Source organism: Geotrypetes seraphini, chromosome 13 (genome assembly GCF_902459505.1).
Source record: "Geotrypetes seraphini chromosome 13, aGeoSer1.1, whole genome shotgun sequence".
NCBI lineage: Eukaryota > Metazoa > Chordata > Amphibia > Gymnophiona > Dermophiidae > Geotrypetes > Geotrypetes seraphini.
In genome coordinates, this window is record NC_047096.1 from 79,360,638 (window position 1) to 79,426,786 (window position 66,149).

Below are 66,149 nucleotides of genomic sequence, written 5' to 3' on the forward strand. Positions count from 1 at the left end.
ACAAGGCTTCAAAGAAGGTTTGGATAGGTTCCTAGAGGACAAAGGGATTGAGGGGTACAGAGAGGAGTAGAAGTAGGTTATAGGGATAGGAGCAAGAGGTAGTTATAGAAATAGTCAGGGACCACTGCTCAGGCAATAGGCCTGATGGGCCGCCGCGGGAGCGGACCGCTGGGCGAGTTGGACCTCTGGTCTGCCTCAGCGGAGGCAACTTCTTATGTTCTTATAAGAGAACTCTGGCAAATGTAAATATCAAAAGGAAACAATATTGCAATTGGATGTCCAAGAATGGGGGAAACAGTATGGTTGCATTATCCACTTTATAGGTAATATATGGCATTGCCTTCCAAAACTAGTTTAAAAATGTATTAAAGATAGTCCAATAAATAGGTATCATCTTATTTTTTTTAATAATAGAGAGCATAAGTTTTAAGAAGTTGGGATGCTGTACAGGCAATCAAATTTAAAAAATCACAAAAAATAGCAATAATCGTATATTGCCTTGCTTCCTACTTAATTTCACCATTATGTAATTCATTTTTGGCTTCTAAGCGTTCCATTTTAAATGGAAAAAACTGGCATGCTAACAGTCTTTGTCCACTTTAATTGACAATCCCACCTTTTACATATATTTGTCCTGGTTTTTAGAGAAAAATGTTTTTAAGTTTGTTTTGTTTTATTGCCTTGGGCGGAATTTTTTGATTCGGGAAATGGTTAATGAATATGTATGTATAAGTACAAGCACCAAACGAACAACTCTGCCACGCCTTCTACCGCTGACTCTGGCGTAATGCAGATGCCCGCCTGCACGTCCAATTCTCGTATCCAGCTGATTGGTTGAAGTCCTTTTTCCTTCCTATTGGTCCTTTGCTCCTTGTGTCAGAAGGTTGGCAGAATTTACAGTTTGATTGGTTGGTTAGGCCGCCGTGCTGTGCAGCGATTGGTTTTGTCTTTTGTCTCCGTAGTCTGGACGTGGCGGATCAGTGAAGGATGCAGGTAAGACCCGGAAGCTGAGCGGGAATGGTTGGGGTGGGGGTGTCACATGTATGAATTCCGTATGTACATGCATAAAAATAACCTAGCCAACCCCACTCCCCCCAAAGAAGCAGATCTAAAGATGTCAAAACCGCGATTCTTTGGATTCGCTTCTTGGTTTTCTACTGTTTGTGGTTTGCAGCAGACCTTGGCTTCTTGTTTTTGTTTATTGTGTGCATAGAAATATACATAAAGGTGCATGTGTATCGTTGTGCTTGAACAGAGCTCACATATAACGTCACGGGTATCCCCAATGTTAGCTCCCGCCCAATATAAGAGGATGGGCTAACAGTCTTTTGTTAACTACACATATGTTTCATACAGTATACTATGACTTACCAAAGGCATTCATGCAAATGCAGTTGCAAATAGAAAAAAGTGACTAGAAATCAGAAGCAAAAAATGTTTAGCGGTGGAGAGAATAAGTGGAAAGATATATTTTAAAATTAAGCAGAGCACAGAGCTGCCAAGGATTCTACTTGTTGGAATCTATGCTGCAAGTCTGATGATGCATCAGGATAGGATTCTCAATGAGCCAAGACTAGCCTAAAATCTCCCTCTTGGAACTCAGTAAATTGGCAGCTCTAATACAATGCACACCTCTGCCTCAGCACCTTGAGGTTGTGGGTTCAATCTCTGTGTCGCTCCCTGTGACCCTGGGCAAGTCACTAAATCCTCCATTGCCCCAGGTACTGTAGGTAGACAGCCTGCCGGGACAGATGGGGAAAAATACTTAAGAGTATCTTAATGTAAAAATCGCCTTGATGGTATTACGAAGGGTGATATATAAGTGCCTTAATAAACACCTATATAGATTCCTGTCCAAATGGAAACCAAAATAAAATTGCTAGGAGTCATCCTTGATAAAGATCTTACATATCATGACCGATCAACTGAAGATAAGTTGAAAGTTTCTTCTATCATTTTTGCACAAACAGCCCTGCTTAAAGTTTTTATATTGTGGGAGAGCAAATGGAGGTTTTTTGCCAGTGAGGTGATCGCCCAACCACCTTGGACCACCATTATGGTGGTGGGAGGGTTCCAGTCTGAGGCTTTTCCTCCATTTTTTATTTTTTTTTTTAAACTCCTTGTATTTAAACTACAGCAGCACTGTTCACTTCTTATATGACATTTCTTGTATTTTTCTGGTGAAAGTGTACATTTGAGCATTATTAAAAAATGAAACACGCCGACTGCAACTCATCCAAAATACTGCTATCAAACTAATCCATAAAGTATGATCATGCCAGCCCCCTCCTTCGAGAAGCACACTGGTTACCAATTTCACACTGCACGACATATAAAATTCTTTCTTGTTTTCAAAATCAAACTTACCCGTTCTCCAGTTTTCCTTGATAAATTTATCATTCCTTACTCCTCATCCAGGGCCCTTAGATCTGCTGACCAGAACCTGTTAACCATTCCTTCGATTAAAGATCTCTATTATACAAGAAACACAAATTTCTCTGTCACAGCTCCCATACTCTGGAATGCCATGCCATCCCACCTCCGCCATGAAAATTCTCTCAATAAACTCAAAACCAATCTCAGAACCTTTTTTGTTCCTGGACGCATTCTAAACAATAAGATAACATTGCTTTTCCAACTGCAGCGTCCTTTTTCCTTCCTCTCATGAGAATCACTTCTATGAAGCGATCACCCGTTCCCTGATGTTCCTCCCCATCCCCTCATACCTCTTTTAATTTTATTTTATGATGTAATTACTCTTCTTCCCTTCCCCTATCTCCTTCTGTATCATTTATGTCAAATGTAATCATCTTAACCTTGTTCCCACCACCCCTTTTTATTTTTAAAATTTTATGTTTTATATTATTATAGCATTGTAAACCAACCAGATATACATCGATAGTTGGTATAACAAAATATGAATAAACTTGGAAACTTATACACACCAAGTCGTAAACATTTATCAACCTGCTTGCTATAAGTAGGGTTACCAGATTTTGGGCTGCAAAACCCCAGACACATGGCCCCACCTTGTTCTGCCTTCAGCCCTACCCCATTCCACCTCTAGCCCCGTCCCCACAAAGCCTCCTCTCTTCTTCCCCGACAAGCTGTGGCTGGAGGGCCTGGAGCACGCGCTGATGTGTGTGATGTGATCCACGCATGCTCAGGCTCTCCAGATGCGGCCAGAGCTCATCGCGGCTGTCCAAAACCCAGACAAACTGCTGGGTTTTGGAAAGTCCATCCGGGTACCTGGGCAGTCCTCTAAAAAGAGGACATTCCCGGGTTTTCCCAGACGTCTGGTATCCCTAGCTATAAGTTAATATCCTGACTCCCTACATATTAATAAATACATGGATATACTGTATATCTATATCTGTTTTATGTCTATATACTGTAGTATAGAATACAGCACTATTGAAATGATAAGTAGTAGTAGTAATAGTATAAGGGCCCATCAAAAGCGATAGGAAAATAAAAGAGCTGGTCACTGCATTCACTTCCCTCCCCCTGCTGCTAGACACCCTCCTTTCCTCAGCTTTAAAACTATTTCCCCAGTAGACGAGACATGTGTGCTGAACCAATATGTGCACTTTTTCCATTAAATATGAATTTTTTTTACACAGCTTGCATAGTTTTATATGCACTGGGGCTGAGTAATGATTAGAATGCCAGTTTGTATATAAAAACACATTTATACCCATATGAAACCTGCAGAAAATTGCTCCAATTTTCCTTAAGTACGAGGGGCATTCAATAATATATCTCCCTGAGTATGAAAGAAAGTAGCGTGTTGAAACAAGTCTGTGCATGTTGTGATATGTCTCAAGGTTACTCATGCACAGTGTAGCAAGTGTGTCGAAACAAGTCTGTGCATGTTATGATATGTCTCAAGGTTACTCATGCACAGTTGCAGCTCAGTGCAAGTCTAACATTTCAAGAGACAGGATGTCAGCAGAGTCCTCATGTGAATCAAGTAAGAAACTGCTAGATTTGGAGCACAGTTCAGTGATAAAATTTTACACAAAAGAAGGGAAAAAACCCACAGGAGATCCATGAATGCATGACTTCAGTTTATGGTGAGCCTGGCCCATCATCTTACAAAGTAAAATTTTGGAGCAAGCAGTTTAAGGTGGGTAGAGAATCCATTGAAGATGACCTTCACACTGGATGGCCTGTGGAAGCAACTTCCACAGAAATGTGCAAGGAAGTCAAGGATTTAATTTTTTCAGACAGACAAATTAAGATTTCCTGAATAGCTGATAATACACTGCTGTGACACTTCTTCCACATGGAACTTTGTCTGTGATGTTGATGCCTTCATGGTCATAAGCAAAAATCATCATGTTTGACTTTTGATTGAGCTCGTCAAAATTTTTTGGGTCGTAGGGAAGATAGAGCTCTCCACTCATCATTGAAAAACTACACAAATACAGCTGGGAGGTGTTACCTCATGCTCCCTACAGTCCAGACATGAGTCCACCAGACTTTGACCTTTTTCCAAAGTTGAAACAACCTATGCGTGGACACAGTTTTGCATCTCTGGAAGAGCTTTCTTCCACTGTTACCTGAGCTATTCGGCAACTGAACAAAAACAGTGTCTTGGATGGAATAATGAAGCTTCCTGGACGCTGGGACTCGGTCACTGCAAAGTAGGGAGAATATATTGAAGGAATGCAAAGAAATACTTGGAAAAAAAATAAAACATGTAAATTTTAAAAAATAGTGTTCATTATTTATGAAATGACCCTCGTATCTCATTTTTTTTGCATGATAAAAAGTTCTTACTGCTGTGTACTGTACAGTTTGCAAATGTTTCATGAGATAAAGTAATAATCCAACCTAAATAACATTACAGTAATTTAGGTGTGAAGGGGTCAGTGCATAAAACAGAGCTTTGTGTGAGGGCTCATCTAAATAACTTTCTACATGTTGAAAGTGTCTAAGCATTTCTTTATTAAAACTGTAATATGATCTGGCTTTCCAAAGACAGATGTTGATTAATTTCTAAATACGTGAATTCAATATAGTATTCTTATATACAAGTGCTTGAACTGTTTGCTCCTTTTTTTTTTTTTTTTTGCACTTGTTGAGTGGAGTCTGTTTCTTGCCTTTGAATATTTGTGGTGTCTAGGATTTATATTGAACAGATACATAAGGTAGACATGGAAAAACCATTGCTTATTCCAGGGGAAAGGGAGTATAGAATCTTGCTTTCTTTTGGGATCCTCCCAGGTACCTTTGATCTGGATTGACTGCTATTAGAACAGGAATCGGGGCTCAATGGTGTGACCCAGTATGGGTTGTCTTATATACAATCTGTACATGAATATATACCATAAACAGGCACTTTCTGTCACTGTGAGGTATCATGTGATATATCTATTGTGAATTTATGCACTGATAGGGATTTATGTATTTATTCTGCATGAATAATTTGAGGTCAAGCAGCTGTCCTTCCATTTTACCCTGTTATTTTATTTCTGCTTGTATTTATTTCTAAAATAATTTATTTTCCAATAGGTGCATCAGAATTTACCAATTGATATTCAGACCAGCAAACTTCTCGGTAACTATACCTTAACATGTCTGAAGTGGAAAAGCATCTTCTTCTTGTTAAGTTTTACTTGTTAAGTTGGGAGAGTGCCTACTTGGCAGTGAGCTGCACCTAACAGTCTATGCATTTCTTTCTTGTACAGATTGGCTGGTGGACCGAAGGCATTGCAATCTGAAATGGCAGAACCTAGTGCTGCAAATTCGAGAGAAGATCAATGTAGCCCTGCAGGACATGCCGGAGAATGAGGAGATCAGAGAGCTGCTCTCGGGGTCCTGTGAGTGTGGTCTTGCACAGTCCTCTGATTTCAGCAAGTAAAGGGGTGGCAGAGGAAGTTGGGATGAGTCTCTGGCAGATAGCAAAGCTTTCATTGTGTGTCATGGTGGTCAGTCCCTGGCACTGGGTACTGAGCATCAATGGGTGAAACCATAGCACTGACAGAACTTCTAGAATGATCTTAGACTATGCTGGATATTGAGTGTGTTGAGGAGTCAGTCTTTGGCGCTTTCTCTCAGGTTTCAAGGGGTTAGTATCAGATTTATTTCTGGGTACAGAGTATCATGGGGTCAGTCCCTTGCACTGTGCTGGAAATAAGGGAAAAGGGACAGAATTTGATAAACCTCTTTTCTGTGCTTACAATCAATTTACATAATACAGTACTCCTGAAAGGTCACTTTGGGCAGCCACAAAATTTAGAGACTTGAAGAAAGCACAGATGTTTATTCAGCATATGCGGACCCCTGAGCCCCAAGCTGGCTTCAGAAGTCCTGAAACCAGGAAGGAAGTCATTCGCTGTATTCTCCGACTGCCTCTTCCTGTACTAAAGTCAGGCCTCACCAATCAGGAGCTGCTGTGACACGCAGCTCCTGATTGGTAAGGCCAGACTTTAGTACAGGAAGAGGCAATTGGAGCATACAGCAAGTGATTTTTTTCACTCGCCGGCGCTCCGGCTGCCCTCTCCTGCCCGGTCATTCGCAGTCGGAAAATACCGTGAATGACCGGGACCATGAACTGCCGACCGTGAATTTGCGGGGGAGCACTGTATTGTATATATAGGTACTTATTTTGTACCTGGGGCAATGTCAGTTTAAGTAGGTTGCCCAGAGTCCCAAGCAGCTGCAGTGGGAATCAAACCCAGTTCCCTTGGTTTTCAGGCCACTGTCCTGAAGTTGGTCTCAGACTCTAAGCTGGATATTGAGGATTATATCTGGGATTTCTATCTTTCAGACCTTCATTATTTTCATTGTTTGAGAATTGTTCAAATCCTTAAAGGGACAGAAGCATCTACAAAGAATATATTTGGTCGTTATTCTTCACAGCGTATGAAGGTAAGTAAGATAACTACATGGGATGCATGTCCTATGGCATGTACCTGAAGCTCTGAGAATGAGGCATATCCTTCAGTTGTACCTTACGATCTGAGTGTGATGTCCCCCTTCTGCTCCAAGGAGCATATCTGAAGATTTTGGAGAACTGGCCACTGTCCCCTCCTGGGGTGTACCAGAAACTCTCAGTGTGGTGTGTCTCCCTCATAAGGTACCTGAATTTTATAATGTGCTGCATATCAGTATGGAAAACCTTCCCAGAAAACGCTAACTTGGTATTGTAACACTTTTACAGAAGATTAGGTAAACTGCTCTGAATTGACTACCCAGTCAGTAGTAGTGGTATAGAAGCTTTCCCAGAGATTGAGTTGGGAACCCTTGGTGTAATGTACATGAAGCTTTCAGGGTTGCACATGTCCCCCAGAGTATGCATGAAGCTCTTAGTATGAAGCGTTTTCTCTGGGCATATGTGGGTGCTTTAAGTGTTCAGTAGTACATACTGTTTTGTGATTAAACGTTTTGGTGCCATGCTCTGTTTCTCCATTTCTTTTATTGTGCCATGACTACTCTCACCCTGCTCCCATTCTGCCTTCTTAGGACTGGCAAGAGATTGTATCCTTGTATATGAGAGAAAACACATACCTGGGTATGTAACTGGCCCTGTTCTTGCTGGCTGCAAAGAAGGTTGTGGGAGCAGACATGAACTCCTTTTTTCTTTGTTTCCTGCCTTAGCTGAGGTCGCCAGTCTCTTTGTACGCAGTGTAACTTATGAGATCCCATCTTTGAAGAAGCAGATTGCAAAGTGCCAGCAATTGCAGCAGGACCTCATCCGTAAAGAGGAGGAGCTTCAGCTGGGTGCTGCAGAGATGAAAGACCGTTATTATGCATCCTGCAAGCAGTATGGTATCATGGTGAGAAGAGGGAGTGCTGCCCCACTTACTTTTACTGAAAGTATGATATCAGGGCATGGGAATGGTCACTGCTTCAGAGTAGGAGCATCCCAAGTAACTCCTGCTCCTGCTGGCTGAGTTGTAAAAATGGCAGCTGCAATTTCCCATAGTAACCCTGTAGCTGCCATTTTGAAATTACAGCCAACATGGGCAGGAGCAATCCATTTCCAATGCTCCTACTCCGAAGAGGCCACTAGACTACCAGGGCTTTTAGAAGGTGGGCACAGAGAGGGCCTTCTAATGGGGAAGGAGGGAGGAGGAGGGCAGAGCTGGTGGGTGGCAAGTTTCAGATCTAGTTCTGGCCAAAACCAAGTGGTAGTTTTCGTCGGCAGTTTGATTTTGGCCAGAACTAAAACCACTAGTTTCGGTCAGACTTTAACATTGTACTGTGCTTGTGTGCAGGGTGAGAATGTGCGTCGAGAGCTGTTGGCTCTGGTGAAAGAACTGCCTTCTTTGCTGACTCAGATTGGCACTGCTGCCAGTATCCTTGCCCCTGCAGTTCACATGTATCAGGCCTGTGTGCAGTTTGTATGTGAAAGGTGAGAGACATCCTGGGTGGGGGAAAAACACCACATCATCAGTTTCAGATACATCCCAGAGAAAACACAGCACACTAAAGTGCCAGGAACATTCACCATATCAAGAGCGTCAAAGATTTGTGCTGACTGGTTTTTCTGAGACATGTATGTGTTGCAGTTCTAGGTGGATATATTGGATCTATCTGGACAATTTGTGCAGGTGGCACTTTTCTTATGGGCAGTGTATTTAAGCTGTGCCAATTTGTGAGCCGTGTCTCTTGTTTGCAGTCCCCCTGAACAGGTGGTTCCAATGCTGAGATACATACAGGAACATGGAAACTGTACAGTGTATGAATGGAGAACAGGAATCAGGCCTGACATCATTCAGTGTCCCAGAGAGGAAGAAATGAAGGAACCGATAGACAAGGAGCAGGTATTAGAGAATGACATGGTGGCTGTTACCCGCTGAAATGGTGGGAGAAAAAAAGTGGCCGCCACGGGTATGGGGACAAGGCCATTCACCGCCCCTTGGAGCAGTGAATGGCCTTGTCTCCGCAGTTAAGGAAGGAAACGCGTGCAGTTACTGATTGTGCAGTCCAGCAGCCCCCTCCATCCTTCCTAACAATCGCCGCTGACCGGGCATCTCCCTCCATTCCCCTTATCTTCCCTGACGATTTTTTATTTTCTCTGAAAAAACAGCCAGAGCTTTGAAGTCACATGTGGCTGCCGGAAAGTTCTCCTCTGACGCAACCCGAAACAGGAAGTTGCGTCAGAGGAGAACTTTCCGTCAGTCGCACGCCACTTCAAGGCTCCGGCTGCTTGTTTGAGAAAATAAAAAATTGCCAGGGAAGGGGAAAGGGGGGAGGGAGATGCTCGGACCATGGCAAGCGGGAGGGAGGGGACTGCTGGACCGCACATAGGGTACTAAGGGGGGTGGTGGAGAGGAACAGACGCTGACGGGAAAAGGGGAAGAGAGAATGGGGAGAAGATGAAAATGGGGAAGAGAGAGTGGGGAGAAGACAGAAATGGGGAAGAGAGAATGGGGAGAAGACACTGAAGGGAAATGGGGATTAGAGAGAGAGGAACAGACACTGAAGGGAACTGGATGAAAAGAGGGGATAAAGAAAAAAAAGGCACATGCTGTATTGGGGAGACAGATATCAGATCTGAAGGGAGGAGAGAGATGCTAAAAATCAGGGAAGGAAGGAAAGATGGAAGGGAAGAAGACAGAGATGCCAGACTATGGGGGGAACGGAGAGAAGAAGATGGGTGCCAGACCAATAGGGGGAGTGTGTGGAGGGAGAGATGGAAGGGAGAGGCACAGTAACAGAGCATATGAAAGAGGCAGAGAGAAGGCAGACAGTGGATGGAAGGAATTGAATGAATAGAAGATGAGAAAAGCAGAAACCAGACAACAAAGTTAGGAAAAAAATTATATTTCTTTTTTTTTGCTTTAGGATAAAGTAGTATATTAGTTGTGTTGATAAACATTTATTTAAAAAAAAGCCCTGCCAACTGAAGATCTCTTTCTCTAGTTCGTCAGCCAGAACTTTGTTTTATAAAATGACAATTATACAAAATATTGTTTCTTTTTATATTTTAATAAAATAAGTTCAGTATAAAACTATTTGAGGCTTGTGTGGATGAGATCAGATGGTTTGTGGGGATGGGAACCGAGCTCACGGGGACAAATTTTTTTCCCCTGTGTCATTCTCTAGCAGGTATAGGCCAATAGTGGAGGGCTCTGCTGTTGCAGGATGATGTGTAATGAGCTCATATCTGTCCCTGCCTTTCATCTCACTACATTGATGTCACACCTGCCCTTCATCTCCCTCCCTCTTTCCTCTTCATTCTGCTTTTATCCTCCTTGTCACTCCCTATTTTCCTTTTCATCTGCTTCTGCTCTCTGTATCATGCTGTCTGCCCATCTCTTATCCTATGTCTCCCTTTCTTCGTTTCATGTTGTTCCTTTCTCTCCCTCCTCGCCTAGATTGACTGGGGTGATTTTGGGGTGGAACCTTCTGCGGATTTGGAGTTGTGTGGAGCTGAGGCTGATGAGATTAAATGGGATATCTCTCTGGAGCCTGACCTAATGGTAAATCTTTCTTTGCTGATGTTAATTATTTCTTCCCGATGATGATTCTGCATTCCTTTGGGCTTTGCTTGAGAGTGGTTGGGTATGGATATCATGAAATACAATCCTGTGCCTGATAACCTTGGTTTATTATGTTGGCTGAAGGGGTAATGGAAGTAGAGGTTTTACTTCTCCTAACCTGTAAGCAGGAGGTAGCAGGGTTACATGAGACAGGAAGGTCATAGAGTCCTTCTAAATGATGTTACCTGGATCTTTTTGCAGGAAGCTGGTAGCAATGCTATAGACTGGAGAGATGTGGAGGATGCTGCCCCTGTGGAAATCACACTGGTAGAAACTGGGACTGAAGGTAGAGGAATAATATTGTCTCTGTAATCTCATGGGGGATAGAACCCCAGCACTGTTACATCTGAAACTCTGTGGGGGAGGGACAGAATGCATGTATAACTGCTCTGTGCTTATCTGTATTTCTATAGCTCTGAATATTTATTTAAAAAATTTCTACACCACCTAAGTGGTTTACAAAATAAACATACATAATCATGTATACACACACAATCATTAAAACATTATCTACTCACTCCTTCAAAGCTGTCTAACTTACTAAAACTAGCACATGTCTAATAAGACTTCAATAAAACAGACTGTCAAAATCTGAAACATCACTCCCTAGTAAAAGGCTTTCACAAACAAATATGTTTTTAGTTGCTTCTTAAAAGGCATCTTGTCTTTAAATAGCCTCAAATATCCTGGTAAAGCATTCCATTTCAGAGGACCCACCACAGAAATGGCTGTTGCTTGCGTCTTTTTGTAATGAGTTTCACCAGGCACTTCTATTGATAGCCTCATGGAAGATTCTGACCTCAACGATCTAGAACAGGGGTGCCCAAATGGTCAATTGTGATCGACCAGTAGTTCGCAAAGGCAATGCAAGTCGATCGTGTTGCCTTTACGATCTTGTTTTCCCTACTTCCCTGAGCCAGGCCTGGCGCCTACAAGCACCCGACCCACAAGCCTTCACCTCCAATGTTGAAGTTCTGGGCCAGCCAATCGCTGCCTGGCTGGCCTGGCACTTTCTCTCCACTTCGGAATTGACGTTGGAGGTGAAGGCTTGTGGGTCCGGTGCTTGTGTGCGCCAGGCCTGGCTTGGGGAAGCAGGGAGAAATTGGCGTAGTGGCTTGGGGGGGCAGGGGGGGAGAGAAAGACAGACAGAAATAAAGAGGGAACCTATGAGCGTCGGAGCTGCGCACGGCATTCAGCGCAGCACCCTGCGCTAAAAAATGCTATCGCGGTTTAGTAAAAGGGGAGGGGGTATATTTGTCTATTTTGGTATAGTTGTTACTGAGGTGACTTTGCATATTTTAAAGTCATCTGCCTTGACCTCTGAAAAACCTCCAAATACAAATGATAATTAACGTTTTCTCTGCGTACATTATTATGCTTTGTGTTTTTTTAAATTTTATTGATGGTAGATCATTTTGACTTGGTCATTTTAAAAGTAGCTCGCAAGCCAAAAAAGTGTGGGCACCCCTGGTCTAGAAGGTATGTAATGTTTCAATACCGGCTTTAAATACCACGGTGTTACCCCATAGATTGCTTGGTGAACAACCATCAAAATTTTGTAATCAATTCTACATTGAATTGGCAACCAGTGGAGACTTATCAATACCGGCACAGTATGCTCATTCCATGCCACCCCCATAATCATTCTCGCCACTGGTGATGGCATCAAGGCTGATCCAGGATGGACCCTAGAAGGATTTTCTGGCTGTGCATGGGGTTCCCATACTGGAACAATTTCCTGTGATCCACAGTCTGTCTTGTCCATTCAGACTGGTCAGATGCTTGTCTGCTCTTCTGCATAAGGAAAAAAAGGCGTGTTGGAGAAGAATAACTAATAAACATGATAATCAAAAGCAAATAAAACAAGAAACATGGTTGACAATGAAGCATCAAGTAAGACCCTGAAACTCGCTGACCCAGAGGGCTCCTTAGAGCCATCTGTGAGTGCAGCAAAGAAAAGCACCAAAAGCCATAATTACTTTGATCCACTGGGCTTCATTAAAGCTCCTACAGGCACAGGCATCACCAAAAACAAGACTACTGGCCTCCTTGAGTTCTGCTCTGGGCACTAGGAGGCTTAATCATACTGAACACTATGACTCAGAAGTAAAAACATAAAAATAATCAGAGCAGTATGTTCGCAGAAAGTGTGGAACTGCACCATCCCCATCTCTCTGTGTAGCAACATGGTGTCGGATGCACTTCTGCCACCCGCTGTGATGCTGATGTCAGGGCATGTTACACAGATTGCTCTGCTACTCACAGTGTGGCAGGTTCTCTTAGCACACTCCAGCTCCTGTGCAGAGGAAGCAGTACCAGCAGTCTCCTGTCAGAGACACAGCTGACCTGAAAAGCATTCATAGCACTTCTAAGAAGCACAGGACCTTTAAAACTGACTATTTTAAAGGGGACATATGCAAGTTGCAAAAGTGGCTCAAACCTGTACCATACAGGTAATAATTTCCACTTAAAAAGGAGTCATGGGGACACATGCTCACATGTCCCAGATATTCCTCCTCCTAAGAGATCATGGTTTCTTCATAACATAACATAAATCTTTATTTATATACCACCGTGAAAGCCTTTCGGTTCAAAGCAGTTTACAGGAAAAATGGCTAAGGAGGATCAGCAAGCTACAAAAATGGAGAGAAGACTGAAAATTGTATAAATTGCATAGAGGGACAAGCAGGGTTTTATAAGGAGGGAGATTCATTTCCACTTTTCTCAGATAAGAGTTACCTTTCCGTTGGACACCCAGTGTGAGGTGCAAAGCTGTCACACAGCACTTGCTTTCCACCCTGTGGAGTGTGCAAGTGACATCCATAGTCAGCAGCCCCACCCCCCAAGAAACAGAAAGAAACACGCTGATGTATTACAGACAAGGATAATCTGGACCTTTCTTGGGTCAGCATAACTTGTCCAGAGTTTGAATAACTCAGACTACCCTAGACCTTCTTCTAGACCTGCATGGTTCATTTTGTTTAAACTGTATTCCTGATTCCAAAGAGTCACCCAAAGCTGTGTATAGTAACCAGAATTACAATCTATACAGTCTGTTTTTGTTCATGATTCAGTTCCAGATGGTGTTGCTTGTGGAAAAGATGCTTTAACACTTCTTGAAAATCCAGAAATCCGAAACCAGTTTATTGACGAACTTCTGGAGGTGTGTAGGGAGGGGGGATGTCAATGTTAAGCTTAAAGGGTGCTTCTGGGATTGTACAGAGCAGTAAGAAGCTTTGGCATGTGCTCCCAGGATGACTTGGGATGTTCCTGCAATTGAAGGAATAATAATAGGATATGGGGTGGCCCTTGAATTGTAGGAAGTAGTATGAGGATTTGGGGGTCTTTATGGACTTGTTAGGTAGTTTGAGGCTTGGGGGATAGTTCTTGAGATTGTAGGGATTTGAGATGCATGTGGGATTATGAGAATACAATATGAGTGTTTGGAGTGCTTTTGAGATTATATAGGGTGCTTCCAGGATTTTGAGGACTGTATCAAAGTTTGAGATGTTCCTGGGATAGTTGGGGTAAGAATAATGGTTAGGGTGCTTTTGGGATTTTGTATGGGATGAGGTAGTACTGGAAGAGGGAAGTTTCGGGGTGCTTCTGTTATTATAAAGGGCAGTGGTAGGAATGCCCCTTGGATTGTGGGTAGACAGTGAAGTGTTTTGAGATGTTCTAGTACCATGGGAAGTTATCATGAGGAATGGGGGGGAGGTCTTGGGATTGTGAAGGGGTAATATGGGACTTTGGATTGCTTCTGAAACTATGTGGGACAGTGTTGGGATGGGTCCTTTTACTAAGGTGTGCTAAACGCTAATGCATCCATAGACTATAATGGACTAATATTTAGCACATACTAAAACGGCTAGCGCACCTTAGTAAAGGACCCCTTTATGAGAGCATGAGGTGCTTCTGGAATTTGTTGGGTGCCAGTATGAGGGTATGGGGTGGGTCTAGGATTATAGGAGTGGTGTTGAGTGCACTTCTGGAGTTTATGTTTATTAAAATATTTGATATCCCGCCATTACATAAAGGTCAAAGTGGTTTACAATAAAATATAAATTACTCAAATTAATTAAATAAGGAACGCCAAATATTAATAGGAAAGAGAAAAAAATCATTCATTTCAAGGGGATACTTTGAAGATTTGGGGATGCTTTGAGAATTGTGGGGGCATCATAATGATATGGTGTGTGCCTGGGATTATGAGGAGCAATATAAAGGTTTTGGGTGGCTGTGGGATTGGGGGGGAAGGACATATGAGGGTGTGCCTTGGATTATAGAGGGTTTTCATAAGGAAATGTCTCAAAATGTTCTTTGCAAATACCATGACAGAAATGAACTTGCCCTAAACTAGGGTATATGTTGGATCTGATTTCAATCTCTCAGATTTAATACTTGCAGTTTGCCAAGGAGCTTCCTTCTAGATTTTCAGAGTGTAATGTATATAGATAAGATATGCAGGTGCACTTGGTACAGATGGGATATATGGGGTAGTGTGAAAGTTCAGGAAGTCTCCTTTTTTGTCACAGCTGGAGCTCTTCCTGTCTCAGAGGGTTGTAGAGATGAGTGAGGAGGCTGACATTGTGTCTGTCATCCAGTTCCAGCTGGCCCCATCTATTTTGCAGGGTCAAACCAAGGAAAAGGTTGTCGCTATGGCAGCAACTGTGCAGGATCTGATTGGTCAGCTGACCTGCATGCGAATGCAGCATCTCTTTATGATTCTTGCATCCCCAAGGTCTGTGTCTTTTTTTTTCTAAATTTATTTGACATTTTTAAATTTTATGCCACATCCCTTCTTTGGTTCATATTTTTGCCCATAAAGATCTGGTAGTGATTTGCATTGAAAACAGCAAGATGCCCCCAGTCCCCTCATGTCTACTCCCCTTAATCCACTATGAAACCCTGTGAAGGGTATGGAAAAACTGGAATACGAGGACAGACTTATAACACTAGGATTGTTCTCCCTTGAGAAAAGGAGACTGCGTGGGGATATGATCGAGACCTTCAAAATACTGAAAGGAATCGACAAAATAGAGCAGAGAAGATTATTTACATTGTCCAATTTGACACGGACTAGAGGACATGTAATGAAGCTAAGGGGGGACAGGTTCAGGACTAATGTCAGGAAGTTCTGCTTCACTCAGAGAGTGGTTGACGCCTGGAATGCCCTCCCAGATGAGATTATTGCGGAATCGACCGTCCTAGGCTTCAAGAGCAAACTAGATGCATATCTCCTTAAGAGAGGCATATAAAGATATGGTGGACTATAAATTAAGCCAGGTGTACACCTGGCAGGGCCTCCGCGTGTGCGGATCGCCGGACTTGATGGACCAAAGGTCTGATCCGGAGATGGCATTTCTTATGTTCTTATGTTCTTATGCCTCCCTACACTGTTAGGGGGTGCTGAGTGCATGTTCCCTGTCTTCCCTTGGTGGAGGGGAGTTGGCTATATGTTCTTCTCTGCTCCCCTTCCCCCTTTGGAGAGGTGTACTAACTGCATGTCCATCTTTTCTTCCACAGAGGTAGTGACTACATCTTTCTTGCTCTCATACTGAAGACATGTTGGTTGCATATACCTTTTTCCTCTTCTCTCCACCTCATGGTTAGAGGAGTGCTAATCACAAGGCCCTCTCACTCTCCCTCTTTGAGGGATGCTGAACACGTCTCTCTATTCCCCCTTACTAAAGGACTGTCTGTATTTTCTTAGGCTGTAATTCCACCCCATCCCCCACTAAAGTGGGGGCTGACTGTCTGTTCCCCCTCCCCCACTTCTGACTGCCTGCCCCACTCTCCTGTTTACAGATACGTAGATCGTGTGACTGAGCTGCTGCGCCAGAAGCTGAAACAGTCTGAGTTGAAGGGGCTGAAAAAGGAGCTCATGGCACAAAGAAGAGAAGCTGCTCTGGAGGAGCAGAGGGTTCTGGAGCCCAGACTCGATCTGATGGTGCAGCAGACCAAGAACCTTCAGAAACTGGTGAGATGGCAAATGTCGGCATGTCTCAGGGCTTCTGATTTATATTCCTCATCCAAAGCCTCCTCCCCCCTCTTTCTCCACTGCCTTTCCTTTCTTCTCCTCATGGACTCTGTGCTGCTCTTTTCAGATTGAAGAGGATCTCTCTAAGAGGTACAACAACCGTCCTGTAAACTTGCTGGCTCACAGCCTCTGATGCCATCAGCCCTTTCTCTACTGCCCTCTGCGCCATCACTGCTACAGGAGCCTCAGGGAATGGAGCATCTTGGAATAATGAAAGAAGATTCTAGGAGCTGGGAAGCCAGGATGGGGCTGGGGCAGATTAGTATTCATCTGTAACATGTGGAAACCAAGTGAAGGAAAGAGGGGATGGAAGGGATGCTATATAAGAAAAAAGTCCTATGAAATAGCAGAAAACCAAAAAGAACTGTGGAAAAGATGTTTTTGATACAGCCATTTATTGAGTCAATCTCAATGTTACATTCACAGAGCGAAATCCACATATGTATGAGATGGTGCGGTCACTTTATTTATTAAAATGATTACATACCATAGCATACAAGTAAAGTACTGTCTCCAGTTAACAGAGAAATACTGCACATAAATTTATTGAACATTACTTGCTGTCATTCCTCCATTTTCACTCTGGGTCAATGAAATATTACTCTGTTCTCTGCTCCCCTCCATGTTTCACTTTATATACCTTTTCCACCTTTTTTCCTCTGTCCTATATTTGTTCTTCATCTATTTTTATTATTTTTGTTTTATTAACTAATTGCAGCTGCCTTGATATGGCTATGCAGGTGTTATTTCAGTTTCCATTAAGCTAAAATAACTCTTCTGAGTACATCGCTTCTCTCTCTCTCTGTCACTGGGTACATTCTCCTGTCTTTCTCTTGTTCTTTCAGGTTAGTTTTGCACATAAACAAAAAAGGAACCGACAGATCTTGTCAAATCAAAAACACAAAATACTAACCCCCGACCCTCCCCCTTTTACAAAACCGTAACGCGGTTTTTATTGTCAGCCACGGTGTTAACAGCTTTGCCGCTCATTGGGATTCTGTGAGCGGCGGAGCTGTTACCACTGCAGCTGGCAGTAAAAAACATGCTGCGGTTTTGTAAAAGGGGGGTGGGGTGGATAAATGTATTAAGAGTTGGAAAAATTGCACAGCAGTGGAAGCAATGCACCATGTTTATATAATTAATAAAAATATTTAATGGGAGAAAAAGCCTCAGAAATGGTTGGTGGCTTCACAATAGAGAGTTGTGCGGGGACAGAAATCAAACCCGTCCCCACTCATCCCTGTTAGAAATCAAATCTGTCCCCGCCCATCCCCACTGGATTCGAATCCAGCCCTGCTCATCCCCACAAATTTCAAAAGTAGTTATTTCATCTAATTATGCTGCCGAATTAAAGGCTCTGGTAGAGACCCATTTACAAATAAACAAAGATACTTTATTAATTTGGAAATATTAATTGGAAAGAATACATACTTTGTAAATGGGTCTCTGCCAGATCCTCTAATGTAAATATAAAATATAAATACTCCAGCTGATGAGGACCCTCAAGCTATGTCTGCTGAGGACTTCCTCTAAGGTGACTCAAGTTTCTTTTTGCCAAGCTTGGCAGGCAGCAGCAGTGTCCCTGAGTCACAGATGCTGGCACCTCAGTGGCTCAGAGATGCTGTCAGCGACTGCTTTGCTTAGTGCAGGGAAGTTCTGGCCACCTTTTGGAGGAGGTCCTCAGCTGATGGTGCTTGGGGATCCCCACCAGCCACAGCAAGGATCAGCAAGTAGTTCAACACTGGAGAAATAAAACCAGAAATAAATTTCCTTTTCTGTTGAACACAATACAAAGATATCTGCTATATATTATGTATGTAAACTTGTAACCTGTTCTGAGCTCTTCTGGGAGGACAGGATATAAATCCAAATAAATAAAATAACATATTTCAGTCAATAAAATAACATAGTTTCAGTCAATAAATTCCTTTTTTTACCTTTGTTGTCTGGAAATGTATTTTTCTATCTTGTTGGTTCCAGTTTCTCTTTTTTTCTGCTTTCCTGTCTCCTGCAAATTCTTCAAGCAGTTGCTGTCCATTGGTTCCTTCTATCATGGTTCAGCATTTCTCTCTTCCCTCCCATTGTACAGCATCCTCACTCCCTTTTATCCTGGATCATTCTCCCTCTTTTTTCCCCTCCCCAATCCTGCACAGCATTTCTTCCTCTCTCCCTCTCTCTCACTGTTCACCATCTCTCTTTCTCTCATTCCCTCCCTTGTTGCAAAGGGAGTGTGGAAAGAGCGAGGGATCCAGGGTGCACCTCTCCCACCCCCTCTACTACAACATCCAACATTTCTCCCTCATCCCCCAGACCATGTACAACATCTTTCATCCCTGCCCACCAGCCCCATGCCCAACAATTCTTCTATCACCCTTCTCCAGCACCATGTTACATCTCTCCCTTCATCACCATGTCCAACATTCCTCCCTCTTACAACTCTTTCAATCTGCCCCACTGTTCCCTTTCCACCAACATACCCAACATTTCTCCCTCTCTTTCCCATGCATCTCTATCACTCCTCTCCCTCCCTATGCTCAACAGTTCTCCTCTTTCTTCTATTCCCTTTGCGCACCTTCTCTCTTTCCCTCTCTCTCACACACTCATGCCCAACAATTCTCCCTTTCTATTCCCTCCATCCTATATCCCAAGTTCATGCCTCCTTCATTTCTCCCTTCTGTGTCCCAAGTTCATGCCCCCTCCCTCCTTCCTTCCAGCCTTTCTCCCTAGTTCGTTCCCCTCTCATGTCCCAACGTGCTCCCTTCTTTGTCCCAAGTTCATGTCCTCTCTTTCCCTTCCTTGTCCCAATGCGTTTACTCCCTCCTTTCTGTAGCCTACGTTTTGCCCCACTTCTACGAGTGTGTACCAGAGCCATCCAAGTGGGCCTCCTCCTTCCAACCACACTTCTTCGCAAGGCTGTGGGAAATGGTTCTGCATGCTGCAAGTGGCTGGCCCAGAAGCCTTCACTCTGACTTTAACTCTGATGTTGGAGGAAAGGCTTCCATGTCGGCTTCGGGCAGCATATGGGGAGCACTGCACATGGCTTTGTGGAGGGGCAAGTGCAGCTGGAGGGCAGGAAGAAGGAGGTGCTGCTGATGTAACATACTCGTGGGAGCCTCTCAAGGTGCCTCCATCCCCGCGACCCAGGGGAGAAAACCCCGCGGGATCCCTATGGACCCAGGAGGAACCCCACAGAATCCCCTTTGGCTCCATTCCTGTGCAGCACTCTACATCATAACAATTCAAGTTCAAATGCCACCTTTCTTATAATCACAGGTGGGGGAATTTTATATGCCTGTGATTATACGAAAGTTGGTATTTGAACTTAAATTGTTGTGAAGTCACTAATCGTTTTTAAAGCTTTTTCTCCTCCGTTATATATGTTTATTAATTTTATAAATGTGGTGCATTTTTCCCACTCATGTGCAATTTTTTCTACAGTTAATACATTTAGTATTTTGTGCTTTTAGTTTTCCACATACCATCCATGTGTGTCTCTTTCTCTTCTTAATATGTGTCTTCTCCCTCATAGTAACACATGGTACATTCAACCTGCCCAGCAATGATCTGTCCACTTTGGGTAGATGTACATACAGATTCCCATATGGAACCCAAACTCTAGACCCTACCCCCTCCCTGTGTCTCTCACCTAACCTATTAGAGCAATACTTACTGTGAATCAATTTTTTTACTCCCATCAAAAATTACAAAGATGAAGTTAAAGGGAAATACTTTTAAAACCAATAGGAGGAAAATTTTTCAGTCAGAGAATAATTAAGCTCTGGAACACGTTGACAGAGGATGTGGTAACTGCGGTTAACGTAGCTAGGTTTAAAAAAGGTTTGGACAGGTTCCTGGAGAAAAAGTCCATAATCTGTTATTGAGACAGACATGGGGGAAGCCAATGCTTGCCCTGGGACTGGTAGCACGAAATGTTGCTACTATTTGAGTTTTTGCCAGCTACTTGTAACCTGGATTGGCCACTGTGAAAACAGGATACTAGACTAGATGAACCATTGGTCTAACCCAATATGGCTGTTCTTATGTTCTGGAGAAACAAAAAAAACCACTGTTCCTGATATGGACTTTATTACAAAATCAACATAGCAATCCACATAAAAACCTTAAGGACCTAGTCTGCTGGGAGCGTTGGACCCAACACGGTCCGTGTTTCGACAAGAAAGTCTTCCTCGGGGGTCCCTACTAGTCCTAGGATGGAAGATATGTGGAAAAGCTAAACAATCCAAAAATACTAATGCGTAGAAGTTCCGCGTAAACTGCGCTTCAATAACCAGATCAGGATACTGGGCTAGATGAACCATTGGTCTAGCCCAGTATGGCTGTCCTTATGTGCAGAGTACCACCAATGATTTCTCCACTGCTTCTAGGTTTGTAATTGCTACTCCATGCAAGTTAATCCCCGGTACTTCATTTCCATTCTCTTGCCATCGTGTGTCACTGGGGTATTATTTTTTAATCTTTCTCACCCTTATTCTTGCTAGTGACAGGGGCCAATGTAGTAACCTGATGCTAAAACCAAATTATATGCAAATAATCTGCACACAAAAAATGTGTATAACCACATGAGAGCATGCTGATCACCACAGAAACATGCATATGGGTGGGTGGTAGCTTCAGATTTGCTCACAAGAAAATAGCGGCACCTAGAAATGCTTGCGTATGCCTTATTAAAGTTTAAAGTTTATTAGCTTTTATATACCCCCTATCAAGGTTATCTAAGCGGTTCTACAATCAGGTACTCAAGCATTTTCCCTATCTGTCCCGGCGGGCTCACAATCTATCTAACGTACCTGTGGCTATGGAGGATTAAGTGACTTGCCCAGGGTCACAAGGAGCAGCGGCGGGGTTTGAACCCACAACCCCAGGGTGCTGAGGCCATAGCTCCATCCACTGTGCCACACACTCCCCACAAGATCAGGAAACAATATATTCACATGTACATGTCTGGAATGTTATTCTCTGTGTAAATGTTACTGTATGGTATTTGAATGTCTGCAGTCTAGCAGTTTACAGCACCTCCTCCATAATCCTGCATTCAGCAATACGATCACCTTAGTTCCTTATCCCATTTTGGCATATCCCCTTCTACAAGCAAAGCGAAAATTGCAGGCTGATTTTCATACTAAAGAGAGCAAACAGATACGAAATAGAGAATGACAACGGTAAGAAAATTCATCACCATTCTTGTCCCCATGGGAAACAATCCCATGTCATTCTTTAGTGCCTATTAGAGAATGACACAGTGAAGGGTTCCCTTGGTTGGCCCACAATATCAGGAAACAATATAGCCAACTTATGGCAGGAACGGGAACAAGGTCTTCCACCGCCCTGCTAGAGTGGTAAAAGGCCTTGTTCCTGTAGCAAAAAATTGCACCAGCAGCGCGGCAACATCCCCTTTCCCCATGGCTCAGCATCTACCCAGTTCCCCTCATGTCTACCGTACCTGAACGAGTCAGCTGCACTGAGGCCTTCCTTTAGCCGACAAGCCTCTCCTTGATGTAACTTAAGTTGCATCAAGGAGGACGCGTCAACTGAAGGAAAGCCTAGAGCAGGCCTTTGAAGATTTTTCAGCGTGGTGGCAGTTTTATTTGAAGGAGACAGCCACACCGATAATGAAAAATGTTCAGAGGCCTGCTCCAAGACCTTCCTTCTGCTGACGAGTCCCTCCCTGATATATCTTCCGGTTTCACAAAACTGGAAGTTACATCAAGGAGGGGCTCATTGGCTAAAGGAAGGCTTTAGAGCAGGCTTCTCAAAATTTTTCTGCATGGCTTGGCTGGCTTGTTCGGTTAGTAGGCGTGAGGGGAACTGGGGAGGAGATGCTGATCCATGATTGGGGATGTCACCTGCCACTATTGATATACTCACGGGAAGGGTGTGTGCTGACTGTCTTCAGAGCTGGAGGGCTGGGGGGAAGAGAGGTGTTGGACCAATGGGGGGGGGCTGGAGGGAAGGGAGAGGTTCTGGATTCATGGTTCAGAGCTGGAGCTAGAGGGAAGGGAGAGAGATGTTGGACCCATGGGAGGAGGGGCTAGAGGGTGCAGGATCCTTGGGGAGTGTTGAGAGAATGGATGGGAGCATAAGAACAAGGACACAAAGGGGAATGGTTTATGGAGATTGTATATGAATACAGTCAGTGGGGCAATGCCAGACATAGAGGGAGAACAGGAACGCAGAAGAGAGATGTTGGACTTGGGAGGGGACACAAAAAGGCTAGACACCGGACACAGAGGGGATAGGGACACAGAATACTGTTGATGATGAAGGCAGGAAGATGGGCATATGGGGAAATACTAGAAAGGGAAGTATAGGAGACAGAGAAGGAAGATGCTTGCTGAACATGGGGGGAGGGGGAAACCATACACAGAGATGGATGATGAATGGTGAGCATGGAGAAAGAAGACATGTCAAATGGTCAGGAGACCCTGGCAAGTGAGTTAAGAGTAGACAGATGAAAACAGAAACCAGAGCCTGAGACCAATGTGATGTGAAAAATAAAATATCAGACAACAAAAGGTAGAAAAAAAATTATTTTTTATTTTGTGATTAGAATATATCACAGTGAAATATGTATCCTGCTAGATATAATTGGGGCCTGCAAAGCCCAGGCTATGCTTCCAGCTGACTTAGGGCTCTCTCTGACCAGGGGGTAGTTGCCCTAGTTGCACTCCCCTAAGACTATTCCTGCCATGTGTGACTGAAGTATTCTGTTAGCTTGATTTTTCTATGTAGCATTCTGTAGTAATTTGACTTCAGTTTTCTCAATAGCGGAGGGGATATTTGTGAGGGGAAGGAGAGGGGGTGATTTATGTCAATTGTAGAGGATATTGTTTCTTTTTATACTTTAATAAAATAAGTTCAGTATAAAACTATTTGAGGCTTGTGCGGATGGGATCAGATGATTTGCAGGGATGTGACGGGGCCATGCTTGCGGGGACGGGGTGGGGACAGGGACAAATTTTTTCCCCGTATCATTCTCTAGTGTCTATCTCAGCCTTAGTCCTTCTACACCAGCATTCTTCAATACAAGGCTTGAGGATCAGTGGCTGAGCCCATTCATACTCTAATTCTTCCCTCTCTCCTTAAAGAATGACATGGAGATGGTTTCCCACGGTTATCCGCAGGAACGAGAACAGTGATGAATTTTGTCACTGTGTCATTCTCTAATTCAAAATCCTTACTAATGCAAGCCCCAGCATTAGAAAATGATGTGCTCGGCCTTCAGTTCTTTTGCTTCTGAGTTTAATGGCTAATACTTCCATTAACATTGGATTTAAATGTGCAGTCCATTGGTCTCTATGTAAATCTTTGCACAGAGTTTTCTTATGTGCGGGACTCCTTCCAGCAGAAAATGGCCTTACTAATATTGAAATCTGTGCATAGAACCCATACTAACTTCCATGCTATGTCTCCCATACTTTATTACATTAGTCCCTCAATGTATTCAGAGCCAGCCACATAGTTAAGGTGATAGAGGAATTGTTTTTGGATCCCTGTGTCTTTTTGGACCAGCTGAGCCAGGGCATGCAATGAAGGAAGGAAGGAAGAGCACTGCTGAGCACTGACACCCCTTGCCTAGGAAATGTGCCCCTCCATTCCTTGGGTTAGTAAGGGGAACTGCAGAGAGCACAGAAGGGTAAATTGAGAAAGAATAGTTGGTTGGTTTTCTTCACACCAGATGCTAGATCAGAAGATGGTGTGCTGAGGATCTACAAGATAACCTTGGTGGATGTAAGAGTATGGGGCAAGATTTCAAGAACTGTCAGAAACTTTTCTAACTACAAACATTTCTCCTTCCTGCAAAAATATTAATTGTAAAGGAAGATTGGATGACGGTCCACAAACTGAAACTAAACTCTGAAAAAAACAAACTATTCTTCGCAAATCCCTCAATCTCAGACAAAAACAGCATCACCATTAGGGGCAGTCTCTGAACACTACAACCAACCATTGAGATCCTGGGAGTAACACGACCAAAAGCTCAGCATGAAAGCCCAAGTTGACGCTGTTATACACAAAGGCTTTGCCAGTCTCTAGAAACTGCGATCTATCCACTCCTATTTTGATGTCCTCCCCTTCCGAATCCTTACCAAATCACTGATTCTCAGCATCCTAGATTACTGCAACATTGTATATCTCTGATGCCCACTGAATCATTATAACAGACTGAACAATTCAGCACTCAGCTCTTTGTCTTATCTTTGAACTAAAGAAATCAGGCCACTTCACGCCCTATTACAAACAACTCCACTGGCTTCCCATCAAAGCCCGTCCACTGTTCAAATATGGCTGCTTCATGTACGGCCTGCTACCAAACTTTATAATGGAAGCATTTGAATTTGCTTCACCCACCCACTCTGTGCAACAACCCTACATTCTCCTTACCTCTCTTGAAAGGAACATTGCAAAAATCCTATGTTAGTAAACTTTTATCCTTTCAGGCAGCCCATCTGAGCCGAGAACTGTTGCCCATTCTACTATACATCCCCCACCCCCTCATATATGCACCTCAGACGTAACCCATGTTTCTGATTGAGCACTGATCTGTGTTTCCTCTCTTCACGCTGACCCTTCTCAGCCCTCAGAACATTATAATTGTTCTTCACCTGTACTGTACTATGCACTGGTTATGTTCAGCCTTTAGATAACTGAAAACCATATCAAACTTCCAGGTGTATAGCAGTATACAAATAAAATTTTATGTTATGTACCCGAATGGAAGTCGCCTTGAGCTACTACTGAAAAAGGCATGACATAAATTGAAAATTCCCTGTTTCTCATATTTGTAGACAAATTGGCAGGAAAGTTGAATTGTGGGTTCTTGCTTCAGAGTTCCTCTCCTATAGGTTCTTGTTCATCTTGCACAGAAACTTTTTAAGAGTGGGGTGAACAGAAGAAAATCTGGGGCATGTCTCCTCTTTCTATAGAGGAACCTCAGCAAACTCACTGGATCCCCTTATGTCAACTGCCCCTAGCCTCCTAACAAATGGTGATCCGACACAAGCCTCATCCTCCCGCTCTCTACCCCTCCCCTGCTCAGTAGGCAGAGAAGTCTATGTTTAATTTCATAGCAGAGCAGGTGATTCATGGCACTTTGGTGGTGCTGTTGACTGCCATAATGACTTTCTATCAGGATGAAAAGTGAAGTGACATTCCTCATTATTCCTGCTGCTTGTTATCTCAGGTCTGGAGGGTGGCAGGGGTGTCCTCTTCCCCTGCTGCCTTTCAGCCATCTGGACATTGAGTGATGGGCCCTATTAATCAGCGACCCTACGGCCTCCACGGACACAAGCGATCCAAAGGAAAGAGAGATAAGGCAGGAGCGACCCTTTACTGCGGTTCCTATCAATTAATGCCAAACTCCCCCCCCCCACCCCCGCTACTGTTCATAAGAAGTGGCACAGAAAAACTTTTATTTAAATCCTTGTAATTGTTAGCAAAGTGCAGGGCTATCAAAGAGAAAACTCATGTTTTCAGCAGTATTTTTGCATTCAATAAATGCTTACAGCTAAGACCCAAGGGTAGATCTAGCGCTACTCAATATACCTGGGCCAGCAGGCAGAGAACACCCTCTGCATATATCAAGAAGAGACAGCTTTTTATTTGCACTCACCTTTTGACTATCCATGGATGAGGTCAGAAGGATGTAATCCCCCCATCTCTTTGCTCTCCTCCCTCTGCTTGTAACTGCTTCACAATTCCTGTTCTAACCCACTCATATACTCCTTTAGACTCTTCCATTCCCAGTTTAAGCATCTGAATATTTAAGCTTCTCTCTGTATCTGCAGTAGATTTCAGATTTCCCCCTCAGCCATTCATTAGTGTCACAATGGGCCCTCTCACAAAGGCTGCTGCTGGCCATGCTTGGATGCAGGCGCTTCAGAAGGTAAACCTGGAGAAAGACATATGCAAATTGCTGCTTAATCTACAGAGAAACACCCAGGCTTTCAGGAGAGACTCATTTCTCCTCCTAACTGTGATTAACTGATCAATTAAACAAATCTTTAACCCTTCCCTGGAAGGGCAGGCTGCATGTAGGCTGCCTCCGATTTGCTGCTAGAATGAAGGGAAGGCATTTTTCTTTTGAGAGTAGGCAAGAGCCCTGAAAGGAGAGAACATCTAATTATAACAAGTTGCATTACTTCCCAAAGCATTCTGTGTCTCGCAAACTTTTTTGAGCTGAGGCCCACTAAACCTAGTGTTCCCGGCTTGAGACACCCGGAAGTGCGCTGTTGTCGGCGTGATGTCAGCGCACCAACACCAGCGCATGCACAAAGGCCCTTCAAATGGGCCTTGCGCCAAGAGAAGGACCTGTGCTGGAGAGAAGGGCCGGCAGAGAGGTGCCAGTGTTGGGAGATTGCTTACAGGACGTGTCTTTCTTCACAAGAGGCACATCCAGAAGATGGTCAGCCGGTGCCGGCACTGGCACTTCTCCTCTTCCCCAGTGTACTGCGGCACACCTGAAATTTCAGGAGGCACACTGGTGTGCACTGGTGTGCCGCGGCACAGTTTGTGATACACTGATCTACAGCAAGGAAATAAAATATATTCAAATGACATTTGTCTCATTTCTGGAGATGGATCAGAGCTAGCAAATAGCTTATTTTAATTTGATGTAAGCATATTTGCCAAACTGTTGCTCCTATTCAATAAAGGATATTTTTGTAAAAAAACAAAAAAAAAAAAGGAAATAGGGCAGAGCTGGCCCAATATGGCCAGAAAGAAAACAAAGCTTAACTGGTATGTCTGCAGAGAGGATAGAGTCTTCTTACTGTACCTGAAGATGGGACAAAGCTGGCTAGTGTGGCTGGAGACATGGCAGAACCTGTGCAACTGGAGATGGGACAGGCTATATGCCAGAGGTGGTGCAGATATATGTTAGGGGATATGTCTAGGCTGTTGGAGCTGCAGACAGGACAGAGCTACCCCAGTATGGTCAGAAATGGGAGAAAGCACCAGCCCGATGCAGCCAGAGATGGGGGAAAGAGTTCGCCTGGTACAACCAGAGGTGTGGAGACGGGGCAGAGAGCCAGCCCAGTGCAGCCATAGGCCACTTGAAAATGAAGAGTGAACTCAGTACAGATGCTTCTGTAAATAAGAAGACATAATGATAGAAGTCATGTTGTACTGCAAGTTTATGTTTAAGTTATGAGCTGCTTAAGTAAAGGTAAACTATTCTGCTTCATTTTTACATCTCATCAGCTTTTGATGTAGATCAGTATTTCTCAACTTCTTCAAGCCAAGTACCCCTTAAGTCTAACAAATAACAGAGTACCCCCACCCAAGCTTCTCCTCAGACCCACCCAAGACTCACCTCAGGTTTTGGCATCAACAGATGCCTTCATCAGGAAACACTGGGTAGAATGAGCCTCAACAGGACACACCTGAAACAAAAACCTTATTTCTAAATTCCAAGTTTAAATAAAGGAAATTCAACTCCAGCTGTTTGTTATGTGAAAGAGGGCACCTCGTGGCAGCCCAGAACCTCAGAGTGTCCCCTGATGAAGGCATCTTGATGCCGAAACCTAGATCCTTGTTAGGACTATTTTTCAATAAAGGTTATTCATTGGTCGATTAGGACATCTCTCTTGTCTTTTGTCCTGTTCGCTTTATTGCTCTGAAGACAAGTTCCCTGTGTAGTAATAAAATTAGCTGGAATACATTAAAAAGATGTTAATTGTTTTGGAGCATTACACATATAAAGCCTTATGTACTAGATATGATACCTTAAACTTAATCCTGTACCTAATCGGAAGCCAGTGCAATTTATGCATCAAAAAGAGTTAGTCTAGCAGCTGTATTTTGGAAACAACTGTAATCTAGTATGAACTTTTACAGATGCTCCACAGTAAATAGAATTGCTGTAATCCAAATATGGCAATAATATTGATTGACAAAGTATTCGAAAACTGGATTTTTTGAGAGCATTCTCATATGATGATTACACATAAGATTCTAGATGCATTATCTATTCTCAAAACTTCACCACATATTAACTTCATGCATACAGACACTCTCATAATTTCCAAAACCAATAAGTTTTGTTGTAGCTGTATTCAATTTTAAAAAGATTTTCCTAGCCCAATTGCTAACTTTGCCTATAACTTGACTGATACATTCAGGAACATTTATAGTTGCTTCCATAAGTGGTCAAAGTCATCCGCATAAGTATGTACCGTGTAGCCTAAATTTGAAAAGATTTTTCCTAATTCACTCATATATATTTTAAATAAGGAAGGTGAGATCAAACCCGAGAGAAGGATCCAAGATGGTGTCAGGCTGGACGCGCTGAGGAGCCGCTCTGAGATTGTCCCTCCAATATAACTTTTTCAAAAGATTCTGGATAACTTTACTTACCCAATGCCTAAACGGAGGGGCCGTAGTGCCGTTGGTGCCTCGCAGCCCACTGTCACCCCCGCAGCCGGCGATATTGGTGAGCTTCTCAGACGGATGCAGGGAACATTTTTAGCGTCGGAGAGGGGCCCACAGAGGAACAGCGGTGTGAGCGAGGCCATGGCAGTTCCTCCAGGATTGGAAACATCTTTGAGCCCCGACGCTAGGGCGCTGCCCCCGCAGCCTCAGATAAGCAGCTCTCCAAGGGGTATGGGAACCCCGGATGTCGGGGCTTCGCCTTCCCCTGAGGCAAGTAATCCAGTGCAGAACCTGCTAATAGGAGCTCATATTGAAATGAGTTCCTTGGAAGAAGCTGAGAGCAAATCGACCAAGGAGAAGCGAGCAAGTCTTCAGAGACAGCGACAAGGAACCCAACTGGATGGTGAGCACTATGACACTTCTACTTTTTTAACTTCCTTGGATAAACCTTCGGAAGTAACTCTTGACTCATTGTGGAATCTTATGGCCGGACTAGTGAAGACCATAAGTCCCAAACTCCAGTTAATAGAGGGGAAACTGTCTCAACATTCTATTGAACTTAAAATACTGGAAAATGAATTGACTGCCTCTAATTCTTCTGTTCAAAAGCTTGAACAGGAAACAAAATCATCTAAACAGCTACAAGATGTTCTAATGAAGGACAATATAAATCTTAGAAGAAAGATGGAGAATTTAGAAAATAACTCCAGATGCAACAATTTAAGATTAATTAATTTTCCTGAGTTACCATTGGTATCACCTAGAGAAATGTTTAAGAGATATTTTCTTGAAGTTTTGGGGGCCTCAGAAGATTCAATACCTCCTTTATCACGAGTTTATTATTTACCTAACAAGAACAAATCGTTAAATAGGTCCTTGGATCAAGGACAATTGGATGTATCGGAGTTATTGGAGAAATCTGATAAAGAGGCTGTAGAACAAAGTACTTTGATTGTAACAGTAGCCCTCTCTATTGATAAAGTTTGGTTGTTAAAATTATTCTTTAAAAATAGACAGAAAGAATTTATGGGCTTTAAAGTGCAGATATTTCCTGATTTATCACGAGAGACTCAAAAGCGTCGCCGTGAATTTCTAATGTTGAAGCCAGGTGTTACATCCTTAGGTGCTACCTTTTATTTATGACACCCCTGTAAGTGTATAGTGCATCACCGAACAGTTAAATTTTATGTTTTCTTTGAACCTAGTCATTTGACTTCCTTCTTAGTGCTCTCTCGTTTGGAGGCAGAAAAATCATAAGCCCTAAGATTATTGATTAATCCCAGCAATCAGCCCTCCAGCTAACTTTAAGAGTAAGAGTGTTCATTTTGTTCAATTCTTTTCTTTGTTCTCACTAAGGAATCTTGGATCCCATAATTTGAGGACTTGAGCATATTAGTTATAATTATTCTAATGTTGTTGAAATATTTCTTGCTTTATGTTGAATTACTAATCTTGCTTTCTGTACAAGTTATTCTTGATTGTATGATTTGAAAATCAATAAATATATTTAACAATAAATAAGGAAGGTGATAAGAGTGAACCTTGAGGTACACCACATCTAGCTTTCCATATTCCAGATTATTCAGTGGCTCTCGTTACTTGATATGTTTTTCCTTCCAAAAATAATTCCAACCATTGAAAAACATTGCCATAAATGCCCAATTCATTCAATTTATTTAGCATTAACTGATGATCCACTGTGTCAAATGCAGTGGAAACATCAAACTGCAGTACCACTGTCCTCCACACTATGCTTAAGTGCTCCCACACAGCTGAAACCATCTCTAACAACAGTGTATCCGTACAATGAAAGGCTCTAAATCCATGTTGAGTGTAATGTAATAATTAGCCAATGATTCAAGCAATATAGCAAACCACAGCATACTTGTTATTGGTCTAAAATTTTCAGGTTTAGAAAGATCTGCTCCTATTGTCTTAGAAATATAAATTAAAATATGTGAAATATTTTTAGGGTAGCAACCCTCTTGTAATATAATATTAACAAATTGTGTTAACCAGTTCACAAGATTTAGTGGTATTGTCCTCAACAAATATGATGGATAAGAGTCAAGTGCTCAATACTTTTATCTAACCTTTTCAATAATTGAGTAATATGCTTATCTTTATAAATGATCTGGACATAGGTACGACGAGTGAGGTGATTAAATTTGCGAACAATACAAAGTTATTCAGAGTAGTGAAGACACAGGGGGATTGCGAAGATCTGCAATGTGACATAATCAGGCTCGAGGAATGGGCATCAACATAGCAGATGAGGTTCAACATGGATAAATGTAAAGTGATGCCTGTTGGTAACATAAACCTCATGCACGAATAGAGGATGTCTGGGGCAGTACTTGGAGAGACCTCCCAGGAAAGAGACTTGGGAGTTCTGATTGACAAGTCGATGAAGCCGTCTGCACAATGTGCGGCCGCGGCGAAAAGGACGAACAGAATGCTAGGAATGATAAAGAAGGGGATCACAAACAGATCAGAGAAGGTTATCATGCCACTGTACTGGGCCATAGTGCGCCCTCACGCGGAATACTGCATCCAGCACTGGTCGCCGTACATGAAGAAGGATACGGTATACTCGAAAGGGTCCAGAGAAGAGCGACTAAGATGGTTAAGGTGCTGGAGGAGTTGCCATACAGCGAAAGATTAGAGAAACTGGGCCTCCTCTCCTTCGAACAGAGGAGATTGAGAGGGGACATGATCGAAACATTCAAGGTACTGAAGGAAATAGACTTAGTAGATAAGGACAAGTTGTTCACCCTCTCCAAAGTAGAGAGAACGAGAGGGCACTCTCTAAAATTGAAAGGGGATAGATTCCATACAAACGTAAGGAAGTTCTTCTTCACTCAGAGAGTGGTAGAAAACTGGAACAATCTTCTGGAGTCTGTTGTAGGGGAAAACACCCTCTAGGGATTCAAGACAAAGACAAGTTCCTGCTGAACCAGAACATACGCAGGTAGGGCTAGTCTCAGTTAGGGCGCTGGTCTTTGACCAAGGGTCGCTGCGTGAGCGGACTGCTGGGCACGATGGACCACTGGTCTGACCCAATAGCGGCAATTCTTATGTTCTTATGTCTTGGAAGGAGTTTGCTAAAATTTCAGCTCTAGAACTCTGCCCTCCTCAAACTGCTATAATGTAACATATACATTCTGTAATTCCTTATATTGTACGTCGTCTGTAACCCGATTAGGCATAGCATGACTCAGAAATACTAGATTAGATTAGATCAATAGTAGATGTTTGTAGAACTACTCCAGTACTTGTCAATGTAGAAAAAAAATCTGAAATAATATAGCTTTAGAGTTCTTGCTCAATATATACTTGTTCCACAGTTGGACTACTGCAATTCGCTATGTAGAACTACATGTATATCTTCTAAACCGGTGGTCTCAAACTCAAACCCTTAGTGGGGCCACATTTTGAATCTGTAGGTACTTGGAGGGACGCAGAAAAAATAGTTAATGTCTTATTAAAGAAATGTCAACTTTGCATGAGGTAAAACTCTTAACAGTTAAAGGAAAGATTTATAAACTATAAAGAGTTTTACCTTAAGCAAAATTGTCATTAACTATTTTTTCTGCGGCCCTCCAAGTACCCTATTTTTTCTGCAGCCCTCACATTTAAAGTTTAATATCTTTCCTTTCTCAAAACTGACACATTTCAATCACTATATTGAAAATAAAATCATTTTCCCTACCTTTGTTGGCTGGTGACTTTATTTTCTTTTTTGCTTTTAACTATGTTTCCAGGGCCTTCTTGTCCTTTGACTGTTTTTCTTTCCGTCTTCACTTTCTGCCTTGCATCCATCTTTGGCATTAACTTAATACTCAATTTTTCTGTTTTCTTTTCAAAATCTATGTTTCCATGTCTTATCTTCCCTTTTATCTCTCTCTTCTTCCGTTCCTATTTCCATGGTCTTACATCTCTTTCTTTCTTTACTCTCCCTCCCTCCTTCCTTCCTTTTCCCTGGTCTGGCATCTGTCTCCTTCCCTCCTCCAACTTTTTATTTCTTTCACCCTGCCCCCTTCTTTCTTTCTCTTTCTCTCCATGCTCCCTTTCTTTCTATATGTCTGTCTTTCTCTCTCTCTCCATGCCCCCTTTCTTTCTTTTTTTCTTTCTCCATGTCCTTTCTTTCTTTCTCCATGCCCCTTTCTGTCTGTGTCCCGTCTCCCTTCTTTCTTTCTGTCTCCCTGTCCCCCCTTTTTTCTTTATTTCTCTCTGCCCTCCCCCAAGCCACTATCGGAGAACAGGCCGGCGCCGAGTTCTTAGTTCTCCCTGCTTATCTTCCCCAGCACGGGGCTGACCAATTCTCGCCACACGACGTCAATTCTAACATTATATATCTGGATTTTCAAAACGCGTTCGACAAGGTTCCACATGAACGACTACTTCGGAAAATTGCAAGCCATGGAATCGAGGGTGAAATACTTACATGGATTAAAAACTGGCTGGATATAGGAAACAGAGAGTGGGGGTAAATGGACAGGAAGACTGTCACCAGTGGGGTGCCGCAGGGCTCGGTGCTTGGACCCGTGCTCTTTAACATCTTTATAAATGATCTGGACATTGTTACAACGAGTGAGGTAATTAAGTTTGTGAACGATACAAAGTTATTCAGAGTAGTGAAGACACAGGGGGGTTGCAAAGATCTGCAATGTGACATAATCAGGCTCGAGAAATGGGCATCGACATGGCAGATGAGGACCAATGTGGATAAGTGTAAAGTGATGCTTGTCAGTGACAAAAATCTCATGCACAAATACAGGATGTCCGAGGTGGTACTTGGAGAGACCTCCCAGGAAAGAGACTTGGGAGTTCTAATCGACAAGTCGATGAAGCCGTCCACGCAATGCATGGCAGCGCAAAAAGGGCAAACAGAATGATAGGAATGATTAAGAAGAGGATCACAAACAGATTGGAGAAGGTTATCATGCAGCTGTACCGGGCCATGGTGCGCCCTCACCTGGGGTACTGCATCCAGCACTGGTCGCCGTACATAAAGAAGGACACAGTACTACTCAAAAGAGTCCAGAGAAAAGAGACTAAAATGGTTAAGGGGCTGGAGGATTATAGAAACTGGGCCTCTTCTCCCTCGAAAAGAGGAGATTGAGAGGGGACATGATCGAAACATTCAAGATACTGAAGGGAATAGACTTAATAGAAAAAGATAGGTTGTTCACCCTCTCCAAGGAAGGGAGAATAAGAGGGCACTCTCTAAAGTTGAAAGGGGATAGATTCCGTATGAACGTAAGGAAGTTCTTCTTCACCCAGAGAGTGGTAGAAAACTGGAACCCTCTTCTGGAGTCTGTCATAGGGGAAAATACCCTCCAGGGATTCAAGACAAAGTTGAACAAGTTCCTGCTCAACTGGAAAGTACGCAGGTGAGGCTGGGCTCATTTACAGCATTGGTCTTTGACTTAGGGGCTGCCGCATGAGCGGACTGCTGGGCACGATGGACCACTGGTCTGACCCAGCAGCGACAATTCATATGTTCTTATGTAAACACATCTAGGAAATGGACATTTTTGAGAAAAAAAAGGCATTTTTCTCATTTGAAAATTACCATTTTCTCTATTGGATTTTTGGATGTCCAAAATGGATGTCCAAAATTGAATTTTGATATCCTATTGAAAATGCCCTTCTATATTGAGCAGCTTGGTCCCATCACAAGCATTAGCATAAATTCCACTGAAAAGAATAAAGAGAATTCACTAACAGCTGCTCCTGCACCTTCCACACACACACACACACAGGGGACCTTTTATTTTTTCCAGTTTACTGTTTTTTTAAAGAATTTCACACATGGTGGTGTAGAGCATGCTAAACAGAAACATTAAAATACGATGACCATGACCATGGTATATACTAAATAGATTCAGTGTATGCTATCTTCTGATCTAAAACGGAAACAACAAAGGGGCCTGGTGTCCTTAATCAAACATAAGGAGACCATACTGGTGCAGGATATGAATTGAGTTCTATAGAGATAGTAACTGTCTCACCTAGGTATCATGTTTCTACCAGGCATGATCACTGAGTGAACTGGCAGTGGGGTCCCTTTGAAAAGCCTGACAGAAGAACCAGGCTTTTGTGCACTTCCTTGCATGAAGATAATCCTGGGCTGATTATAGCTCTATGGGAAGAGAATTCCAGAATGTGGAGGCTCTTCTTGCAAAAGCCTACAGCCATATTATCGACTACGGTACTTGCTTTCTTTCAATGATAGCATGTCTAAATGGACGTTAGAGGTCTTAAGGTAATTTAAAAGACAGCCTGTCTCTTTGGTATGCAGAACCATTCACTGTTATGTTAAACAGGTTTTCTATTACGCCTTTACCTATTCAGTTCAAGATCGGATTACATCACAAGAGGTTGGGTCAGTTACCCAGGAAGTTACAGTGGACAGTTTGACATGGACATTCAATAAGGGTGCTAGTACAGGTTGATCAGTATAACTATTAATATAGCTAGGACATAGTTAAAAATATATAGTTAAAAGTACAGGTAGGTCATCATTGGCTCTTCATTTTGTCCCAGGAGTTGCATGAAATAGTTTAGAAATGGGTTTTTACAATTACCATTTCAGTTGCTCCAGGGTTGGTACATAAATGCTTTAAAAAGTTTTCTGAACTTGAGATAGCAGTCGCATGATTGCAGTGTAAGAACATAAGAATTGCCGCTGCTGGGTCAGACCAGTGGTCCATCGCGCCCAGCAGTCCACTCCTGCGGCAGCCCTTAGGTCAAAGACCAGTGCCCTAATTGGGTCTAGCCCTACCTGCATACATTCTGGTTCAGCAGGAACTTGTCTTACTTTGTCTTGAATACCTAAAGGGTGTTTTCCCCTATAACAGCGTTCCAGATTTTTACCACTCTCTTGGTGAAGAAGAACTTCCTTACGTTTGTACGGAATCTATTCCCTTTTAACTTTAGAGAGTGCCCTCTCATTCTCTCTACCTTGGAGAGGGTAAACAACCTGTCTTTATCCACTAAGTCTATTCCCTTCATTATCTTGAATGTTTTGATCATGTCCCCTCTCAGTCTCCTCTTTTCAAGGGAGAAGAGGCCCATTTTCTCTAATCTCTCACTGTACGGCAACTCCTCCAGACCTTTAACCATTTTAGTCGTTCTTCTTTGGACCCTTTTGAGTAGTACAATGTCCTTCTTCATGTACAGCGACCAGTGCTGGATGCAGTATTCCAGGTTGGGGCATACCATGGCCCCATTACAGCAGCATGATAACCTTCTCCGATCTGTTTGTGATCCCCTTCTTAATCATTCCTAGCATTCTGTTCGTCCTTTTTGATAGTTGGTTCCAGCATTTTGCTAATTCATATTGGAAGGATAAGATAATTTGTCTGGTAGATTTTATATTGTTGCATGCTGGGAATTTTAAGTGGAAAAGATTTCTGGTGTAAAATGTGTTGGAGCCACCCTAGAGTAGGATGGTCAACTCTGTTAGGTAGTCGGATGCATTCCCTTTCAGGATTGTAAAGGCAGTGATGTCTAATTTAAACTTGATTCTTGCGGTTATGGGCAGCCAATATAGTTTCATATAGTAGAGCTGTAGGTGTTTCGATTTCCATAGTGTGTATATGAGTTTACTGCTGCATTTTGAACTAGTTATAGATGCAATAGCAATGTTTTAAAGTAGGGAACCAGTGTTACATTACAGTAGCCTAGTCGAGATTGGATTAGGGATTGCACTACAATTTGGAAAGTCTCTTTTTCGAAATATTTTCTGATGGGTCTTAGCTTTCTCATCACAAAGGAAAGATTGTTTTGTAATTGATTGTACATGGCTTTTGGATAGGTGGTAGTCAATTTCTACTTCTAAGATTAGGGATTGTAGTTCTAATGGAAAGTCTGTGTCATCTACTGTAATCCTTGGAACATAGGGCTCCGTCTTAGGGCCGATTCTATTCAATTTATTCATAGGAGATATGACCCAAGGGCTTAGAGGAAAAGTATCACTGTTTGCCGACAACGCCAAACTATGCAACATAGTAGGTAAAAGCAGTGTGCCTGACAGTATGGCACAGGACCTACGACAGCTGGAACAGTGGTCGTCAACTTGGCAGCTAAGCTTCAATGCTAAAAAATGTAAAGTGATGCACCTAGGTAAAAAAAATCCACACAGAACTTACACACTAAATGGTGAAACCTTGACCAGGACCATGATGGAACGTGATCTAGGAGTGATCATCAGTGATGATATGAAAGCTGCCAATCAAGTGGAGAAGGCTTCGTCCAAGGCAAGACAAATGATGGGCTGCATCCGTAGAGGTTTTGTCAGCAGAAAACCTGAGGTCATAATGCCGCTGTACAGATCCATGGTAAGAACTCATCTGGAGTATTATGTTCAATTCTGGAGACCACACTACCGGAAAGATGTGCTGAGAATTGAGTCGGTTCAGCGAATGGCTACCAGGATGGTCTTGGGGCTCAGGGATCTCACGTATGAAGAAAGGCTAAAAAAAATGCGGATGTACTCACTGGAGGAACGAAGAGAGAGGGGAGACATGATTGAGACCTTTAAGTATATTACGGGACGTATAGAGGTGAAAGATGATATCTTCTGTCTTACAGGGCCCTCGGTCACCAGAGGGCATTCGCTTAAAGTCAAGGGAGGGAAATTTCATGGTGATGCCAGGAAGTACTTCTTCACCGAAAGGGTGGTCGATCATTGGAACGAGCTATCTCAGCAAGTGATTGAGGCCAACAACATGTCAGATTTTAAGAGAAAATGGGATATTCACGTGGGATCTCTAGGGGAGTAAAAGTCAGGGAGTGGGTCATTGGTATGGGCAGACTTGATGGGCTGTGGCCCTTTTCTGCTGTCAATTTCTATGTTCTATATTTCTATAGTGTGGATCAGTTGAGGGTCCTAGTCAAAGGAATTTGGTTTTGTTCTTATTTACCAGTGTATTGCAATTCAGTTTTCTAAAATGTGGACACATTTTTTAACAGTAGTTTTTGGTGGGAATCTTTGTGCCAAACTTACTAATTTGAATGTATGTGTGCAATGCAGTTGGGGCACTATAAGAAATTCAAGGAAGTTTGGGATCCATTCACAAAATTTTGTAGTTTTAGCCCTTTGATTATACACATCCAGGATGGGTGGGTGGGAGAGGGGGGATATGCCTTTAATTTATTATTTAATTGTAATTTTGTTAGTCTTGATCATTTGTATTACTCTTGATTATCTTTACACTGTATGAAAGGGTGGGGGGAAGGGAAATGTTATTATTATATCATTTGATGGAATTAAGTGCTGTTTATTTTGTACATTGTTGGATATGTTGCACTTGATGTTGGTTTTTAAAATGAATAAAGATATGAAAAAACCCAAAATAGTGGTGAGGGTATTGACTAATGCAGCCATTACAGGTAGTATGATCATTCACTGTTAGGGCCTTGAATACTAGAGTCTGGATTTTTCATTTGGCCTTATAGAACTATTGAAGTTGCAAAATTAGTGTAGTGTGGTCCTGCTGCTTGCAGCCTTTTCAAATTCATGCTGCCATATTCTGAATTAATTGTTTAAACCAAGTATTTGTGTTGCCATATTCTGACACCATTGCCCATCCGTTATATAGCATGTTACAGTAGCTCATCTGTAAGCATAGAAGCCAACTTTTCACAGGTGCTGAACCCATCACAAATTACCCCTCCTTTGCTCAATACTGGTGGTGCTCAAGCACCTACAGAGCTGACTCCTATGGCTGTGAGTTATGACAGCATGGACCACAATGGCCATCTCAATTTCTCAAGGAACAGTCTTGGGGCTCCTTTTACTAAGCTGTGCTAGCGTTTTTAGCGCACGCTGCAGATTAGCGCGTGCTAACCCCAGCGCTATGCGGAAAAACTAATGCCAGCTCAATGGAGGGGTTAGCATCTAGCGTGCGCTAAAACCGCTAGCGCAGTTTAGTAAAAGGAGCCCTTAGTTTATGCACTGAATGTAAAAAAGCAGCTTTAAAAAAGTTGTCTGGACTTGATACTTGATTTAGTGCTGGATCCAGAGGCTACTGACTTGTCAGTTTAGACTTTGAACTCACAGTTCCCAAAATAATAATAATAATAATATTAACTTTATTCTTCTATACCACCATAATCTTGCGACTTCTAGGCGGTTTACATTCAAGAGAGCTGGACATTCAGCGAGTTACAATATGCAGATAGTCAGGAAAAACAGAGTACAGGAATTTTAAGAAAGCGAAAAGATAAAATATACAGTGTGCTAAGAAATTTCCGAAGGACCTGTATGGAAAAGGTCACGAATTACAAAAATACAGCGAAAATTACAATATACAGTTTGTTAGGAATTTTTTAGAAGGGACATGAGGATGTGATAAACAGGAGCACGCTACAGGGGTTCAAAGAAGCTAGAGGTAGAAAAAAAAATTCTATTTATTTATTTATTTTTTGCTTTAGGATAAAGTAGTATATTAGTTGTGTTGATAAACATTTATAAACAAAGCCCTGCCAGCTGAACATCTCTTTCTCTAGTTCAGCAGCCAGAACTTTGATTTATAAAATGACAATTGTACAGAATATTGTTTCTTTTTATACTTTAATAAAATAAGTTCAGTATAAAACTATTCTAGGCTTGTGTGGATGGGATCAGACGGTTTGCTGGGACGGGGCCCGAACTCACGGGGATGGGATGGGGACTAGCTCATGGGGACCGGGTGGAGACGGGGACAAATTTTTTCCCCCTTGTCATTCTCTAATGAAGATGTCACAGTAGAAATGAAAATATTAGTATCTTTTTGAGAATTAGGAAGAACTTTCTGAACTTATAACTTTCTTTTTGAAGTTTCCTAGGAAATGGTTTGTCAAATTTCAGGGACTGGAATATATTTTGCTTGATCCAGCATATCTAGTGACCCAACACTCTTGGACATGTTGAAATATTAACTGATGGGGGGGGGGAGTTGATAGGGGCATTAAGATAATTGAAATATTTGATGTTACTTTTTGATTTTACCCCATTTTATAAATGTAGGATATATTCTCTTTGTTTTCCAAAAAAATTTTAAATCTTTTTTAGATGTAGAGAATATTTTCATTTGCTTATTATTGTGGTTTGTTTTTCTTATGTTTAATTGGAGATACACTTGAAACTCAATAAGAAAGAAAGAAAGCCTTTTCAGTAGCGAGATGCAGATCATGAATCTACAGTTGGCATTGTCCTTATTTCCATACTTCCCTTTTTTAAAGTTATACATTTGTATGGTGCTTTTCGCAGTACTGCTTTATGTGACCCCTTTCTGTGTGGATGGGGTATCTGGCAGTGGAAGGAATAACTCTGCAGACCTGAGCACACAGCCATCCATCTGACCCTTGACCCCAGTCCTTTTCTAATGACCACTCCCCACCCTGCAGGTGCTGAACTTGTGTTTCTACCCCATTAATGTGCAGGTCACAACAGGACCTCTGGGAGTCAGAGGTTAGCACCCCTCCTCGCAACTCTCACTGGCATTAATAGAAGATGGGGCCTGATGGGAAAGCTTTAATGCAGACATTAGCTGCAGCTGTGTCCTGGGATGCAAACCCTCCTGTGTTTCTATTAACTTTATTACTGCTTCTCTGGCCCTCATCTTATAATTTAATTCCTGCTGATTTACATTAAGCTCTGGCCCCAGCAGGCACTGTGAAGTATCAGTGTTTCTGCTGAAATACGGCTTTAATGTGCCATTTTCTTCTTATTAGCATAATTTGTCCCTGGGACAGGATCTTTACATACTGCTGGAACACTAGCAGCAAAAAGGAATTATATGCCACTGGGAAAACTACAGTTATTGTCCAGCAGCTCACTCCGCTAGCCTAGTCATGCCAGTATCATGAGGAGCTGGGGCAGAGACAGGACACCCTCACCTCAGCTATCTTAACATAGTAACATAGTAAATGATGGCAGATAAAGACCTGAACGGTCCATCCAGTCTGCCCATAAGTTATACTCATTAAAAAAAATACATGATTAGATTAACTTGTCTCTTCTTTGATATTTCTGGGCTGTAGACTGTAAAGTCTGGTATTGTCCTAGGTTCCAACTGCTGAAGTTGCCGTCCAAGCTCACTCCAGCCTATCCAACCATCCCGTTGTTTGCAGGACATCTACCGTAAAGTCTAGCAAGTAACATCCTCCTGTTCCATGTTAGTGGAGTTCACATTGATGCCCACCCCAGCCGAATCACCATATATGGAATACAGACCGTGCAGGTCTGTCCAATACCGGCCTTAGTTCTTTACTTTACATCCTTCATTTTCTAATTAGAGATCCTCTATTTTTATCCCATGCTTTTTTGAATTCCATCACCGTTTTGCTCTCCACCACTTCCCTCGGGTTGGCCTTCCAGGCATCTACCATCCTCTCCGTGAAGAAGAATTTCCTAACATTGCTCCTAAGTCTTCCTTCCCTTAACCTCAAATTATGCCCTCTAGTTTTACCATTTTTTCTTCTCTGGAAAAGATTTGGTTCTATATTAATGCCTTTCAAGTATTTAAACATCTGTATTATATCTCCTCTGTCCCTCCTCTCCTCCAGAGTATACATATTTAGGCCTTCTTGAAACCCCTGATACTGATAAGAACATAAGCATTGCCTCTGCCGGATCAGACCAGGGGTCCATCGTGCCCAGCAGTCCACTCCCAGGTGGCCCCCCAGGCCCATGACCTGTAGGTTCTCCACCACCTAAATTGTTTATACCCTAATCATTAAATAACCTGTATAGTAACCCTCTATCTATACCCTGCAATCCCTTTCTCTTTCAGGAAGTCATCCAATCCCTTTTTGAAACCCAATATTGTACTCTGTCCTATCACTTCTCCTGGAAGTACATTCCAGGTGTCCACCACCCTCTGACTGTCCGCTTAATCCTGTGCATATCCTCTCTCCCTCCCCCCTCCCTTAGTTTAATACTCATTTTCCAGTGCTTCTGTTATAAGATGCTGCTTGGCAGTCACCTCCCCCTCCTCCACCAATGAAAGATACTGGAGGTTTATGCTGGTCACACAGCCATCCTTCTGTGTATAAGCTAAAATTCACACTTAAAACATCTGAGAACTCTCAATGGGAATCCTTTTTTCTTTATCTGTTCTGAGAAGTAACTGCAGAGAATAATAAAACAAGTACCCCACTGTGAAGGGAGCAGCTTATTCCTTGGAAAGAGGTGAGCACTGCAGTGAAACAAAGTAAAATACACTTCTCCCTCCATATTTACTGTGATAGGGGATTAACAGAACCGCAAATATAGAAAAACCGCAAATAACTTTTTCATATGTTATTCGCTGTTTTCTATTAAAAACCATTGTGAATATGGTGAAACCACGAATAACATGGTGGGAGACCTGACCTGTTCCTGAAGGAGAGGCAAAACATGGTGAAGAAAGTGCTGGGAATCAGCGATTTTCTCTGTAAATGCTTGGAATCAGAGATTTCTCTATGAAAGCTGATGTAATTGGGGGGGGGGGGGGGAGGAGCCAGCAAGTAAAAAACCGTGAATACTCGAATCCGTGATTGCTGAAACCACAAATATGGAGGGAGACGTGTAATCACATGGTAAATGCTGGCAGATAAACATAAGAACATAAGAATTGTCACTGCCCGGTCAGACCGGTGGTCCATCGTGCCCAGCAGTCCGCTCCCGCAGCGACCCTTAGGTCAAAGACCAGTGCCCTGAGTCTAGCCTTACCTGCGTACGTTCTGGTTCAGCAGGAACTTGTCTAACTTTGTCTTGAATTCCTGGAGGGTGTTTTCCCCTATAACAGCCTCCGGAAGAGCGTTCCAGTTTTCTACCACTCTCTGGGTGAAGAAGAGCTTCCTTACGTTTGTACAGAATCTATCCCCTTTTAACTTTAGAGAGTGCCCTCTCGTTCTCTCTATCTCGGAGAGGGTGAACAACCTGCACTGTCCATCCAATCTGCCAAACAAGGTGGCCAGAGCTGCTACTGCCATTCCATGCAGGTTACACTCCTTTGTGATGAAACACTGCCATCACAAACAGAGCAAATGGCAACTCACCACAATGGCAACTACATATAAGCAGTTATATATAATGCTGTCTTGGAAAGGTTTTCTAATTTGGGCTGCAGCATAGTTACATTCATTGTAAATACATAATTAAACCAATCAGTGGCATAGCGAGGGTGAGTGGTGCCCAGGGCAGTTGTGCCCCTCTCCTGTCCTCTTCTCCACCCTCCCCTCCCCCATGTGCCATCCTTCCTTTCTCCCATACCTCTTTAATTTTCCCAGTGTGAGCAGCATCACGTGTCAGTTCTCCCTCTGACCTGGAAGTGACATTAGAAAGAGCCGACACCGCCGCAGGCAGCAAGTTCAAAATGATGCCCGCACCGGGAAAATTAAAGAGGTAGAAGGGAAGGGCCGCATGGGCACAGCGGGGTTTCAGAAGGAGTGGGAGAGCAGAGAGGAGGATGGGTGCCCCCACGAAGATGGCGCCTAGGGTGGTCCGCCCCCTTTACTATGCCACTGAAACAACAATCCAACAATATTTCTAACATTTTACTCACTAATTTTAGCCTTAAGATGTCTTTTGCTTCCCTACTAAGATACACACTCAGAGCATATGATATGAATGTGATAAATAATATGCATAATTGATCCTGAAAACTTGGCTCTTCTCTAACATGTAATTCTATTTTCCCCCTTACTCTTCCATTCTATATATAAGCTCATGTAAACCTTTTCCTTTCTCTTCTTATATTTTAAGTTCTTGTAAACCATGCCCAGCTCCACTTCCGTGGAGAGGATGCGGTATATAGGTCCATCAAGGCGTACTTCCACACTTCAGCTTTCAGAATTCTAGTACAATCCCTAATACTAAGCCATCTGGATTACTGCAACATCACCCATCTGACAATCACCCAGAAGCAAATGCATAGACTACAACTGATACAAAATACAGCAGTCAGGATGATTTTCGGGCTGAAGAAGTCCGACCACATAACCCCTTCCTACAAACTCCTACACTGGCTGCCGATGGGGGCACGCACGAAGTTCAAGCTAGGATGTCTCTGCTTCAAGGTATTAAATGGACTAGCCCCCAAATACATTACAGACCTCTTCTCATTCCCAACCAACAGACATGAAAGAAAAACACACCTGAAATTTGTCTCCCCTCCGGCCAGAGGGTGCAAATATAAGAAATACCATCAACAATTGCTATTGTACCAAGCAGCCACATGGGGTAAAGAATTAGAAAAACTAATTGCACACACAAACAACTATGGAGAATTTAGGAAACGCCTAAAAACCTACCTGTTCTTAAAATACCTAGATAACGAACCAGGACATCAACCCTCGTAACACCATCACAAACCTGACCTTGTAAACTGCTAACCCTAACCCCTAATCACCAACTACGATCACTCCATTCAATTCATGGAATATTTCTACTTCTCTGTAAGCAGCATGGCACTTCTTGGCCTTGCAGCCCACAAACTGTTGTTACTACTATTAATGTTGATACTATCAGATGTACACAGCAATACTCCTTAATTCGTTGTATGTACAGCTTCTATTTATTGTATTTACAGTTTCCCTTTATTGTAAACCGCCTAGAAGTCGCAAGATTGTTGGCGGTATATAAGAATAAAGTTATTATTATTATTATTATATAAACTTAAGTTTTAGTTTAGTTTAGTTTAGTTTTGGGGCATAGACCAGGGCAGTCTGCTCTGGACTGGTCCTACGTCCCAATTACTGGAGTGGTCCTGATCTGTCTTTCCATATTTGGGACACAGACCATAGAATTTTGCCCAGCACTAAACTTGCTTCCCAACTACTAGCCAGTGGGCAATAAAATACATGGGTTGCACTTTCAGATGTTTCTCAAGGAATCTGAGTACCAGGCTGCAATTCCACAAATTCATCAGGGAATCTGGGGTCTGGGCTGCATTTCCACAACTTCTTCAGGGATAAGGGGATCGAGCTGGGATTTATAAGCTGCACTTTTGCATGTTCTTCAGAGGGTCTTAAGACTTGACTGCACTTATGTGCATTTTAAGAGATCTGGAGACCAAGTTGCACTTCCACACATTCTTCAGAGGATCTGATTTTCTCAGGAGAAATGGGGTCTGATCTGCTCTTTCACATATATCTAGAGGTTCCTGAGAAAATTAAAGAGTCATGGGATAAGTGGCAAAGTTCAATTGTGAAATAGGAATTAGTTATCGGATAGAAAACAGAGGGTAGGGTTAAATCGTCATTTTTCTCAATGGAGGAGAGTAAACAGTGGAATGCCGCAGGGATCTGTATTGGAACTGGTGCTATTTAATTTATTTATAAATTATATGGAAACTGGAACAACGAATGAGGTGATTAAATTTGCAGATAACACTAAACTGTTCAAAGTTGTCGAAACGCATGCAGATTGTGAAAAATTGCAGGCAAACCTTAGGAAATTGGAAGACTGGGCATCCAAGTGGCAGATGAAATTTAATGTGGACAAATGCAAAGTGATGCACATTGGGAAGAATTGCCACTCTATCGCTCCATGGTGTGACCTCACTTAAGAGTGTTGCATTCAATTCTGGTCTCCTTATCTCAAGAAAGATATAGTGGCACTAGAAAAGGTTCAAAGAAGAGCGAGCAAGATGATAAAAGGGATGGAACTCCTCTTGTATGAGGAAAGACTAAAATGGTTAGGGATCTTCAGCTTGGAAAAGTGACAGTTGAGGAGAGATATGATTGAAGTCTTCAAATCCTGAGTGGAGTAGAACGGGTACAAATGGGTCGATTTTTCACTCCGTCAAAAATTACAAAGACTGGGGGACACTTGATGAAGTTACAGGGAAATACTTTTAAAACCAATAGGAGGTAATATTTTTTCACTCAGAGAATAGTTAAGCTCTGGAACGCAGTGCTAGAGATTGTGGTAAGAGCAAATAGTGTAGCTGGTTTTAAGAAAGGTTTGGATAATTTCCTGGAGGAAAAGTCCATAGTTTGTTATTGAGAAAGATATGGGGGGAAACCACTGCTTGTCCTGGATTGGTAGCATGGAATGTTGCTACTCCTTGCGTTTTGGCCAGTTACTAGTGACCTGGATTGGCTACCGTGAGAACAAGCTACTGGGCTTGATGGACCATTGGTCTGACCCAGTAAGGCTATTCTTAAGTTCTTATGTTTCTTAGAGGATGCAGGGTCTGGGCTGCATATACTTCAGGAGATCTGAGTTTCTTAGATCTGGGGATCAAGTTGCACTTTCACGCATTCTTCAAGGATCAGGTTGGGCAGACTGGATGAACCATTCGGGTCTTTATCTGCCGTCATCTACTATGCTACTATGTAGGTGATATAAGGTTTGGGCTGGGATGATTCATCATGGTTATTTCATCGCTGGGTGTTTCAGCGTGGCTGCAATAAAACGGCCGTGATGAATCATCCCATTACAAGGAGGCAGGGCTTCAGGCGGCACAGACAGAGATGCCCCAGCCCCAGCCACCTCACCAGTACCTGCAATGAGCAGCTGAAAACTCCAGCCGGGCCTCCCCGCCAGACACTGCCACCCACTTGTATCTTCAATGCTGAAGTACACGATGCAGCAGCTCCAGTAGCAGTCTTTCCTGCAAGGCCTGGGCTCCCCGCCAGCTACTGCCACCTGCTTCCTGGACTCGCCCTGCAGCCTGCTGCTCTGACTTGCTTGGAGGTCTAATTCTGGAGGGAGGGGATTGGGGGGCATTGTGGTATAATTTAGGGGGTGGGGTGGCATCATCTCCCCAAATGCTAAATCAGATTAATCGTGGCCAGTTCATCATGCTGAAACGGCTGCGATGATCTGGTCACGATGAATCGTCCTTGATCCGTTTGTGTTGCAATTCTGTGCATTTCTCAGGAGATCTAAAATCCAAGGTGCTTGTCCATGTAAACTTTCAAACATTTCTTGGGGGTGCCTATGACAATTCATCATGGCCAATTCAGCACTGCCGTTTCATTGCAGCCATTGGCTGGCCAAGCAGGGGGTGAAAGATGCTCACGCCAGCAAACTTTTCATGAGGTGTGCAGGGGGGGTGGCAGAGAGGAGGAGAGGTATCTGCAGCTGGGGGGATTGAGAGAAGAGGCTCCAGCGGCAGGGGGGATGGAGAGGAGAAGCACTGGCGGGGGGGGAGGGGAAAAGAGACACTCGTGCAAAGAGGAGAGGCATTGGCAGCTGGGGGGATGGAGAGGAGGAGAGGCACCAGCAGGAGGAGAGGCATGGGGGGAGGGGGCAGAGGAGAGGCACTGGTGCAAAGAGGAGAGGCATCGGTAGCTGGGGGGATGGAGAGGCAACAGCAGGAGGAGAGGCATGAGGGGGGCAGAGGAGAGGCACTGGTGCAAAGACGAGAGGCACTGGTGGGGGAGGAAGAAGGAGAGGTACAATTCATCGCAGCCATTATAGGGAGGATGATTCATTGTGACCATGATAAAACATCCTGCGATGAAATGGACACAATAAATCATCCCGTTCTATTTTTGGGGGTATCTGGGAGACTGGCAGCACTTCTACACGTTCCTTAGAGCATCTGCAGGGCCGGATTTAAATGATGGGCATCTGTTTAGCAATAGGAGCTCCACCTTCCTCCCTCCTCCCAACATCCCTGCCCACCGTTCTCCCCATCACCTCTGCTGCTGTCGAAACACAACTGGCACTGCAGCACCAGCTCCTCTCTAGTAAGTACAGTCTTGATTATCCAACCTTTGCTAATTCAGCCATCTAGTATATCTGACAGGCCTCCCCCCATCCTTGTGACCTCATTGCATTGCTATTAAGAAGTGTGCAGGTTCTCTCCTGTTTTCTGGCATCACACACTGCAAGGAATTATCCTATCCATTTTTTTTTTTTTTTTGTTAATTACTGTTAATGAAAAATATTTTTATTACAGATACCCTATGCTTGTACATTATGCACAAACTATATTTTCTGTGCATTTTTAAGGAGTTACCATTGTTCTCCATATTCTCCAACTTTTATCCAACAGCGGTTTACAGATAATCGAGACTGTACTGTAATTCAATGTGTAATGCCTACATGCCTTCATGGTGCTCCACCCCCCTCCTTCTACATGGGTTTCTTGTCACTATGGAAATCTGTGCAAGGGGCAGAGCCTGTCAGCACGCAATGGCTAGTAGATACCCAACTGGTTATTTGCTACAAAGGAGTTGTTGCTACTGCAGAGCCAGTTGCTCTTCAAGACAGCTGTACAACAGCGGCAGGCCTAGATCACGACATGGCAATCACAGCGGTGCTTTGGTGCCTAGCAAAATTTGGCACTGGAGGTAGTTGCCCTATGTGCAGCCCTGAGAATCTGGGAGACATGACTAATTTTTTACGGTTCTCCAGGGATTTTGGGAAAGAAAAAAGGGCTGCAGTTCTACATGTTCCTCTGGGGATCTAGGGAAAGAGTTACATTTTCATATATTCCTTGGTGGGATCATGACCTTCAGCTTTATTGGTATCCATTGTGTGCAGTCAGCAGTTTGGGGTTTGCAGTCTCTGGACTCCAGGCAACCCTGGAAAACTGTGCAGAGCCTTTGTAGTTCTTTACAGTTCTGTCTTTCTTTATCCTTGAATTAACAGCAGCATTACAGATACAGAACATTTGTTTTAAGTATTTTCCTTTATGTCTTTCTTACTTAGATATTATTTAGTACTTGGCCTTGGGTACATTGCAGGAAGCCAGTCAAAATATGCATAAGTAACTTAAACATTCTTTTCTCTCGTACATTATGAACGGCTTCCAGCTTGGAATTCTGCTTTATTTCCCTTTTTCAGACAAGTGACTGTGGGAGATTCACAATTTCCAATTTTAGCAGTATGTTCCCTCCATAAAGTGTTATCCATCTACAGTAATTTGAAGGAAAGAAAAGAATGAGATCTAATTGACTACTAGTTATCAGATTGGAAGTCACAGATGGAAAGCAGGGATGGACAGAAGTGGTGACACCCTGTAATAGATTCAGTGTCCATCTAACTGCGATTGACTGACGCCTGTTTTGCACCAGGTCGTGGATGCCGATTCACTGCAGAAAATCAGAGGAAGCCTGGCCATACCGGTGCAGACAGAACAGAGTACAGTATGATGGTTGAAGGTGTAACGTGTTATTACTGTAGAGCAGTGATTCCCAACCCTGTCCTGGAGGAACACCAGGCCAATCGGGTTTTCAGGCTAGCCCTAATGAATATGCAGGAGAGAGATTTGCATAGGATGGAAGTGATAGGCATGCAAATTTGCTTCATGCATATTCATTAGGGCTAGCCTGAAAACCCAATTGGCCTGGTGTTCCTCCAGGACAGGGTTGGGAACCACTGCTGTAGAGCAATTCAATGAGGCACTGCACTGCTTGAGATGTTTTCCTAGCATGGACCTCGACGGTCTCCTAATTTTCCTTTTTTTTCCCTGTCACGATATAAGCTATTATAGCCACTTCTAGTCAAGAATTTGGAATAAGAGAGAGGTTTAAAACTGGAGTGTGGATTTTATGACACTGGTGGGGAATATCTAGACTGCAAGGCAAATTTACCAATTCACTGAGATCATGGCTTAGACCAGGGCCCTGTGAAGTATTTTGTGCAGCCCCAATCGAGGGCGATGCAGTGTTTTCCTCTGTCTTGCTGCAGCGGTTGCATGTTTGTAAGGCCCCAGAAACATTTTTTCGGCCAAAAGGTTGGACACCCCTGGCTTAGACCCTAAAAAAAAAAAAAAAGGACAAGGTGTGATTGATCAGACTAATGGTCCAGCAAGTTTCTTTAGCTCTGCATTTGGTTTAGGGGCAAACGCTCGGCCTCTCTTCCAGGAAGGGAGTTTAATGAGCAATTCAGGCCCCGTCCATCTGTTCCGGGCCTTCCCGCCACCCCTTAATTACCACTTCACTCAATTAGCGGCAGCCTGCGGGCGCCCGCGAGCCCCTCCCGCGGCTGCCATCTGCCGGGCCCTCCTGGGCCCGGGACCCCGAGCTCTGCTGGGTCGGGATCCGGGGAGGCGCGCCCGGCCGGCCGGCCGGTCGCAGCCATCAATCAGCGCTGACAGTGCGGCTGCCATTGAGAAGCCGCCGCCTTTGTTCCCCTCCCGGCAGAATGACAGCCCGGAGCCGCCACATTAATCTGCGCCCGCGGGGGCAGGAAGCAGCTGCAGCCCCGTTGCCATAGCGACGGCTGGAGCCTGCACTGGTTGGGAAGGGAAATGGTAGCCCACTTTTCATACCCCCCTCCCCACCTTAGTTTCTATGTCCTCATCTCTATCCTCCCTGACATCATATATTCTTCCTATCCCCATCCTCACCATTTGTAACCTATCTATACCCTTTCCATTCATATCTGTGTCATCCAGAACCCATCTGTACCTTCTCCATATTGTTCCTCACATAACCTCCCCATCCAGGTTTTCTCTGGCTATGCATACCACTCCCCATAGTCTTTCTGTATCCTTTGCATTCATATTTTTCCTCACATAATCTCCCCATCCTCGGCTGTGTCCTCCTCATCTAACTATACCCCATTAATCCTAGAAACAAAGAAAGTGAAGGCAAATAAAGACCATATGGCCCATCTAGTCTGCCAGTCCATGCTATCTACTATCCCTTCCTCTCTCCTATGTGCTTGTCTGATACTTTCTTAAATCCAATCTTCCTCTTCACCATTTCCATGCGGGAGTAGCATAGGTGGGTCAGGAATATGCCAAGCAATTAGGCATTAAGGCCTTGATGCTCAAAGCTCCAACAACACAATAAAAAATATCATGTTGGGAGCAATTTGGGGGGGGGGGTATTTGTGCAGAGCAACCCTGGTAAATGGGGGGAGGAACAGTGCCTGGTTCCTTCTCATAAGAGCACATCGCTAGGCACAGCTCCTCCCCCCATCCCTCCTGTCAGCTCCATTTTGTTCTGTTTCTGCTGCTCTCCCTCCTGCCCACTCATCTTCATCACAGTTCTGGAGCTGCAATCAGCTGAGCCAGCAGGGGAACTCCTGAACAGCTGAGTTGCAGGGGAAGCCTGTGAGGCATACTGCCCTCCTCTGATGCAACATCTTGTTCTGCATGGTTGGTATGCCTCACAGGCAAGGTTAAGGCCCCAAGGCAGCCTGCTGTAATCACTGTGATGCTACTTACCAGCAATGATCAAGGCAAGTTCTTAGCAGCATCGGACTATGGGGAGGGATGTGGAGAGTCAGAGTCACTGGAACCAGAGATGGGGGTGGAAGGAAAGGGAGAAAGTCTGTAGAGGGAGAGAAAGAGGCTGCTGTGCTAGACCTCGGGAGGGGGGGGGGTGGAGGTCAGACAGGAAGAGGTGTTGGACCAGGGAAGGAGAGGGATAAATGCTGGAGAGAAGAAAGAGAGAGCATGCGGACTGGAGGAGAAGAGAGAGGGAAAGATACTAGATGTATACACTGGAGAACCAAGAGGGTCAATACTGGACTATGAGACGGGTGGGTGGGAAGAGAGAGAGGGAGAAATTCTGGCCCCAGAGTAGGGGTGCAAGAGGAAGAGAGGAGAAGGGAGAGACAGGGAGACAGAAAAGAGATGTACGGCATGGAGATAGCGTAGGGACAGGGACCAGACAGGCAATGCTGGATGGAGAAGGAATAGGGACACACAGGGGCAATGCTGGACACAGAGAGAGAAATACAGGTGAGGGCAAGATAGGGACACAAGAGGAGATGTTGCATTAAAGGAAGGATGGGGACACGGAATGTGGTAGGAGGGTAGTGACAGGGACAGAGATGAGACCAATGGTGAACGTGGAAACAATATCCCAGGGTTGAAAAGCCATCTTCAAGTCTGGATTTGGACATGGAAACATGAAATATCAAATGGACAGGAAAATCCTGCAAAAACAGGAAATCAAAAGAGAACAGAAAAAAAAGACACTGGACCATAAGAACATAAGAATTTCCATACTGAGACAGACAGAGGGTCAGTCAAGCCCAGTATCCTATTTCCAACAGTGACCAACCCAGGTCCCAAGAACCTAGCAAGATCCCAAGTAGTAAATTCCTGAAAACTTTGTTGTTCTCACAATTTTTAAATGGTTTAACTACAGCCTCAACGAAATGATAATATAGTTATTTTTCTTATGCTTTTTTATGTACTTTAGTTTTTAATTAATTCTTCCTTCTCTTATGTTTTCTGCTATGTACTCTAGTCTTAATTATATGTGAACTGAGTCGAGCTCCACTGGGAGATGACCCGGTATATAAACCAAAGATTAGATTAGATTAAAACAGATTTTGTAGAGCTTGTATAGGTATGTGCGATGTACAAATGGAAGCAATAAATAAAAGTTTTATGCTGTTTATCCTAGGAATAAACAGTGGATTTCTCCAAGCCATCTGAATAATGGCCTATGGATTTCTCTTTTAGGAAATTATCCAAACCTTTTTTAAACCCTGTTAAGTTAACTGATTTCACCATATTCTCCGGAAACGGATTACAGAGTTTAATTACAAATGTGAAGAAATATTTTCTCTGGTTTGTTTTAAATCTACTATTTAGTAGCTTCATTGCATGTCCTAGTCCTAGTATTTTTGGAAGGAGTAAACAAACGATTCACATCTACCCTTTCCACTCCACTCCACTCAGTATTTTACAGATAGACCTCTATCATATCACCCCTGAGCCATTTCTTCTCCATGCTGAAGAGCCCTAGCCACTTTAGCCTTTCCTCATAAAAAAGTCGTCTCATCCCTTTTATCATTTTGTCGCCCTTCTCTGTACCTTTTCTAATTCTGAAAGGTCACTTGGATACACAAAGTCAGAGGCGTGAAGAAAGTACAAGAGTTTTTTATTCACAGCATGCCGGGACTCTAGTGCAGTTAATAGCCTGCCTACTAGAGTGTCAGAAACAGGAAATACACGGACTTTTATGCCCTTTTCGCAAACTAATATATGCAAAAACTACAATTTTCATTTGTTACTTCTATAACTTTCTACAATTATTATTGGTCCTAAGCCAGCACTTATGATAGGCTCAGGGATACAACTTATAGTCCTATAGGAAACTAGCTCATTTCTCTGCTTATCTAAATCTTACAGGTCTAAAGGCTACATGTACAGAAGGGCAGGGCACATCATGGCTCAAACTCTTATCTATTCAGCTTACAATGTGGTAGGGCAAGGACATACATTTCAGGCAGATGCAGTCAATAGATTATACACTGTTTTTAGCTATGTAGGCCAGAGCAATATTTTAAACAACAGTTAACTATTTCATGACCCTACAATTCCACTATATCTTTTTTGAGATATGGCGACCAGAATTGCACATAATATTTGAGGTGCAGCCATACCATAGTGTGATACATGGGCATTATAACATTTTCATCTTAGTTTTCCATTCCTTTCCATTTAATTTCTAACATTTCTTAGCTGCCGCCGCACATTGAACTAAGGGTTTCAACAGTGACACCTAGATCCTTTTCCTGGGCAGTGACTCCTAACGTGAAACCCTGCATCATGCAGCTATAATTTGGGTTCCTCTTTCCCACATGCATCACTTTGCACTTGCTCACATTAAGGGCTCCTTTTACAAAGCCGTGCTAGCGATTTTAACGCACGCACCGGATTAGCGCACGCTAGCCGAAAATCTACCGCCTGCTCCAAAAGAGGCGGTAGAGACTAGCGCATGTGGCAATTTAGTGTGCGTTAAGGCCCTAGCACGGCTTTGTAAAAGGAGTCCTAAATGTCATCTGCCTTTTTGATGGCCAGACTCCCTGTCTCACAAGAAAGAATGAGATTTTATTTTTAATTTATTTAATAGAATGTCAGCTTTTGAAAATGTGTTTGTACTCAGAGGCATCTATTTGGGGAGGGGAAGGGAGCGGCATAAATTAATTTTAAAATATTAAATAGAGGATTTTCACAGAGATTTCCATAGCCAATTTGTGACACTTAATAATATGGGGCACATTTTCAAAGCACTTAGACACACAAAGCTCTCCCCGACAACCCACCACCACACCAAGCCTGGTAGTCTAGTGGGCTGTTCCCCCCGCTGACCCCCCTATATCTTTTTTAGAAGACTGGCAGGAGGGATGCTCCCTCCCTCCCACCAGCAGGCCTGCCTCTTCAAAATGGCAGGCCTTCCCCTTCCTGATGTATCCTGGAATGTACTGGAAGGGGCCTAAGACCCTGATTGGCCCAGGTGCTTAAGACCCCTCCCCCTAGTGGCCTTTGGAGGGGCCATAGGTGCCTGGGCCAATCATCCCAGGATGCACCGGGAAGGTGAAGGCCCACCATTTAGAAGAGGCAGGCCTGTTGGCGGGAGTGCCGGTCTTCTAAAAAAGGTATGAGGGTGGGTTGGAAGGGGATTGGAGGGGAGGACAGTCCACTAGACCACAAGACTTAGTGTAGTGGGGAGTTGTCAGGAGGGACTTGGTGTCGGGGGTCCCTGACCCTATTGCAGGAGGGAGTGGGCATCCCCCCTGTTAATCTTCCTTATGGGGTTGGAGGGCATCAGTGGGGGGGGGACATCAGCGCAGGGTAGCAATGGTCGGGGGCCCACTAGACCACAAAGCTTTTTTATGGGCTCCATTTATGAGGTATCAACATCATTTGTGATGGCAGGTCTGAGCTGCTTTATTTTCCTGTCAGGAAAGTAAGGCTACAATAGCTCAGACCCAATTCCATGTAAATAGAGGGGCATTCCTTTTGGAGAATCACCCAGAGATCTTATTTTAACATCAATGACCTCGTTATACTACATTTTTAATATTAATGACTTCAATGGACTATATTTGCATACTAGAATTGGAGGCTGTTAGAATGTACGGAAAAGATCATGGTGAACCATTTTGATAATTAGGCGGTAAAATACATGCGAAGAGGATGACCTGAAATCAGATGGCTGGACATGTTGGAAACAACCATGGGGATGATGCTGGACTAGCACAAAACCGATTTCTTTGTAGATCAACAATTCATCAAGTTGTTAGGACTCGAGCACGAGTCGATGGCATCTAACAACAACAACAACAAAACACATGCATTTAACGATGGTTTAGCACCATCATGACATGCACGGTGACTTTAGAGAATCCAGCCCTAAGTGTTTCTGCCTAAAGCAGAATCTTCCTTTCAAGGTCTCTCTTTGCCTTCCTTACCAGCACCTTGCATTTGACTTGCTGTTCCTTATGCCGTTTCCTATTATTTTTTGTCGGATCCTTCTTCCACTTTCTGAAGGATTTTTGTGTAGCTCTAATAGCTTCCTTCCCCTCACTTCAAAACTTTAATATAATTTTTGTTGTCATAACATCCAACAGGCTGAGGACAAATGGGATGTGTAAGAGAGAAGAAAGACAGACTGGCTGCAGCCTCTATGGAGGCATAAGCATGATCCATGAACAATGTTTTCAATCTACTTTATCAATTGTCTAAGAAAAAATATATATATATACTCTGAAGTTTGCACTGTAATTTTCTTGTCATTCTTTGGCATTTGGTACTTAGTTTATATCTAAATTTAGTAAAATATATTATTTGCAACTATTTTTGCTGACACCTCTTTCCACATATTGGCAGGCTGCACCCTTCCCAACTGATGAGCAACAGACAGACTATTGTTCCACTGTTGTCCTTTTTGTTAAAGGGAGGCCAGAACTGTACACAGTACTCAGATTCTCTAACTGGCGCCTATTGCGTGTCAATTACATAAAGGCGCCAGTTAGAGACTCACGTCTGTGACAGCACTGGTTAGAGAATCGCACCTGATTGCGGAGCAGCCCTTGTATGAGAGGGAGGAGCTGTGTCTAGCGCAAACTCAGGAAGCAATCACTAGGCATGACTTCTTCCCTCATCCCTCCTGTCAATATTTATAAAGCTTTCTTTTGCCCGCCGCTGCTGCTCTTACTGCCGGCTGAACTGATGCAGCAGGGGAATACCTGATCAGCTGAGCTAGCAGGAGTTCCCGAATGCTCAGGAGGGGCCTTAGGCACCTGGGCCAATCAGGGCCTTAGGCCCCTCCTAGTGCACCCTAGGATGCATTGAGAAGGGGAAGGCCCACCATTTTGAAAAGGCAAGCCTGCTGGCAGGAGGGAGCGGAAATCCCTCTTCCAGTAAAGGTATGGGAGGTGTCGGGGAGTCATTCATGCAGAAGGGAGTGGGAATTCCTCCTGCCGATTTCGGGTATGGGAGGGTGTTGGGGATTTGTTTAGGCAGAAGGGAGTAGGCATCCCTCCTGTCAATTTCAGGTGTGGTGGTGGTGTTGGGTGTGTCCTCAGGCAGGGGGGAGCAGGCATCCCTCCTGCGATTGGGGTGGATATTCTGCCCGTTGCTGCCCTCATTGCCGACTGATTCTGGCACCTCTTGTTTAGGTGCTGGTAGGCATCTCAGCTTTGTCGTTTTTGTTGTTTCTAATGGTGTTTTTCAATTAATTTAGGCATCGATAGGGCGTCGGTTTTAGAATTTCCCCCATAGAGGCATAATGATGTTGTCAATTTTGTTCTCCATTCTTTTATGAATAATCTCTAACATTCTCTTTGATTTTTATGGCTACTCTCATACACTCCCTCCCTATGGCATAAACTTTTCATTCATAACAATTTCCCTACCCCTAATCATTTCTTTTCTTCCAGTGCACAATTAAGGCATAGACAAACTAAGAGCTTGTCCAGGAAAAGACCTCAAATGCCCAAGTGTTTGAAAGAGTCACTTTTTGAAAACACTTTAAAGGGCTTCAACATCATCATTGGTCAAAAAAAACCCGGAAATCTTTTTTTCTTTTTATGCATGTTATTTAAATCAAATTTATGTGCATGTGCAAGCAGTGACTAATACAGTCATTATATAAACAGTATATAGATATACTAGTGTTTAAGCCCGTCTTTCTTTCTTTCTGTCTCTTTCCCTGCCCCTGTCTCTTTCTTCCTTTCTTTCTGTCTCTCTCCCTCCCGCTGTCTATATTTCTTTCTTTCTATCTTTCTTTCTGTCTCTTTCCCTGCCCTGTCTATCTTTTTTCTTTCCTTTCCCTGTCCCATCTTTTTTTCTTTCTTTTTTTTCTCTCTCTTCCCCATGTCTCTCTCTTCCTTTCTTTCTGTCTCTCTTCCTCACGCTGTCTTTCTTTCTATCTTTCTTTCTGTCTGTCTCTCTCCCTGCCCTGTCTATCTTTTATTTTCTTTCTCTCTCCCTTCCCCTGTCTATCTTTTATTTTCTTTCTCTCTCCCTTCCCCTGTCTATCTTTTATTTTCTTTTTCTCTCCCTGCCCCATCTATCTTTCTTCCTTTGTTTCTGTCTTTCTCCCTCCCAATGTCTATCTTTCTTTTTGTCTCTCTCCCTCCCGCTGTCTATCTATCTTTCTTTCTTTCTGTTTCTCTCCCTGCCCAGAACGTCACTGAAGCCACCTTCCCCCTGTGCCAGCTAAGGGATCCATTGCCCTTTCCTCAATCCAGCTGTGGCCAGCTGCCCACACACACCTGCCCAGTTGCACAATGGGCAAACGCAACCCGTCTCTCCTCCGGACCCTGTTCGCTCATCCTTGGTGCTGGATCGCCGCCTGATGCTGCTCCACAGAAAGCTTGTGAACTGCTGGGCCATGGCGAGCCGAACCAAGCCCCAGCTTGCAGTTCTGCACTCCTCCCGTGCTTTCACTTTCTCCGGGGTGGGGCGGGGGGAAGGGCTCCTTTAGCCCTCGCTCGCCAATGTGGTGGTGGCCCACCCCATCCGTGTACTCTCTCTCTCCTACCTGCCTATCCACCTGGGGTCCACTCACATTCCCGCTATCTTCTAACTCATTACCTGGACCCTCTTCTGCTCTTCCCGGCCCTGCTCTTCCTGGCCCTGCTCTTTCCGGCCTCTTCTGCTCTACCTGGACTGCTGCCTCATCTTCAGCACTGCCAGGAGCCCCCAAGGGATCGCTGCAGAGCCGCGATTAAACTTCCTGCCTGCCCTGTGATCGCAACCCCCCCTCATGCTTCCACCCGGGATGGTCTGCCCTCTCCCCCCCCCCTTCTTAGTAGGCCTGGTTGTCACTGGATCCAGCCTTGCAGCGTTACTGAGGGAGGGCAATGGTGAAACCACCACAGGCAGAGTTCTACTCTACTGCTTATGCAGCGACATGGTAGCATGGAGGCACGTAACACGGAGATTGAAGTGCGCATGCACCCTAAGGGTTTTGTTATAGTGGATGAGTATTATTCAGCATTCAGAATTAACCACTAATTTTCTTAAAATTTAATAAAGCTCTTAGCTTGCTTCCAACGGAACTTGGGCCAGTCCGTTTCACTCCTGGACGGCTTCTTCAGGGGAAGTGCTTATTTTCTATGAATCGACTGAAAACTACTATCGCTACTTTGACCTAAAGTGCATAGTGAGAAAAAATTCAAGAGCAAAAAATTAATTATTATCCCCAACCCAAATTCAAAAGTACCTCATTGAGGTTCAATATTACATTGTTGCATAAAAGAGTTACTTTGTATATAGTGATTGTTTTTGACAATGCTAGCAGCCAAATATCAGGCTTAACCTGCTGGATCTCGGATAAAGCCCTGATGTAGGCTTTCTAGCCAAAACACAGACCGTGTCAGGTCCAAGACGTGCAGTGAATATATCTCAATAAAGATTTACTTGTTTGTTATATCCCTGGTTGATGTGTATAGTTCCAACTCCACTTGTACGCTTGCTAGCTGAAAGAGGAACATTTGCCACCTTTTGAACTACAGCCTCTCCTAAACATTCACGACAAATGTCCTTAGCAGCAGGCAAGATCAACTCTTCACCAAAAGTAAAGCGCTTCTTAGCTTTAGCAAGGGAAGGGGTAAAACCTCATGGACCTTACAGACCTTGCGGATCTAAAACCTCACGTCTTTAAAAATCTGAGGTCTGTGCATTGACAAGTCCGCCTTTTAGCTTATTCCACCGCTTTCCCTGCCCGCTCATCTCAGGCCCCGGCTCTGCCTTCCCTAATGGCTAAGGAGGGAGGAGGCACACTGTGGCTTTTGCTAATTAGCCCAATCATCCCTTCCTCCAGATCTCTCCATCTGCGCTGATACCAAGAGCCCCTGCGATATGACACTGGATGGCAAATAGCTGGGTTGGGGGGGGGGGGGGGTTTAAAAAAAATGTGTGCAAAGGTCTGCAGTGCATCTGACCTCACGGATCTGAACTGCATATCCTTAAAAATCTGAGGTCCACACTACTTTTAGTCTCTGGCTCTGACAGACCTCTATGACATTTTAGCACTGACGGATCCTAAAGCTTTTCCCTCCCTATGCTGAGACTAAAAGTGGCACAGACCTCAGGGCAAAAGTTTTGCCGCTAGTCTCAACCTAGGGAGGGAAAAGCATTAGGATCCGTCAGAGCTAAATTGCCATAGAGGTCTGTCAGAGCCAGAAACTACAAGTGGCATGGATCTCAGATTTTTAAGGATGTGCGGTTTTAGATCCGCAAGGTCCATGAGGTCTGTGTTTTACCCCTTCCCCTTTAGCAATGCAGTTAGCCACTAAGAGTGATGTTCTTAGTGCAGACACATTTGGTGAAGTGATAGCCTGTAATAATTGCTTCTGTCCTTCGTGTTCACATCTTTTTGTTTCAAAAAATCTCTAAAGGCTTGTCTTTTAATGCAGGGTGCTTGGTCTCTATGTGGCGAAGCAGTTTTGAAGGTTTCATGGCTTCATTAGCTGGTCGCCAAGTATTATACAGAGCGGGCTTGGAGAATGTGAATCACCTGTTGCAGTGAATCTGTAATTTAAGTAAGATTCTTGGTATTTTCTTGTAAACGCAGCTCTCTTTTTGTTAGCAGTCTTGGAGTCTTCTGCTGTCTCATCATTGGGTCTTCCCCCCCTTTTCAAAGAAGTTCTCCAGAACATTTCTTTTTTTACTCAGTTTTGCTGAAATAAACTGCGACTGAGGCAAGTGTGGGATTCAAAATAAAATACCTTGCAAACTAATGTAAATAAAATAAAATAATTTTATTCTTTCTGTATGGTCTGGTGCCCATGGCCCAGTGGTTGGGGACCCCTGATATAGAGTACCTGGCATAGAAATAGAGACTCAAATAGAGATGCATATTTCTGAAAGCTGGCATACTAAAAGTAATAAATTCAGAGATAAAATATTTTTTTTCTACCTTTGTTGGCTGAGCATTGCTTTGGTCCCAGTGTCTCTTTCATATTTTTTCTCTTTTAGCTCTCTTTCTATAATCTCCTGTCCATCTGTGTCTCTGTCTCTGTGCTCCCTCCATGCCCAGCATTTCTTTTCTGTGTCCCTGTTCCTCCCCTCTCCTCCTGTATCCCTACCCTGGGCCCAGTTTTTTCCACTCTCTCTCCTATCACCTCTGCCCCCCACTCCCCACTGTAGGGCAATAATCACTGCCGGTGGCACCCAGACAACCCCTCCCCCACTGGTCTCTTCCTCTTTAACATAAGAACATATGAATAGCCTTACTGGGTCAGACCAATGGTCCATCCAGCCCAGTAGCCCATCTTCACAGAGACCAACCCAAGTCACAAGTACCTGGCAGAAACCCAAATAGTAGCAGCATTCCATGTTACCGATCCAGGACAAGCAGTGGCTTACCCCATGTCTGTTTCAACAGCAGACTATGGATTTTTCCTCCAGAAGCTTGTCCAAACTTTTTTTTAAAACCAGCTTAATTGACCGTTCTTACCACATCCTCTGTCAAGGCATTCCAGAGCTTAACTATTCTCTGAGTGAAAAAATATTTCCTCCTATTAGTTTTAAAAGTATTACTCTGTAACTTCATTGAGTGTCCCACAATCTTTGTAAATCTTGATGCAGTAAAAAAAAAATCGATCCACTTGTATCCGTCCTGTACTACTCGGGAGTTTGTAGACTTCAATCCTATCTCCTCTCAGCCGTCTCTTTTCCAAGCTGAAGAGCCCTAACCTCTTTAGACTTTCCTTATATGAGAGGAATTCCATCCCCTTTATCATCTTGGTCGCTCTTCTTTGAACTTTCCCTAGTGCCGCTATATCTTTCTTTAAATAAGGAGACCAGAACTGAACTCAAATACTCAAGGTGAGGTCGCACCATGGAATGATACAGAGGCATTATAACATCCTTAGTCTTGTTTACCATCCCTTTTCTAATAATTCCTAGCATCTTGTTTGCTTTTTTGCCCACCGCCGCACATTGGGTGGAAGGTTTCAGCATATTGTTCACGATGATACCCAGATCCTTTTCTTAAGCGCTGAACCCCCCCCCAAGGTGGACCCTAGCATCTGATAACTATGATTTGGATTATTCTTCCCAGTGTGCATTGCTTTGCATTTGTCTACATTAAATTTCATCTGCCATTTGGACGTCCAGTCTTCTAATTTCCTAAGGTCTTCCTGCAGTTTTTCACAGTCTGCATGCATTTTAAGAACTTTGAACAGTTCAGTGTCATCTGCAAATTTAATCACCTCACTTGTAGTTCCAATTTCCAGATCATTTATAAATTAGTTAAATATTTATTTATTTATTTATTTAAAATATTTATAAACCGCTTAATGTCTAAGTGGTTCACAATAAACACACATAATATCAAAATAGCACCGGTCCCAGTACAAATCCCTGCAGCACACCACTATTTACCCTCTCCATTGAGAAAAGTGACCATTTAACCCTACCCTCTGTTTTCTATCCGATAACCAATTCTTAATCCACAACTGAACTTTGCCACCTATCCCTGACTTTTTAATTTTCGCCTTTATCCACAGGTTTATTCACACCCTCAAGCAAATTGGCTGAACCCATGCTGACTCTGTCTCATTAAATTATGTTTGTCTACATGTTCCACAATTTTATTTCTATTAATCCTATATCTGTCTCAATTCTCTCCCCTCCCCCCCTTTTTAGTGCACAGGTCTCTCTCTCTCTCCTTGCCCCCCTCCAAGTCCAGCATTTATTTTCCTGTTTCTTTTCCCCTTCTGTGCATGTCCTACACCTCTCTCTGTTGGTCCCCTGCATCCTCTGCAGATCCAGCATCTTCTTCTGCTTCCCCTCTCCGTACTGGAGTGATCCTCCAGAATCCCAGCAAGTAACCAGAAGAGGCATTGATGTGAACAGGCTGCCTGAAGCAGACCCTCAACAGGGCTTTTCCTCTGCCACATCCCGCCTCAGTGGGGCTGGCTGCAGGTAGTCTCTTTATATTGCTGCCTTTGCTCACTCACTGAGATTCTAAAAGAAATATGGGGTTGGGGTGGGGGTGGAGGGAAGGAAAACAAAGGATAGACAGAGATGACGGACCCCCATGGATAGGGTTACCAAATTTCTGTCCGGAGAAACCCGGACACATGGCTCCGCCTCATTCTGCCTCCAACCCTGCCCCCGCAAAGCCTTGTATTTGTTTTCCAACCTCCAGGACACGTCTGGAGGGTTTCCGCGGATGCGTGTAAAATCATCCATGCATGTTCAGAGGCTCTCCAAATGCGGCCGGGAGGTCGGGGCTTTCCAAACCCCAGACAAACTACTGGGTTTTGGAAAGTCCATCCAGGCTCTCAGACAGTCCCCTATAAAGAGGACACATCTGGGTTTTACCAGTTGTTTGGTAACCCTATGCATGAGGAGGGAAAGGGAAGGAGGAAGAGAGATAGTGCTACCAGACACCATAGATAGATCGGTTGAGGAAGGCAGACAATGTGTTAGACAGCAGAGGGCAGCAGGTGGCTCTGTGTATTTTGTCAGGTTCGCTCAATGGTAGCTAAGCCCCTGATGCGGTTATTAGCTATTCATTCCCAATGCAGAGAACAGTGCAAAAGATCTTAAGGTCAATACAATGCAAGAACTTGAAAGCCAGGTCTGAGGAGGGGTAGAAGGGTTAGCCTGTTCTTCTGCAGTATGGTCTGGGTAGATTTAAAGGTAGTTTCTTCTTTTTCCTATAGGTACCTGAAACTTTTTATGACAGAATGGGAGAAGTGGTGGTTCTGCGCACAGGTCTAAGCAGAAAAAAACTGCATATGCACATCTACTGGAATGTAATTTTGGGCATAAATATTGGCATCGCAAACGTTTCTTGCACAGAAATTTTTGTGATGCTAATATTCAGGAGCATAATAACATTACTACTACTACTACTTATCATTTCTATAGTGCTGCTAGACGTACATTAAAACATTCAAGAGACAGTACCTGCTCAGTAGAGCTTACAATTTAATTAACATTTTAGCACATGTGCACAGTACTAACTGCCCTCAGCCCAGAACCTTGTGTGCATACATCTGGTGTCTTGACCTGATTAGTACCCAAAATCTGCATGCATCAAATTTACATACAATTAGCTTACTGCATTAGTGAGCAAAAAATGGGCATTACATTTGTGTTGGAAGCCATGCTTTCTGCATCAGCCCCCTCAGCCAATTAATGGTATGGTTGGTCTTGCTGTCCAGACTTCTTTATAAGTTTGTGTTATCCACCCTGAGTGTGAGATACTCAACTACCACCATACCCTGTTTAGGGAAAGACTCCTTTTAAAATATTACTTTTCTTCTGCTGTCTATATCTTAATATGCCCCTTTCTGTGATTCATTTTGAGAAACAAGACGGCACCAAATCTCTCTTGGGAGATGTCAAGAAATGTATGCACTAGTATTTCATTCAGGAGCATTATAGTGAATTCCTGTCTTGGAGCGCCTCTGGTGGCTGAAGGATAAAGTGTGTGGGGGAAGGGGAGGGAATCTTGTTTAAATTAATCTGTATTGAGTAATATTTCAAAAATACAGATGACAAGCACTGACATCTACCTTGTATCATTTAAATATTATTTTTTAAGCCATTGGTTCTCTCTCTGCTGGTCCCCTGCAGTTTCTCACAAACTGCATAAAGCAAACGCAACTGATTAATTTGGTCTTTTCTTGCTAGGGTATCAGAAATGAGATTATACACGCTGTTTGAACTACCCCATGCTGTGTAAATTGACATCTGTCTGAAAAGGCTGCCCCAGGGGTTCAGGGAAATTACATGATAGGAGTTTAAGTATAAAAACATGAGATTATAATAATACAAGCAGGAAATTCTTAGGTGGCAAACACCAAGGGTAGGTTAGGTTTTTGGCCTTCTAGCAGCATACATCTCCCACTAAGGGACAGGTGTAAAAAGCTATGCTAGCCTTTAGCACACCCTATGCAAAATGTGGTTTTGTGCATGAACTATTCGGGTGCAAAGTCTAGTGCACAGCTACATTTGTTGCTCTGTCTCCTTTTACCCCCAAGGCTTACCTCAAAGTCAAATTCTCCCTAATCACTGAGAAATTTGCTTCTTGGCTTTAGAATTTTGTGCAATGTAAGAAATACATTTCTGTTTCAGGCCCTCTGTTATTACATTGGATGCATAATCTGGTTACTTGAGGTCTCCTTTTCTAATTGGTTGTCATTTCATTAGGATTTTGTGAGTGGCTGCCTATCTTCTGCAGGCATTTACCCTCCCTTTTATCCAGCCGCTCTGCTGAGCACCACAAGCAGAATTTATTAATAATTTACTTATCCCCTATAATCAAACTAGGACCCTACGATCTTCTGCGAATAATCTCCTTACTGTTCCCTCATTGAGACATATCAGTACAATGAGGACTACAATCTTTTCTGTTAACGCCCCTTTTCTCTGGAACAGTATCCCTAACTACTTGCGTGAAAATACACTTATCAATTTTAAGGTGAAGCTAAAGACATTCCTTTTCCTTGATGCCTTTGAAACTTAAACTGTCCTTTTAAGGACAACTTAAATTTAAGAAAGATTTCTACTTACAGTTCCCCATCCTTTTGTTCTTCTACTTAAGTGTCCTCTTTCTTTCTATCAATTGTAGTTCCAACCCCGTCTTCCCTTTCGTTCCCGTTTGTCTTTGTTCTTAAAATTGTCTTTTCCCTCGGTTTGTTTTTATTATATTGCATTTTAATTGCCGTATTGTTATGACATTTTTGTACACCGCCTAGAAGGCTTGAGTGGGTGGTATAATAAATTTTAAATAAACTTGAAATGCCAAGCCGACCATTCTGATCCTGTGTGCGGCTCGGCATCTATCTTGCATTGCTTGGCAAAAGTGTTTGTGTGTTGGGGGGAAGGGGGGTGAATTATTTATTATTTTTTGTACACAATCTTCCTTATGAAACTTTACAAAATAAAATTACTATGCAAAATACTGAACAATTCCATAAGAAAACATTTCTCAACATCAAGCCATCACACACCAAATGCAGCCACAAAAAGCCAAACTGCAGCATATCACAGATAGCTTTCAACATATAAGAAGCTTGCTCCACTGTTCTGGCCCCACACAAGAAAAGACGAACATTTTTATTGTTTCACTCAGAACTATGCCCCCGGAAACGTCCAGAAGACCCCTTTGGTATGATTGGCCCTCCCCATTGTAATTTTCTCTCCCATTCTTTACTATTGAAATATTGTAGTTCCTCCCTGTTACCTTTCTTACCAATAAGTCATTGTCTGTCTGTTGGTTTTCTTGTCGCTGTATAGAAAATTTGTTTTTAAGGTCTTCTTTTAATAACACCATGTAAAACCGCTTTGATATTTGATAAGGCGGTATATCAGATTTTTAATAAACCTGAAACCTGATTGAGGAATTCTGGGGTGTGTATGCAGCTCTACTAATCTGATGTCTTCTCTTTTCCCAATAGGTGGTGTATTATAATTATGATGATTATTATTGTTATGACATTTGAAAAACCACAATTTGCACATTACCATTAAAATAACTGCTAGGGGAGATTGTCCGACTAGAACTTTTTCTTTCTACATCATAAGAACATAAGAACATAAGAACATAAGAACTGCCATCTCCGGATCAGACCTTCGGTCCATCAAGTCCGGCGATCCGCACACGCGGAGGCCCTGCCAGGTGTACACCTGGCGTAATTTATAGTCCACCATATCTTTATATGCCTCTCTTAAGGAGATATGCATCTAGTTTGCTCTTGAAGCCTAGGACGGTCGATTCCTCAATAATCTCCTCTGGGAGGGCATTCCAGGCGTCAACCACCCTCTGAGTGAAGCAGAACATCCTGATATTAGTCCTGAACTTGCCCCCCCTTAGCTTCATTACATGTCCTCTAGTCCGTGTCAAATTGGACAGTGTAAATAATCTTCTCTGCTCTATTTTGTCGATTCCATGTAAATGATTTTCTTATAATTTTGTGATTGATCTGACAATCTTTCTGTACAAAATGTTTTGATTTTGTTAAGAATTTTAAAACGATAAATAAAGAATAAAAAAAAAACAAAAAAAAACTGCTAGGGAATGCTAAACCATTTAACCAAGTGACAGGACTAGTA

At 43.2% G+C, this 66,149-nt stretch overlaps 1 protein-coding gene across 2 annotated transcripts; it reads left to right on the forward strand.

Moving 5' to 3' along the window:
• Positions 1 to 882: 882 nt before the first annotated feature.
• Positions 883 to 17,038, forward strand: CDK5RAP3 (CDK5 regulatory subunit associated protein 3). 2 transcript variants are annotated; one of them, XM_033919152.1, is made up of 14 exons: positions 883 to 993; positions 5,521 to 5,566; positions 5,697 to 5,828; positions 6,779 to 6,879; positions 7,474 to 7,522; positions 7,609 to 7,787; positions 8,229 to 8,365; positions 8,633 to 8,777; positions 10,335 to 10,439; positions 10,701 to 10,785; positions 13,574 to 13,662; positions 15,035 to 15,240; positions 16,308 to 16,479; positions 16,607 to 17,038. In XM_033919152.1, the coding sequence occupies exons 1-14, from the start codon at positions 988 to 990 to the stop codon at positions 16,670 to 16,672; spliced, it is 1,518 nt and encodes a 505-aa protein (XP_033775043.1). In that variant the 5' UTR covers positions 883 to 987; the 3' UTR covers positions 16,673 to 17,038. The 2 variants fall into 2 exon arrangements, with proteins under 2 accessions (XP_033775043.1, XP_033775044.1); XM_033919153.1 differs by having other exon boundaries at positions 15,131 to 15,240.
• The last annotated feature ends 49,111 nt before the right edge of the window (positions 17,039 to 66,149 follow it).

What these genes read in the sequence shown, in the direction of transcription:
- CDK5RAP3 (XM_033919152.1), top strand. An exon ending in AACCGATAGACAAGGAGCAG is followed by an intron (nt 8,778 to 10,334) that starts GTATTAGAGAAT and finishes CTCCTCGCCTAG; the next exon opens with ATTGACTGGGGTGATTTTGG. An exon ending in ATGATTCTTGCATCCCCAAG is followed by an intron (nt 15,241 to 16,307) that starts GTCTGTGTCTTT and finishes TCCTGTTTACAG; the next exon opens with ATACGTAGATCGTGTGACTG.